This window comes from Stenella coeruleoalba (assembly GCF_951394435.1).
Source record: "Stenella coeruleoalba genome assembly, chromosome: 15".
Lineage (NCBI taxonomy): Eukaryota > Metazoa > Chordata > Mammalia > Artiodactyla > Delphinidae > Stenella > Stenella coeruleoalba.
This window is the reverse complement of record NC_137161.1, coordinates 14880785-14951743: the sequence shown is the minus strand read 5'-3', so window position 1 is coordinate 14951743 and position 70959 is coordinate 14880785. Positions and strand designations below refer to the sequence as shown.

The window sequence follows — 70959 nt, the reverse complement described above, 5'->3', positions numbered from 1 at the left end:
AGTATCTTTAATACACAGGACAGACGCAGTCTCTGCTCTCATGAGTGCAGTTTACTAGAAATCGTGTGAGATATTTAAGAAGTCATTAATGAGAAATGCAATGTCCCTTAGTGAGAAGAAAGCACTGGGGTGTGATGGGAGAGTTAGAAGGGGACTTGGCTAAGTGTGGAGGTGGTGGGAGCTGGGATGGGAGGAATCCTCTGGAGGACTTGGAGCAGAGAAATATCGGGATCTGATTTACTTTTTAAGAGACCACTCACTGTCCCACAGGAGAAAGTGTAACCCGCCAAGGATAGAGGAGGTCAGTCGGAGATGGAGATCGGAGATTATTCACCTAATGGAAAGTGGTATAAGAGGACTGGATGATGTAACCAGGGAGCGTGCAGAATAACAATAATAGAGAGAATACAGCTCTGCTCTTGCCTCCCCATGTGACCCTGGAGGTGGGTCGACCCTGGAGGTGGGTCCATTTACAAGGGAGGCTGGTGCCTGGTCCTATGTAATAATGCAGATGAATAACAACCACTGTAAAAATCTGGTTTACAAGGATGCTCCTTCCTTACACAATTCTACGAAGCATTCCACACTGGTTCTTGGAGTACATACTGGCTGTGCGTGCACTCTGCCCCTGCCTGTCCTGTGCTGTGCTCCCTGGACTCGGGATGCCAATTCAGGCTCCGTTTTCTCCTCTATAAAGTGGGCATGATGAAATCTACCCTGCCCACCTCTCATGACTATACGGAGGATGAGATTAGATAAACCCTGGGAAGGGATGTTGAAGGGAGAAAGAGGGAGGTTCTTTCTTTCCTTCATTTCTCTTTTTTTTCTTCCTTTCAACTACTTTACATCACGGATTATATGTTTCTTTTAACTCTGTGTTTGGCATGTGCTCTTTATTTACTCATTATCAGATTTCATTGGAATCATTTGTCAGTTTCCTAGAATTTCATGTTTGATTCTTACTTTGTTTACTCTTAAAGCGCTAAATATTTATTACTGATCTCCATCCTAAGAGCACATAGATAGCCTTATACTGACAGATTTCTCAGGTATATATTTAATGGCTATTTTTAGGAGGGAATTTGTTGCCACACACAACATCGAGCTTTCTTTCTTAGGAAGGAAGAAAGAGGAAAGGCCGTTGGGTTGATACCTGGGAGAGTCTGTTACAGTTTCTCTCCCTGTGGAGACCAGGCAGAGAAACCATAACGCCTGACTTTCCCAGGCAAAGACAAAATACTTTCAGGCACCCTGAACTGCTGGGAGTGCAGGCACAGAGTCTTTGGTCCAGAACCTGAGCTGTCAGAGCATGAAGGTAGATGACATCCTTGGAGCCACTGGGATGAAGCAGGGCCAGGTAGACAGAGCTCAGAGCATCTACGGGGCATTTTGAAAACAGCTGTTGATCACGAGTTGGCGCCGTCTTGATGCTTTGAAAAAAAATTGTCTCCTAATCCATGTGGACTTTATGAGGGTATAAGTAATTTTTTTTATTTATTTGTATTTTTATTTATGGCTGTGTTGGGTCTTCATTGCTGCGTGCCAGGTTTCTCTAGTTGCAGCCAGTGGGGGCTACTCTTCGTTGCAGTGTGTGGGCTTCTCATTGCGGTGGCTTCTCTTGTTGCAGAGCACAGGCTCTAGGCACACGGGCTCTGTAGTTGTGGCTCGCAGGCTCTAGAGCGCAGGCTCAGTAGTTGTGGCGCATAGGCTTAGTTGCTCCACAGCATGTGGGATCTTCCCAGACCACGGCTCGAACCCGTGTTCCCTGCATTGGCAGGCGGATTCTTAACCACTGCGCCACCAGAGAGGGTAGAAGTATTATTTCATGTTATGGATGAAGAAACTAAAGCTTAGAAGGATAAAATAACTTTGCCAAGGTCACTGAGCTAGGAAATGATAGAGCTGGGATTAACTTCTTTTCAAAGGTCACATAACCAATAATGGCAGGAGTTGGGATTCGAACTCAAGACTCTCTGACTTTAAAGACTGACCTCTAGGGCTTCCCTGGTGGCGCAGCGGTTGGGAGTCTGCCTGCCGATGCAGGGGACACGGGTTCGTGCCCCGGTCCGGGAGGATCCCACATGCCGCGGAGCGGCTGGGCCCGTGAGCCATGGCCGCTGAGCCTGCGCATCCGGAGCCTGTGCTCCGCAGCGGGAGAGGCCGCAGCGGTGAGAGGCCCGCATACCGCAAAAAAAAAAAAAAAAAGACTGACCTCTCAAAGAGGTTTGAGAGCAATGCCATCAGGACGCTGTAGATTCCCAAGAGGGGGCTCAAGCTACATCACATATGGATGCTCTCCTTTTCATAGTTTTTTGCACGGAGAGGATGTAGAAAACTTTTTTTCTGTGAAGACTTTGCATTTATGCCGTAGGACCCAACCTGTGAGTTAGAGGAGGATGAGGGCTGGGAAGAGGTCCCTGGATTTGGAAATGAGGAACTTGACGGTGACCCTGGTAAAGGCATCAAATCTCCCTGGCTGTGAGCAACAGAAACTGAGTCTGGCTATATTGGAAGCAGAGAAGGAACTGGTTAGAATGGTGTGGGGATGTAGTGGGCATCCATTCACTCTTCCTGCTTGTACCCTTAAGTGAGATCCTGTTGGAGTCTTTTGCTTGTAACCAATAGCGCTGATTTAGTTTATCTCTTGGGACTGAAGGGAGTGCTGAAAAGAACCCAGCTTGGAAAGAATGGTAAACAAGGCAGAACCAAGGTCTTCTCAGGCCACCTCTGAATGAGCTCCATGCATTTTCAGGTTTCGTCATTCACTGCTCCAGATTAAAATTCCAAGGAGAGCATCTGATTGGCCACTCCTGGTCTGGGAGTAAGTCAGGAGTTCTGATTGATGAGCCCTTCAACCCCCCTTGTTCTGGGTGGAGAAAGAGTCATCCCCCAAATCAAAAATCAGGCTACTGTTATCAGTAAAAGGACAAATGGATGCTAGGTGACAAAGCAGCAGAATAGCCCTTACACGCAGAGAGAGAGAGAGAGAGGTTTCCATGGAGAGAAGGGAGTTTGAATGGGTCAAAATTCCAAGTGAACAAAGCCCTATTGTATGGTAAAAGACACTGTGTTTTTCCTAAGGCTTTCTCAGATCTTCAATGTTCCCTTGATTACCATCACCTTAGAGTGGGCATGTCTGCAGCTGACTCATATCACCTCCCATTACAAAACTTTCCTTCTTTCCTTTCTATCTCCTTTCCTCCTTTTCTTCATGATAAACATGATTTTACACTTAGGAAATCATGTTCAAACTTTTTGACGCATCACCTATGCTAATCTCAGATAGATATGTGTGTGTGTGTGTGTGTGTGTGTGTGTGTGTGTGTGTGTAGCATTTAAATAACCGGGACCACATGACTTGCTTTGGCAAGGTCTTCAGTCTGCTTTTCTGCCTTGTTTCCTCCAGTGAGTCACTTTGCCTAGATGTACTTCAGTTTCTTCATCTGTAAAAATGGGAAAAATAACACCTAATGCATAAGATCGTTAAATAATAACAAGTTAACTTTTATTGAACACTTACTGTGAGCCCACGCCAGAGGTCACAATTTTAAACACCTTCCGAGTCAGATGAGCAATGAGGATGGAAGTACTTGGAGTGGGCGTGGGGACAGGGGAGACAATAGGTTATGGTGGGGATTATGGAAACTGGAGAGATCGCTTCTCTTTATAACAAGAGAGCAGCTCTACTTAGCGTAGTTCATGGTTTTCAAAGTGTGGTCCCTTGAGCGGCACCATGAGCATCCCTGGAAAGCTATAAATGCAGATTCTCACGTTTCGCCCCAGTCCCACTGAATAAAAGCTCTGGGGGTGGGATTCTCGAAATCTGTGTTTTAGCAAGCCCTCTAAGTGATTTGATGCTGGCTGAGATATGAGACCCACTTCTCTAGTTGAACTTTGCCATGGGAGTTTGCATGACTGTGTTACCAAATTGTTTACTTTCTCCAACAGACGCTAGAAATTTACTTTTATGTGTAATCCCCCATCTTAAATCTTGGCAAGCATTTCAAAATTTTTAAATGTACTATGTGGGCTAACATTACAATATTTTAGCCTGATTTCCAACCTCTGGTTTATGCTCTTCCCTTTAATCCTTAAAATAAGCTTACAAAACAGTTATCAGGGTACCACTTTTAAGGAAGAAGACGTAGGTCTGAAAAGTGAGGTGTTGCTCCAGGTCCCATAGATAGGAAGTAGCCAACCCCTGACCCGGATCTGAATGTATTTGGTTTTAAGGGTTCTGTTCTTTTTATTTTTTATGCAGAAGCAAAAATATGTGAATGTACCTGGCACAGAGCCTAGCATCACACAAAGCTAACAGGCTTTTGCTTGCCTCTGGCCACTGACCTAATAAACTTTCTTCTCCAACCTTCAGCCCTACCCTATCCTTGACTCAGACTAATTCACATTCCTGTAAGATAGAGTCAGCCTGCAGGGGGCCCAAGATTGCTGGGGAGGGGCGAGGCCAAGCAGTTTCCTGGCCTGGGGAGCTGGCTAGGTGCCAGGAGAAGGCTGTGGAGAGCAGTGCCTGAGGCTGAAGGTCCAGTAGGCAGCTGGGTCCACAGGCTAAGACCATTTGCTCATCAAAGTGTCCTCTGCTGCCCTCGACTGAGTTCCAGGAGCCGCCCTGGGCTGTGCCCCTACCTGGCTCCTGCGTCATGGCTGTGGACTGTTCCCTGTGCTCAGAGTAAACAGCCCTGGCCCCTCCCAGCCAGCACCTGTCTCCAGTCCCCAGGCTGAACATGGGAATTGGGGAGGCATTCTCCCCTCTTTCCCCCGGGACCCATCTGTGGGGACAGTGGCTGGATGTGCTTCTGTCACCAGCTCCGACTCACCTGTCATCCCAATGGTCACTGCCCCCGCCCCCTTGTGCCCTCCAGCACAAGGACCCTGGGGCTTAAGGACCTCAGAGTTTGGATCAGGAAGGATGTTTGAAGGCACCTCTTGCTGGGTAAGTGTGTTTTGGCCTCTAGCAGCCTGCACGTTAAAGCTTGGTGTGTACCCAGCAGTCTCCTTACTAGCAGGAGACACCATCTTTGGAGGGGACAACGCGGCAGCTCAGAACAGGGAAGTGATTCACTCAAGGTCCCTCAGCTGGCAGGTGCTGTTGGTGGGTGGGAGTCAAACCCAGACCCCGTCACCCAAAGCCAGTGCCGAAGGCTCCTTTAATTCCTTTCTCTACACCAGCTGTGTGCCCTAGATGTGTCACGAAGAACGTACATTTATGACGGAATGGAAAAAATAAGGGCTTGGAGGGATGGCGACTTGGGATCAAACCTTGTCTCTACAGCTTCTCGTGGGACCTTGGGTGGGAGGGCACCCCCTCTGCACATCCAGTCCATCTGTCAGGCACAGCTGATGGCAACAATATCTGTCTGTTCACAGGTGTCTGGGAAGATCCATGACTCCGTGAGACATTGGACACAGAGCTGCACACAGGGAGCCCTGAGAGAGTGTTGGTGTGGAAAAGAGAGGGAGGGAGAAACACACATGAAATGGCTCTAGATGTTAATAGGCGTTTCACCTTCCTTGGCCTCAGTTTCTTGTGTCCAGTCAGTTCATTCATGAATAATTTTTCCTGCAGCTCCTACTATGTGCTGTGTATCCCTACACAACAGCTCCACCATGAATCTCTAAAGAGCAATTTTCACTCTGATCTGCTGACCCCAAATCCACCCACTTCATCCGCAGGCTCCTCCCTGTGGGTCCTGCCCTTTCCCCCTCCTTTACCGACAGCGGGCATTACCGGGAGACCCCTGAGTCTCAGAATGGGAACCCCTGAGTCTAGCCCTTGGCCTCCTGCTGCCCTGCCCACGGGCCCCAGGAGGGAGGTGGGGAAGCAGGAGCGGACAAGGGTCCAGCTGCAGCTGGTCGAGCTGCACCCGGTTCCTGGTTCCCACTGGGGCCAGAGTGACACCTGATCCTGGGGGATTGTGAAATGACAGGAGGTGGCAGCCTGCCCCAGGTGCCTGTTGAGTCCTCCACTCAAGCCAGCTGGGCCCCGCCAACACCTCACACCTCCAGGCACAAGGTTAAACCTCCCATCCGGAGGTGCCTCACTCCTGCACCATGCCTGCCTGCGGCTACCTCGGTCACCTAGTTGCCACCCTCCTCCTTGGCCTGCTGCTGCCCCTCCCCCTCCTCTGGCCCCAGGTGAGTGGGGTGGGGAGAGGCCTGTTCCAAGAAGGGGCCGAACCAGGAGCGCCAGGAGGGAGCCAGCAGAGGCTTAGCCTCTCTGGGGACAGAGAAATGAAGATTCCTGGCGTGGAAATGGGGAGACCAATGAAGACTAAAATGCGGGGATCCCTGGTGCCTAAAGGGGGTGACCCTTGGACTGTCAGGTGTGAGGTCCAATGTGCTGGAGGTGGGGAGACCACTGAAAGCTGAAATTTGGGGAGAGACTCTGTGCTGAGGCTGGAGACACAGTGGTAGGAGAGGAACTCTGCCCAAGCTCCAAAGCTCAGCTGTGCGGTGTGGGTATCCGTGCGGGGGTCCCCTAGGGACTGAGGGCTCTGAAGCCAAGGGTTAGTTCACTCCAGCCCTCCCAAGTGTTGGGGACCCCTGCCTAGAGGTGGGGCTCTCTGAAGGCCGTAGGGGGTGTCAGGGCCAGAGACTGAGATTTCTGGGGAGAAATTGAGATTTCTCAATTCCTCCCGGGAGACTGAGATTTGGGACCGTAAGACAGGAGGCGGGCATCCTCTGAGAGCGGGACTGAGTCCCCCACTGCGCGTCCGCCTCCCAGGCACAGGAGCAGAGAAATCAGGCGTGTGCCCCGCGCTAGAGGCGGACCTGAACTGCACGCAGGAGTGCCTCTCGGATGGGGAATGCGCGGACAATCTCAAGTGCTGCCGGGCCGGCTGCGCCACCGTCTGCCAGATGCCCAGTGGTAACCCCGGGGGACCCACGCGGGACGGGGGCTGGAGTGACTGCAGCTCCCGGTTCAGTAGCAGGGGTGCTCCCGACCCAGGAGTCCCTGGCCAGGTCAAGGCGGATGGAACCAGGTCCGGCCAGGGCTCTCCCTCCCACAGCCCCGAGACAAAGGCATCGCTGAAGCTCAGCGGGGGTAAAGAGAGGCATCCCCACTCCAGGCTGGATTCAATGCTCTAGAGAAGGACCCACTTCCAGGACACACTGCGCGGACATTGTTCTCGGAGGTCAGGGGACCTCCCCAGCCAGCTGGAGCTGCAAGGCCGCCCTAGTGAGAGAGCTGGATCCCAAATCCTGGGGAGCACATCCTTATCAGCATTCTTCCCCTGGGGTCTCCCCCAGCCCTGGGGGTAAGACTTGGGGTGCCTGGCCTGGCAAGACTCCCTGGATTCCTCTGTCCAGATGGAAATAGACTTTACAGATTTAAGAGAGCATCTTAAAGATGTGGAGTGAACATCTGAGAGAGAAACGTTGTTGCCCAAAGCCACGCCGCCATCCCTGGCTGTAGGAGTCCAAGCCAGCAGGTGCAGCTTTTGCCTGAGTGGCTGAAGAAATCAGGATCCCTCCCTGAGCACCCCTTCCACTTCTTCATCTTTAAAACACTCTCTTCCACTCTAAGGATTGAGTGAGAGAAAGTATGTGAAGCTTGGGTGTCATGAAAAGTACCTGCTAGAGCTCAAGACTGCCCAGCAGGCCATGGGAGCTCCCATCGGAGCAGGAAGGGGCCTTAGACAGCGTGGAATTCAAGCTTCTCATTTCTCAGAGGGAAAAACTGAGGACTAGAAGCTGGCATATGACTGGGGGTCCCAAGGTATTATGATCACTGTTCTTTATCCAAATACAGCCCCCGTGATGTTCCCACCTTGTGATTTCTCTGAAGATGCCCCCAGGGGCCTGAAAGGTTTGAAACTAGAGACTCAGTCACTTAAGCAGGGAGGTGGGAGGTGGAGGGACGACAGGCCCATCGGGGGCTCCTGGGTCTAGGGCCTCTAACCTGGACCAGAGGGAGGAGGACATTGGGAGAGAAAGACAGACACATGAGAGAGGAGGGGGCAGAAAAGAGGAGTCTCTGCTGTTAGGGGGAGTCTCTGCTGTTCCCTGGTCTCAGATGGACAGACTGAGGCAGGAAGAGGGGCAGGACCAAAGGGCCTCCTGAGCTAGAATCCTAGTTGTGCCGTCTGCTTGCTGTGGGTCCTGAGCAAGTCGCTTCACCTCTCCAAGCCTCTGCTTTCTCACTGGCAAAATGGGATGAGCATCCCAGATGTGGTAGGGTCGACATGAGGCTAAATGAAATCACACATGTGAAATGTCTCAGGAGAGAGCAGACCCTCCACACACAGTGGCTTGTTTTGTGGGTACCCCGCTCCTGAAGCCCTTCTGTCCGGGGGCAGCTCGGTATTGAGAGCTCCTGCCCTTCTCACGGGAAAGGGTGACTTTGTGCGAGGAAGACAGCCCCTCCCGCCCTCTGCAGCTCATCACCCAGCTGTGCGCCCCCTTGACACTTGGCTGGGCTTGCTCCTGGGGCTTCTGGGCATTGAGCCAGCTCCCTTCTCCTTGACCCTGGAAGTGGAGCGCAGGGGGTGTGTGTGTGTGTGTGTGTGTGTGTGTGTGTGTGTGTGTGTGTCTGTGTGTGTGTTAGTGGAAGAATGCGTGTCTGTGTGTGGATGAGTGATTGGGGTGGGGGGGCTTGGTGCTGCATGGCTGTCACTGGGAGTGAATCTATGGGAGTGAGTGAAGGGACTGTGGGTGTGTAAGCCCTCACACGTGCACTGCACTTTTCCACTCACAAAGCAGCAGAGTGCGTGGTGCACAGATGCTGAAGCCGGATTCCTGGGTTCAAATCCTGTCTCTACCTTGTGTGACTTTAGGCAAATTACTTACTCTCTTAATGCCTTGGTTTCCTCAACTGTTACATAAGGAAATATTAACAATTCCTCTCCTTTTCTTTTAGGATTACTGTGAGAATTAGATGAGTTAATGTACATCAAATGCTATATGCCTGGCACATAGAAAAGGCTAAGTAAGTATTAACTGTTGTAATTATTACAACAAAGGACTTGACTGTGCAAGGAGAAGGAATATATGTCTGTTGCCTCCACTGCTTCCACAGCAACCCCACGACATGCGCAGCGTGGATCTCATGTGGCATCTGAAGACATGGGGCTCTGGGACATTTCTGGCCCCAGGTCACAAAGTTAGGAAAAGGCAGAGCTGGGACTCAAACTGGGGTCCAATAATCTCAAAACTGTTGGTGGAGAGAGCAGAGGGGAGAGATTTGCAGGCAATCTTCTTTAAGGCAATCTTCTTACTCCCCTGCAATCCACTCAAGTAGGCAGCCCTTCTGTTTGTGAAACCAGGTGAAGGGTGGTGGGAGGTCATCCTCTGAAGCGTTCATCTCCCTGCTTCCCCTCTGCCCGTGCCCCTTTCTCCTTTTTCTACCCAGAAAAGCAGGGTTCTTGCTCCAAGCTGGACATCGCCTGCCCCCAGCTCAGCCTCTGCCTGAACCATTGCCAGGTAAACAGCACGTGTCTGGCCAGTTGAGATGCTGCCACAATGTTTGTGGGAAGGTGTCCTGTGTCACACCCGTCTTCTGAGGTTGCTGGGGGTGGGGGGAAGCACACTGATACCCAGATGTGATGACACCTGCAGGGGGTCGAAAAGGAGAACCTGAGCTAACACACTGCTGTTTATGTATCTGCCCATTGATTTACTTTCATCTGCTCAACGACTATTCACTGAGTATCACTTGCCATGCACTGCTTTAGGTGTTAAGATGCTCTGTGAGTGAACAAATCAGACAGAAAGTTCTCTCTAGGCAGTTTATGCACTACTGGACAATAAACAAAATAAATAAGCAAGTATATTCTGTGGATGTTAGAGGGAGATCAGGGTCCTGGAGAAAAAAGAAAACAGAAAGGGCATAAGGAGTACTAGGGTGGAGAAAGGGGGCAGGGAATGGTGTTGCAGTTTCTACCTGGGACCACGAGTGAGGGCACAACCAAGAAGGCAGCTTATGAACAGAGAGTTGTGCAAATGCCAGAGGGAGACATGAGGCCATCAGGGGAGAGTGTTAACAGCCAGAGGGGGCAGCAGGTGCAAAGTGGGAGCATCTCTGGTAAGTTTCAGGAAAAGCCAGAAGGCTGGCTTTCTTTTGCTAGAATAATTGTGGACGTGTCCACTGAATTCTGCCTGTCTTCTGAGGTTGCTATGAAATGGCCTAAATATTTTTCTCCCTTCGAGGTTACCTCTTTGTACCGGAATGCCTAAAACCTCCTTGATTATCCTTGAGTTTCAGTAACTGAACAAGGATATTTTGGTATCATTCTGCATCATTATTTCTTTTTTTTTTACCAGAACATGGAATGTTTATTCAATCTACAGATTTTTTAAAGGAAGTTTTCTTCTATTACGTCTTGAAATAAATTTTCTGTTCCAGTTGTTGAGTTTCCTATTTGAGACATCAATTATGTTAGATTATCTTCCCTTGTCATCCAGTAGTTGTTAAAAGCGTGTCTACAGGAGAGATTTAATTTCCAGCTTTGCCTTTTGCTATCTGTGTGATCTCAGACAAGTTATTTAACTTCTGTGGATATAGTTTCTATTTGGAGATAACTATGGAAGCTACCTGTGTTTGGAATCCCCAAGACCACACTCAGGTTTAATTCATAAAAAGACTCACAGGACACTAAGGTGTAATACTTAGGTTTACAGGAAATTGACACAGAGTTAAATCAACAAAGGGGAAAAATGCACGGGGTGAAGCTGGAAGGACACAGACACAAGCTTCCACATGTCTCTTCCCTGTCCAGTCGCAAAGAATCTGCTTGCTTCCCTCAGTCCAATGCGTCCGAGCAGTTGCCAACCAGGGAAGCTCGCTCCTGCCTGGGAGTCAGGTTTTGACTGTGGTCAGTCACATGGGCGTATACTGCCTGCATGGCTGACCTCAGTTAGGGAAGCCCCAGACCCCAGAGGGAAAGCAGGCATTTCCATGGTTTAAAATGATTAAAGAAGACAATTTAGGTGATACTGACTTTATTTCACACTTCATGAAGTGGGAAGTCTCCATCCCCGAGGGTCCAGAGAACTGCAGAGCATTTACAAGGACCCAGAGTTAGGTTTTGGTTTGCTGACATGGCACCCCAGATATCTTGGGTCTAGATATTTATTTCAACACAGGCCTGAGATCAGATCCAGACGTTCCTACTGGGAGTTGGGTGTCATGTTGATGATCACAAGAGGAGCCCTGAGTCTTTGAGTATTTACCCCCCAGGGGCACAGAGCTGAGCATTCTCTATTCATCAGTCTCAAATGCGTTCACAGCATCCCAAAGAAATGGGGTTGATTTTATAAACAATCCCGTTTTACAGATGAGGGCGCCAAGGCCCAGGAACACTAAGTAATTTGCCAAACCCAGGTCCTCCTACTGTTGTTGGGGAGGAAACCTTTCCTTGCTTCCCTTCTAGGTTCCTTGGCTTGTTTGGTAAGACAAACTAGACATAAGACAGATGAACAGGAGAAAACCAAATTTCATAGGTAGAGCATCCCCAAAGACCTGGGACCCAGAGACAGGCAGTTGAGGCTTATATGCCATCCTGAGTGAAGGAGAAGGAAGTGAGGATTGGGGCTCCAAGGGGAGGAAGATAAATTCCAGGAAGATGAGAAAAGCAGATATCTGCTTAACACATGTTTGCCATGCTGGGCAGGTAGATAAGTGTTACTGATATTAAAAGTTATCTGGGATTAGCTCTCTTCCTGATACAGGCCCTCTATCTAAATCCTTTAGGCAGTTAAGGGAATAGTAATCGTCTCTTCCTGAGTCTTTTGGGCCTTGCATGTCTTCAGCTCAAAATAACCAAAACGCCATGTGGTATATTTTGAGGGGGAGCACGTAATCCGTTCCTCCTCATGGTGAAACATGCAGTTATAATGCCCTAGGGTCCGACAACCCAGGTAAGTTTTTCTCCAGCATAAGATAGGAATCGAGGTTTTCCTCTCCCAAGGGTGTTTGCCACTGGCTTGAGGGTCCTGGCAATTCACTCACATCCAGACCCTAGGGTCTCGGTAGTAACTGGGCGGGGGCAACATGGTCGTTCCGAGCCTACAGACTTGTGCACACGGTGTGGTGCGCTGCCAGCACGTGGAAATCTAATCTATCACTTCATCCTCAGCGGATGGGGAGAGACTTACGTTTGTTTCTGCAAAAGAAGTCCAGTGACTTGTACTTGTCACAGGCCACCAGTGTGTGATCATTGCAAAGAATTAAGGTGAAGGCAGAGAATTAGGAAGAGGCGCAGGTTAGTGGGAGAGAACGCGGGGCTTCCTGAGATTCAGCTCTTCCCGTCCTTGGCTTCCCCGCTCTACTCCCCAAGGTGCGTGGGAAAGGCAGCTTTTCCCTGCGCCTGCTACCCTTCTCCTCCACCCCGGTGAGTCTCCTCCAGGCTTGCTCTCAAATTGTGGACCATCTTATAGGAGGGGAAACTGGGGCTGGCGACACACCTGTAACGGTGAGCCTGCTAGGAATGCAGCTTCTCAGGCGTCACCCAGACCTGGGGGATCAGAATGTGTATTTACTTCCACAAGACCCACAGGCAGGGTCAAGTCTGAGAAGCGCTGTTACTGGGCATTTGGCCCCAGCAGGCAGAGGCAGGACCAGGGGAGGTGGGGAGATTGCACAATAAACAGGACCCAGCCCAGCTCCACCCCTTCCTCACTCCCCTCCTCAATGCCTGTCCCACCCCTCAACTGGGATATGAAAAGCTCTGTCAGCCCCCAGCTTTCCTCAGAAGCCCTCCTGCAAGGCCACGAACATGAGCCGGCTCTGCCTCTCCATCGCCCTCCTCGTCCTCCTGGGCACCCTGGTGGCCGGCACGCCAGGGGGTGAAACCAGCAACCAGGTCCAAGGTAAGTCCCGACCCACCTCGCCTCTACAGGCTGGAGGGAGGGGGAGTGAGGGGAGTCCGTGGAAGGGGCTGGGGAGCAGGGGTGGGCTTGGTGCCGCCAGTCTTCTCTGGATTTCTCCTGGGAAGTTGGGCAGCTTAAACTCCAGGGACATTTCATGACTGTAAAAAAGAAATCATTACACTTTCAGCTTTAAAACAAATTATCCTGCCTAACTCTACAAGGCCGGGGACCCCATCTCTGAGACTCTCTATTCCTGGTCTCTGCTGTGTCCCTGAACCTCACTGTAGTGTAATAAAAAGGTCAATATTTGATCTTTCTCCTGGTTCCAAGCCCAGGCCTCCTGAAACCCTTGGAATTTACTTTCTTTTGTATGGTAATGAAAGTGACCTCAGATAGCTTCAGGATGGGGCTGGACTCCAGAAAAATCCCATTTGGTGATTAGAGAGTTAGAACCCTCAACCCCCAGCAACTCTGGGGAAAGGGGAGGGTACTGAGGGCGAGTTCAGCCACCAGTGGCCAATGATTCAATCAAATTGCTTACCTATTGAAACCTCAATAAAAAAAAACCCTAAGCTTTGGGAATCGGAGAGCTTCCAGGGTGGTGAACATTCGAGGTGATGTGAGGGGGGACTGTCCTGAGAGGGCATGGAGGCTCTGCACCCCTCAACCCCCCTTTGCCCTATGTATCTCCTCCATTCAACCGTCCCTGAGTTTTATCCTTTCTATCAATAATAACCCAGAACTGTCAGTAAAGTACTTTCCTGAGTTCTGTGAGTCGTTCTAGTACGTTATTGAAAGTGGGGTCCCAGAGCCCCCAGATTTATAGCCAATTGGTCAGAAGTATGTGTGACCCAGGGACACATAGCTGTCATTTGAAGTGGTGGCTATCTGATGGCATTGAGCCTTCAACCGCTGGGGTCGGCGTTAACTCCGCGGATTTAGTGAGTTGACCTGGGGGCCACCCAGTTGGCGTTGGAGAATTAGTGGGTGTTGGTAGAGACACTACATATTTGGTGTCTGGGAAGAAATCCAGACTCATACATCCCTGGGCTTTGGTGGCTGGGATGAAGCTCAGGTACAGGGGAGTAAAAGTGGGGGGCAGTGCTCCCAGAAATTCTTACCTGTTATCTATATTTTAAGAGTTTCCTGCAGATGTCAGGTGCTTCATCAAATGGGTTGTAACAGGATCATATACTGCCCTGACCTTACTACTCACCTGCTCTGGGACCTGAGGTCAGTCACTTTTCTGCAATTTCCCCACCTGTACAAGAGATAACTACCAAACAAGTTCTTACAAGGGATTATCCATCATGAATATAGAGTCTTTTCACATTTCATGCCCAATAATGTCCTTTTTCCACCAAGATGTCTTAGTCTGAAAAGATTTGTCTACCTACCTCCTTTCTTCAAGAAAAAATATTTAGGGGTCAATAATGACATTATTTCTCCATTATTATTGCAAGAAATGCAACACTTCTGTGACTTTGCTCTTGGGGTCAAGGCTGTGCTTCTCCCAGGCTGTTAGAATATTAGTAAAAACTCAAGGCCCTTCCCCTTCCCCCCATGTCTGACTATTATTTTATTATCCTCTCAGGATACAGAACATTAGAGCTAGATTCATAATTATCCAGGCATGCTGCTATCGAATGCACATTTGTGTGCCCGTCGCACAGTGAGGCCAAACAAACCGAAACGTGTGAGTTTGAAGCAGAGAAAGGTTTATTGCAGGGCCATGCAAGGAGACTAGGCTGGCTCATGCCTTAAAAACCCCAAACTCCCCCATGGTTTTCAGGGAGGGAGAAGTTTTTATAGGCAAAATTTGGGATGAGAGCTGCAGGGTGTGTGACTTCCTTCTGATTGGTTGGTGGTGAGGTAACAGGGCAGTGTTCCAGGAATCTTGTGCTCAGCCAGAAGTTACCATCCTCCACCTGGGTGGGGGACTTAGTTCCTGCAGAAGAACTCAAAGATATTGATAAGTATATTCCTTCTGTAGGAACCTGGACACTATTGTTTCTTGACTGCTTCTCCTTGGTTTCTGCATTCCCTCACATCCCTGATTAGCAACTGTTTGAATCTGCTGGTTGGTATTCTGGAAGGTCCAGGAGGCTGACGCCTTTTTCCTGCAAATAAGAAATGGAGGTGGAGGGCAACACAGAAAGGCTTTTGTGCCCAGAACCCCACAGGGTCCTGCTCAGTTTCAGTGCCCCCTCATCAAATAGACATTTAACTAACAAGAATTTAATTATATTCATTCTACTCAGTGTCGGTGCACTTGGCATGAGCATGAAATGGGAGATTCATTCATTTGACAAGTATTTATCAAGCCCCTACAAGCCACTGTTCTTGGTATGGGGACGCAGCTGTGAATAAAACATAGCACAAGAACCAGTGCCCTCTAGAAGGAAGACAGACAATTGAGTAGGTGGAAATAGTATACCAGGTCATGGCAAGTGTCTTGAAGGTAGAGAGTGATGGGGATACAGGAGGCTGTGCTCTTTCTGTAGAGGGTCAGTGAAACCCTCTGTGATAAGGAGGCGTTGAGCAGAGGCTGCAGAAAAACATGCCTGGTGTGTTTGAGCCACAGTCCGGACCAGGGTGGCTGGAGATAAGTGGGTGAAGGGGAGGGGAGTGGAAGGGGATGAGGCAGAGAGGCCATGGGGGCAGGTCCTGGCCAGCTTTGTAGGACTTTATAAGAATCAGAATTTGAGAGAGATGGGGAGTCACTGAGGGATTGGTCACGGGAGCAATGGGTTAGGACTCAAGTTGTAACAGGATCCGTGGGGCTGCAGTGCGGAGAGTGGCCTCTAGGGGGCGAAGGGCAGAGACAGAGGCCCATGGGCAGGCTGCTGCTGTGGTCCAGGTGAGCCACGATGGAGTGTGTACCTATGTTGTTCCCTGGGTTGATCCCAGTTCTCTTGAATAACATGAATGAGTTGCTCTGTAGAGGATAATTCTGTTCCTTGATTAAACTATTAATTATCTTTCCTTTGCTGTTTCCTGATACAAAAATGCAGTAGTATGTGTTCATTATCTAAAACTTAGACAATAAAGAAAGACATAAAAAAGTAAATCAAGATTTCCAAATCCTGCAACCCAAAGGTTACGGATACATCCTTCTACTCTGAGGTCCTCATGTACAGGAACGAATTGACTTGCTCATCCAGAGGTGAGGAGGGAACAGTGCAGCCCCGTGCCCTCTGGAAGCACAGCCTTCCCTTTCCTCACCTCCTCAGCCTCCAGAGAGGATGTGCTCCACCTCCGTGGCAGGGCTGGGACTAGGGCAAGGTGAGAGGCACTCACCTCCAGCGCAGAATTTAAAGGGAGGCTAAAAAACTTATAATGCAGATAAATCATAATTGATTGCAATAGTGTAAAAAATCAAAAACTAATGCAAAAATCCACCGTGCACTCCATGTGAATGTTTTAAATAAAGACAGGATGTGACCCTGCACTTGCCTGACCTGCCTGTTTGCTTCACTCTAATCCTGGCCCTGCTCGGCTGAGACCAAGAGCTTTACATTGAGACCTGAATACGCCTCATTCCTGATTGCAAGTTCAAGTGAAAATATTATCTTCTATCAGATGTAATTTTCTGCTTCAAAGAGGAAACTCTTCTTTTAAATAGAGACTTGCCATTCCTTATGTTTAAGAAAGCAACTTTCTAATCGATGCCAAGGTTTTTCTCATAAATGAGAGCTTTCCCTCTGCTCTCTGGACATTTATGTGATTAGCCTGTGTTTCGCAGGATTTTCTTTTTGGTTAATTGAGGGATAGAGAAGTCTGTGGCTGAATAGACACATTGAATGATGCAGAGAACTTGAGTTCCTATCTTAAATGTTTCATCCAGATATTTTACATGTTGACAACTTATGTCTAAAATATATAATTATTTTTCCAATTTCTGACCAATACACGTTTTAAAACATTACATAGAATAAATGTGTTCTTGATATACTACAGTTCTAAAAGGAAGCCATTTACTTAATCTGAGGTTCCAGAAAAGAAGCATCATATGTCCCAATGTTGCAAAACCTGACTGTGTGGATGTCCAGGGTGGTCCCTGGGGACTCGTCTGTTGTGCATTGGTGTGGGTGGGTTGAAGGGCTTTAATGGGCAATTGTGTCCAGAGGTGATTTTTAGCTTGGACACTGCCCTGGAACATTAAATTAAAATTGAATGAGTGCATCTAACAATTACTCTAATAACTAATATTTATTGAGTATTGATCGATTGCCAGTTACTTGACGGACATCATCTGTAATCCTCTCAACAAGTCCCTAAGGTTGAGATTATTATGCTCATTTCTATGATTAGGATGCTGTGGCTCAGAGTGGTTACTTGTCTTCCCTAAGGTCACACAGCCAAAGAGTGGGTCCTCTAAGACCTTAAAGAATATAGTCCAGGGATTTGCACTAGATGTTCCTTGAGACTTGGGGGTACTGGGGTAGGAAGGGGTGAGAGAATGGCTGGGGTAGGTAGCGAGAGGGCTGAGGATGGGGCTCCAACCCAACACCCAGGTTTCTTTCAATAAGTTTTTCTTTGAAAAAAGGGATCTGTTGCTAAAAGAGGGATTGACACTCATATCTTCACGGTGGGAGTTTTAAGCTTTGCAAAAGTAATATGTCACTGGATGGAGGGCTTCTTTTACTCCACAATAGGCTGCAACCATTTTTTGATGTCAATACATATTCTTCTACAATATAAATGTACTCATTATAAAAATTGTGGTATATTTTATTTTAAATATTTCTTCTTTCGTAATTGCAAAAGGAATATATGCTCATAAGAACTTGAGAGGAGGGCTTCCCTGGTGGCGCAGTGGTTGAGAGTCCGCCTGCCGATGCAGGGGACGCGGGTTCGTGCCCCGGTCTGGGAGGATCCCCCATGCCGCGGAGCGGCTGGGCCCGTGAGCCATGGCCACTGAGCCTGTGCGTCCGGAGCCTCTGCTCCACAAAGGGAGAGACCACAACAGTAAGAGGCCCGCGTACAGCGCAAAAAAAAAAAAAAAAAGAACTTGAGAGGATATAAAGATGTGTAAGGAAAGTTTTAAGACTCCTCTTCTTGCTATGTGTTTGTTTTTCCAAACCACCAAGCAATTCTCGAATTCTCAGGGAACACTGACTGGCTTTCCTACCATCATACCAGTTCTAAGGCTAGGAACCTGGAAATAGTGTCAGATTCCACAGGTTAAGGACTGTGTCCCACAGGTCTCCTTCCATCTTCAGATGCCAATTACAAGTCCAGCTTGTCACTCATGCTTCTGACCAACAACTACATATCAGAGGTTCCCACAAACGCCGTGGAGTTAAATTAATTTGCTTGAGCAACACAGACTCAGGGAAACGTTTTACTTACAAGATTAACAGTTTATCATAAAAGGATGTAGCTCAGGACAACCATATGGAAAGGCTGCATAAGGCAAGGTAAGGGGAAAGGGCACGGAGCTTCCATGCTGTCTCTCATCAGTACACACTCCCCAAATCTGCTCCTGTTCGCCAACCAGGAAACTCTCCAAATTCAATGCTTTTGCGTTTTATGGGAGGCTTCATTACATAGTCATGACTGATTAAATCATTAACCATTGGTGACTGATAAACTTCCACCCACTCTCTTCTCCCTGGAGGTAGGCGCTTTGGGATGTCGGTTAAAGTTCAACCATCTGATCAGGCACTTGTTTCCCCTGGCAACCAGTCGGCATCCTTGGGTCACCTAGGGGCTTTCCAAAAGTCACCCTCTTCACATAACTGAATACACTTTTATTACTCTCCTCACTTAGGAAATTCCAGAATTTTAGAAGCTCTGTGCCAGGATGGAACAAAGACCAAATATATTTCTTATTATAAATCACCATATCACACCCCTCAAAATTCTAGTATTCCCGCCCCCATGAGATAGCCAAAGTAAATACACTGTATGTTTTTCTATGCCTTTCTCCATTACAGCATGATTCTTTTTTTTTTTTTTTTTTTTTTGTGATACGCGGGCCTCTCACTGTTGTGGCTTCTCCCGTTGCGGAGCACAGGCTCCGGACGCGCAGGCTCAGTGGCCATGGCTCACGGGCCCAGCCGCTCCGCGGCATGTGGGATCTTCCCGGACCGGGGCACGAACCCGTGTCCCCTGCATCGGCAGGCGGACTCTCAACCACTGCGCCACCAGGGAAGCCCTACAGCATGATTCTTTCACACTTTTTTTAATAGTGGAAAATTTCAACCATACTCAAAAGTACAGAAGATTATATAGCAAACCCGATGTACACATTGTTCACTTTCAGCAATTACCAACATATGGAGAATATTGTTTAGGTATGTCCTTTTTTTCCCCCAGAGTTTTTTAAAGCTAATCTAAGGCATCATGCCAGTCATTCCATAAATACTTCATGAAGGGTGTATGGTTTTCTACGTCATCACCATGTCATCCTCACACCTAACAACAGTAATAATAATGCCTCAGAAGGCAGACCATTAAATGGAGGCTTCACATTTCAAGCTCTGCTAATGCCCCACCCCCAGCCCCATCATTCTATTTCAAGACACTGTTGGTTTCAGTTGCCGACCCTGTAGACCGAGCTGTGATCACCATTCTCATAACTGACCCAGAGCCCGTCCCAGTCCCTGCAGCCCTGCGCCCTGCCTTCTGCCTGGAGCCTCCCTACACGGGTCCCTGCAGGGCCCTGTTCATCAGATACTTCTACAACGCCAAGTCTGGGCTCTGCGAGACCTTTGCTTACGGTGGGTGCAGAAGGAAGCAGAACAACTTCCTGGATAAGGAGGACTGCATCAGCACCTGTGGTGGCCGCAACAGGGCCGGGGGTAAGACAGGGGCAGGGCAGGATGGGAGGGGAAGGGCTGGGGAAAGAGGTGGAGCTCAGGGGGCCACACGCCATTCACAGCTGCACAGTGTCTTTTCCCCCTCACTGCTGCCCAAGAGAAGTGGCTGCAGTGTCCTGTGAAACCACAGACTGAGCACATCCTCCACGGGCCAGCTTGGCAGACGGTCACAACTGGAATCGCCCTCTAGATAATCGAAGCCACTCCTCTCCTCTCCTTTTTCAGATGGGAACACTGAGGCAGCCACCCTCCACAGTGGGTCTGCAGTGCTCCTGAGTGCCCCACCTAGGCTTGGCAAGCTGGTTTTGTTCTCGTTGGTCATCCTAGTGTCAGGAGTACTGTGCTTTCTCATTTCTGTGATGGTCAAGGCTCTGTCAGGGTGTAGACTATCAAGGTCAGGGGCTTCAGTGATGGCAATCAACAAGTTCCTTTCTTCTTGCAGAGAGCCGGGCAGCTGGGCTCCCCTGAGATGGTGAAGTCCTAGGAGGCCCCACACAGCGCTGGGCTCTGCCTTCTGAAAGAGCTGAGCCTCTTCCTCTGCTTCCTTCTCAGACCTACCCTCCTCAGCAGAGCCCTGCCTCTTTCCTCACCTTCATCCCACTCTCCACCATCACTGCACTCCTTGGAGGGCGCAGCGACAGAAGTTCTGGCATCCAGTTCCGAGCGTCAGTGGTGGCAGAGGACTTTTCAATGAAGAAACCCCTTTTCCCCACAGTGATGTTGAATATTTATCTGTCTGTGGCTTAAATCTTATATTTAATAAATTCTTTTCCTAATTAAACTAACTGGAGTGGATTCTGTTGTTTGCAAGTAAGGACCTTCACCACTAGGGTCCATGGAAATGGTGGTCCTTCTCATTATTCTGCAGAGCAGCCAGCACCTCCCCTTTTCCTGTCCTCAGACTGGGCCCTACCAGGTATAGGAAGCAAACCCATTACAGCACCATCTACCTCTTAATAGTCACCCCAAGCTACACAAAAACCTGGGTGACAGACACCTCAACATGAAAGCTTTCGTTCTTCACTTCTTGGACCAGGTCAAATTTGGGGACAGGTTGTTCTCCTGGAGTCTCAGAAGGAGAAAGGAAGGAGCATGAGACTCAACTGTCTACTTGCTCAAGGAACTTCCTTCCCTGAGGTCCTGTGGTAGGGTGGGGATTGCTACTTCAGTTAAAGAAAAGCATCTACCCATTTAGTGAGTGCTTGCCATGTGCCAGGCTCTGTGCTTAGCGTATTTCTGGCATTATTTCATTTAATCTTCTGAGAATCCTTTGAAGATAAAATGGAGGTATGGAGATGTGAGTTGGTTTCCTGGAGTTACTGTAACAAAACACCATGAACTGAGTGGTTTATTTATTTACTTTTATTCTCTTCCACTTCTGGAGGCTAGAAGTCTGAGATCAGGGTGTCAGCAGGAACATGCTCCCTCTGAAGGGTCTGGAGAATGATCTATTCCAGGCCATTCCCCCAGCTCCTGGAAGGCCTGGCTTGTGGCAGCATAAGTCCAGGCTTCACATGGCATTCTCCAGGTCTGTGACCTACTTTGCCCTTTTTATCAGGACACCAGTCATATTGGATGGGGGCCCACCCTAATGAACTCCCTAATGAACTCTTAACTTATCACCACACTAAAGATCGTATTTCCAAATAAGCTCACATCCTGAGTTCCTGGGGCTAGGACTACAACATTTCTTTTTTGGGTGGGGGACACAGCTGAACCCATCACAGTGAATAAATGGCAGGACCCCAACCATGACAGCCTAGCAGACTGCCCCAAAGCTTTTGTCCTTTGCAGGGAGGAAGATAGTTAAGAGCCCAACTCCCCAGCCAGTCTGTAAGATCCAGAGCCTGGATCTGCCTTAATTTGCAGTTCCTAAGAAGCAGAGGGAAAGTAGTTTGTTGGGGAAGATGGGGGCGGGTAAGAAAGGGCAGGAAAGGCAGGCAACTAAAATGGAGTGAGCAAGCCCATTGGCACTGTCAGTGATGAGCTCCCGTGGGGGATGGGCCAGATGGGGTCAACGCCTTCCTTGTGGTTGCCTCCGCCAAGAGATACAAGAGCACCAACATACCAACTCCCTGTCACTCATTGGCTGGGGACTTCTGGCTTCCTCTGTGCACAGCTGGAAGTCAGCCAGCAACACTGAGAGTGGCAGTGGTCAGTGGTCGGGTGGGCGCACATCTGCCACACCCTGTGGCTTTGAACAAGTTACTTAACCTCTCTGCGCCTGTCTTCTTCCTACGCGGGGTTGTTGTGAGGATAAATGAATTAGGACATGCTGAGCCCTTAGACCAGAGAGCCTAGCATGTAATTAGTGCAATTTAAACACTTGCTAGGATAATTACTGACTGAATTATGCTGTCCTCCACTGGAGGAGTGACTCCAACCTCACCTAGAAGAATTAATGCTGGAAGGCATGTGGGACAGAAACTGATCCAAAGTGCTTATTTCATAGGTGAGGAATTTAGGGCCTAAGAAAGGGAAGTATCTTGCCCAGTGTCACCCAGCTAACAGCTATGAGACATTACAAGAGACTAAACCGCGGCAACATCACTCATTCCTTCGTTCATTCGTCACTCTAACATGTACTGATATTTACTGTCTGTTTTGTGATAGGAACCAGGGAAACAGTAATGACCAAATCTCTGTGAGTAGCTTCCGAATCTATGTGATTACTCACACCCACATCAGTAAATATTCTGAGTGTTCAAATCCCATCTCTATATTATAATTATATGCACCCTGTTGCACTAGTATGTACACTTGAAGTTTTCAACAATATAGATTTTTTTTTTTTTTTTTTTTTTGGCCACACCACATGGTACGTGGAATCTTAGTTCCCTAACCCGGGATCGAACCCATGCCCCCGGAAGTGGAAGTGCGGAGCCCTAACCACTGGATCATCAGGGAAGTCCCAATAATATAAATTTTAATAAAGGGTAGGCTAGAGAGAAATAAGCAGAAATTTGTAGATGTTTTCTCCTGTCCCCCAGTGCACCCCACTTAGAGTATCTCTGGACCAGGACAGTCTTGACCTGCAAAGAGCTCCCTGCCCAGCCTAGAAGGCAGACATAGAGTTTCAGAAACATACATGCTGTGGAAGCCAAGGTGGAGGCCCTGGCTGTCACCTGTGAGGTCAAGATCAGCCTCCCAGAAGAGGCAAGGTTTGAGCTGAGTTTGGAAGGGTGAATTGGATTCTATCAGGTAGAGAGAAGAGGAGAAACATGAACTTTGGGGAAAGACAAAGAGGCAGAGATGAGAACAAAGATTCTACTTTCATCCATTTCCCAGACTGGAGTCTGTACTGGTTTCCAAGCTGCTGTTGAGCATCATGAGGAGACCCCAAAGTGTTCGTCAAAGTCCACTCAACACTGAACATAGATGGACCTGGGAGTCCCCTCGCTAAAGAGCAGAGGAAGAGGAGATACCCAGGAGACATGAGGGAAGCACCTCATTTGCATGAGAGCCCTTGTCCTAAAGCTCGAGTTTCCTGGTCCCGTCTGAGAGTCCCAGCTCCTGAGGGGAGTGAGGCAGCTGCCTTTATCGTCCCTAAGAAACAGACCCATCAGAGGTGAGTGACATAGTGAGTGGATGTTGGAATGAAGGAGGGATTGGTGGTGGAAGCAAAATTGGGGAAGGCTGGCTTCCCTGGTGGCGCAGTGGTTGAGAGTCCGCCTGCCGATGCAGGGGACACGGGTTCGTGCCCCGGTCCGGGAAGATCCCACGTGCCGTGAGCCATGGCAGCTGAGCCTGCGCGTCCAGAGCCTGTGCTCCGCAATGGGAGAGACCACAGCAGTGAGAGGCCCGCGTACCTCAAAAAAAAAAAAAAAACAAATTGGGGAAGGCCTCTGAATAATTAAATGCTAGAACATTTAGCTGGTAAATACTGAGCCAGCCTCAGGTTTTATACCTCCTCCTACGGAGCGCTCACCTCCTGGGGCAGCACATGCCAGCTGGCAGCGTTCATCAGTAGAAACTCTTTTGTCCCATTGAACGAGTGACTCCCCTTCCCATCTGGCCCTGACATCCACGCTGGTCCTGACTCTGCTCCCAAGAAACCTACTGACCTATTCTGCTGTCTTTGTCCCGAGACAAAGTCCTACAGATATTGGGAGATGGCTGTCAGGGAAGTACCCCCCACCACCACCTCTCCCACAAAGTGTCTTTTAGCTTCTTTTGCAACATTTGCCAAGTCCCCTCTAGCAGCTTTCAGATTCTCAGGCCTCAAAGTTGTGGAAATCCTTTTGGCTCAGCTCCCTACAATTGATGCAGAGGCTGATAGGATGGTACCCACCCTCAGGAGGTGCCCCTTTACTGGGTTGGAGGAGAGAAGTTGGTGTAAGAATAAGAGGATGGTCAGTAGGGTTAAGTCACCCTCCTCTCTTGCTTCCCCCAGTAAGTCAAGAGCAGTGATAATCAGATAATATGAAAATATGAACAAGTGAATGAAGGTGGCTGAGAGGAGGGGGTAGGATGTAGGTGGGACAGGAATCCAAGGCTTATGGAGGTATTTCCCAGGATGCACCCCACTTCAAGTTCATTATTAGACCTTCTCAGCTGCAAGGCATTGTGGGAATGACTTGTTCAGAATCCACTGGGTCCCCAGTCAAAAGGAGGTCCCAGCTGTCCCAGGTAGAGCCACTTTGACAATGTTTTGACAATGTTTGACAATGCCCCTGCCTCTAGGAAGATGTGGGCTGGATGGGCCTTTGAAGAGCAGAGCCTAACTGCCTCACTACAGACGAGGAAATGGAGGCATAGAGACCCTAAACAGCAGAGGTAGTTAAAATAAGAAGGCAGAACTGATTCTGTTACTTACTACCTGATGGTCTTGGGACAATTTCTCAACATCTCTGAGTTTTACTTTCTTTAAATAAATATATATATATATATATATATATTTTTTTTTTAAGAAGATGTTGGGGGTAGGAGTTTATTAATTAATTAATTTATTTTTGCTGTGTTGGGTCTTCGTTTCTGTGCGAGGGCTTTCTCTAGTTGCGGTGAGCGGGGGCCACTCTTCATCACGGTGCGCAGGCCTCTCACTATCATGGCCTCTCTTTTTGCAGAGCACAGGCTCCAGACGCGCAGGCTCAGTAGTTGTGGCTCACGGGCCTAGTTGCTCCGCGGCATGTGGGATCCTCCCAGACCAGGGCTCGAACCCGTGTCCCCTGCATTAGCAGGCAGATTCTCAACCACTGCGCCACCAGGGAAGCCCAACTTTCTTTAAATATAAGATAAGGATAATGCTTATACTTGTTAATGCTTCCAACCACAGACCACTGGATACACTTCCGTTCCTAGCTGAACCAGTTGGGTTTATTACTCACTGCAGCAAGGGAGAACTCCCCCACCTTGGGAGCTCTGATAAGGGTAATAGAAATACTATTAAAAGATAAGTTGTTTAATTATAATTAATAAATATTAATTAATTGCAGTGTCATGGAAAAGTACTTGGTTCTAAATAGAAGTGATTGGCTTCAGTAACTCTGAAGGTTGCTGTGTGACCTTGGGCAAATCCCTTCAGCTCTCTGAACCACAGTTTCCTTCTTTGCAAGATAGGGTGATGGTATCTGCCTTAAGAAATTCACTCCTTTGGGTATTTTTAAGAGCTACGTTGATTATGATGCTGAAATGCTTTGAATACCACAGACCAAAGTGAATTGTATAGAAATATAGAGAGTTTTAGTTTTCTTGGCTCCTGACTGCTTTTTAAATATGCTGTCAGCTGCATTAAAGAAAGGAACAAAAAACATTTTTTTTGGTAGTGTCAATCCCTTGAAGTCCGCCCTCAGGAATCTCCCCCATTGTCCAAGGAACGTCAAAGACCTCTTCCAAATTCGTCCCATTCTTTCTCCCACTGAATCTAAATCCCTCTTGCTTCAGAGACAGGCCTCACCCAGATCCAGGCTCATGCCCACCCCACCCAGCCCTTTAAATGACCCTCTGGTCTCTCAGAAACGTAGGGGGAACGTGGGGGCTTCTGCTGGTTGTCCTTGGGATTAAAGCCCCGAGGAACCAGACATTAGGAACCACTCTTTAAGGAAGGCACCGTCTGCCCCCAGTGGCCTCTTCCTGAACCCCAACAAACCCTCCCCGCTCTTTTGGTACCTGGTTTTTTGTTTGTTTTTTTGTTTTGTTTTGTTTTTTTTGCGGAACGCGGGCCTCTCACTGTTGTGGACTCTCCCGGTGCGGAGCACAGGCTCCGGACGCGCAGGCTCAGCGGCCATGGCTCACGGGCCCAGCCGCTCCGCGGCATGTAGGATCTTCCCGGACCGGGGCACGAGCCCGTTTCCCCTGCATCGGCAGGTGGACTCTCAACCACTGAGCCACCAGGGAAGCCCTGGTACCTGGTTTTTTTTAATTAATTTATTTAGTGGTTTATTTAGGCCATGCAGGGCGGCATGTGGGATCTTAGTTCCCTGACCAGGGATCGAATCCACATCCCCTGCACTGGAAGCCCGGGATGTTAACCTCTGGACCAGCCCGGAAGTCCCAGTAGCTGGTTTTTAAAAGACTCAGTGTGTGTATGCATGTGTGTGTGTGTGTGTGTGTACACAAAGTGGGTTAATAAATCATCAGTTAATATGAATAATTACTAGAAAATATTTACTGAGCTACTAGAGTACACAGGACAGACACAGTCTCTGCTCTCTTATAGTCTATTTTCTAGCAGGAAATTATGTGAGATATTGAACAAGTGATTACTAAGGAATGTGATGCACAGGGCATGAAGGGAGGGTTAGCAGGGGGCTGGACAAGTGTGGAGGTGGTGGGAGTTACATGGAGGGATGCCCTGAGGAAGTGAACTTTCAGCTGAGGCCTGAGGGATGAGCAAGAGTCCTGAGAGGAAGGTGGGGAAAGTTCTCAACACATGGAAAAGCAAGAGAGGAACGAGGAGGAGAAGGTGTGTGAGAATGTGTGGGAGGACGGGACGACATGGCACTGGGTGTAGACTTGAAGGACCAGGCCTCAGGAGCCCTGTGAGACGAGCTAAGAGTTTGGGGCTTTACCCGAGGCCACAGGAAGGACCTGGACATCTTAGGAAACCCTGGTAGAGGATGGAGAGGAGGGGCGGGGCCGAGGCAGTGGGGTCGTGACAAGTGTCCAGAGGGCACACGGGAGTGGCCTGGACTCAGCAGAGAGCAGAGGCTGCAGAGGAGGCAGTGAGGAGGAACGACCAACAGGCTTTGCTACGAGATTGCTGCTGGGGGCGAGGAAAGGGAAGAAGCACGGACAGCAGGCAGTTTCCTGGGAGAAGGGAGGCGAAGCAAGTCCTTGCGGGAAGGGCAAAGAGTTGAGTTTGGTCATCACTGAGTCCATGGTGCCTGCAGAACATTTATGAGAAGATGTTGAGTAGACATTGACTTATCCAGGCACAGGTTAAGGAAACGCTGATTAGGGATAGAATATGTGGTGATCGAAAGCTCACACCAGACTCCATGGCTTCAAACTCTGGCTCTGCCAACTTCCTAGCCATGTGGCCAAGTCATCTCACTTCTGTCATCGTCTGAGTTCTCTGTACAATAGGAGTCGTAGTAACGGCACCTACCTCTTTGATCAGTAGTAAGGACCAAGGGGGTGACTCCATGTAAAGACTTTAGAATAGTGCCTGCACCCAGGAAGGACTGAATAACCATGTCCTATGTGAGTGCCTGCCGCGTGTGTGTGCCAGGCACTGTCCTAGGCTTTGGGTCACAGCGGTGAACACACAGCTCCCCGCTCTGTGGAAACTGACATTGTAGATGGTGGATACACACTCAGTGATGATGAACAAGATACGTTTCACATAGAAATCACTGCTGGGCAGAAAATCATGCAGAGTCCAGGGCGAAGCAAAGCAGGGCTACTTAAGGCAGGTGGTTGTGAATGGAAGGAGGGAAGGAGCCATGTGAGTGGCCAGGGGATGCAGAAAGAGGAGTGAGTGCAAAGGCACCAGGGTAGGAACAAGCTCGATGAGGTGGAGAAAAGAAAGGCCTGTGTAGTAGGAGAAAGTATGAGGGAAGTAGGCAGGGATATGCTCACAGGCCATTGTAGAGCATCTAGATTGTGATTCCATGTGCAGTGGGAATCCTCTAGAGGACTTGGAGCAGGGGAACATCATGATCTGATTTAATTTTTAAAAGGCCACTGGCCAACAGGAGAGAATGCAACACACTAAGAATGGAGAGAGGTCCATGCTGGAGATGGATATCTGAGATTATGCACCTAATGGAAAATGGTATAAGAAGAGTGGATGATGTAACCAGGGAGCATGCAGAATAACAAAAATAGGGAGAATACAGCTCTGTTCTTGCCTCCCCATGTGACCCTGGAGGTGGGTCGACCCTGGAGGTGGGTCGACCCTGGAGGTGGGTCCATTTACAAGGGAGGCTGGTGCCTGGTCCTGTGTAATAATGCAGATGAATAACAACCACTGTAAAAATCTGGTTTACAAGGATGCTCCTTCCTTACACAATTCTACGAAGCATTCCACACTAGTTCTTGGAGTACATACTGGCTGTGCGTGCACTCTGCCCCTGCCTGTCCTGTGCTGTGCTCCCTGGACTCGGGATGCCAATTCAGCCTCCGTTTTCTCCTCTATAAAGTGGGCATGATGAAATCTACCCTGCCCACCTCTCATGACTATATGGAGGATGAGATCAGATAAACCCTGGGAAGGGATGTTGAAGGGAGAAAGAGGCAGGTTCTTTCTTTCCTTCATTTCTCTTTTTTTTCTTCCTTTCAACTACTTTACATCACGGATTATATGTTTCTTTTAACTCTGTGTTTGGCACGTGCTCTTTATTTACTCATTATCAGATTTCATTGGAATCATTTGTCAGAGCCTGTGCCCCGCAACGGGAGAGGCCACAGCTGTGAGAGGTCCTCGTACCACAAAAAAAATTATCTTAGATCATGTTTGACCTTATGAGGCTAGAAGTACTATTTCATGTTATAAATGAAGAAACTGAAGCTTGGAAGGGTTAAATGACTTTGCCAAGGTCACAGAGCTGGGAAATGATATATCTGGGATTAACCTCTTCTCCAAGGTCACATAACCAATACTGGCAGGAGTGGGATTTGAACCCAAGACTCTCTGACTTCAAAGAGTGTCCTCTAAAAGAGGTTTGAAAGTTGTGTCCTCTAAGGCCCTGGTGATTCAAGAGGTGGGACTCAAAGTACTCAAATAGGAAAGCTCTGCTCTTCATAGTTTTTATAGTTAGATGATGCAGAAAAAAAATTTTTGTATAAAGAATTTGATTTGCATTTATGCCATGAGGACCTTACCTGTGAGTTAGAGGAGGATGAGGGCTGAGAAAAGGCCATTGGATTTGGAAATGGGGAATTTGATGGTGACCCTGGTAAAGGCATCAGATCTCTCTGGTTGTGAGCAACAGAAACTGAGTCTGGCTGTTGGAGGCAGAGAAGGAATTTGTGACAACAGTGTGGGCATGTAGTGGTCACCCATTCTCCCTTCTTTTGTTTGTTTGTTTCTGGTTTATTTTTATTTCTTCCTTAGAGATAACGGAGACTTCCATCCCATGGGGAGGGAACACATGAAGATGAAGGGGAATGAGAAGACAGGGAGTATGGGAAGGAATGGAACCCCTGGTGGAAGAGTCCACCTCGGAAAAGAAGGGATTCTCCTCTTCACAGGGGTCCCTCAGAAATATACTCACTGACAAGGATGGAATTTGGAAGAAATTTCCATGGAAGGGACTGAAGGAGATCAGGTCATTGGCTAAGGTAGAAGCCAAGTGTGGTTCCGGAGATTTCCATAGAATGGAAATGATTCTGAAAAACCACGGGGGAAAGATGGGCTAAAGTTGAGAATGAAAAAACAAAGAGATATGCAAGAGCTTTGAGGCTTATCTTATTTAATGAGAGGAGCACATATGCCAATTTTGAACCAGACTTAACATTAGATCAATATGCTATATAAATGCTTTAGTTACATAAACGTAATACTAGTTGTTGAAGGCATCTTCTTTCATTGGTAGCAGCAAGGGAAGCTATAAATCTTCATTAAAGTGATGTGTTGGGCTTCCCTGGTGGTGCAGTGGTTGAGAGTCCGCCTGCCGATGCAGGGGACACGGGCTTGTGCCCCCGTCCGGGAGGATCCCACGTGCCGCGGAGCGGCTGGGCCCGTGAGCCATGGCCGCTGAGCCTGCGCGTCCGGAGCCTGTGCTCCACAACGGGAGAGGCCACAACAGTGAGAGGCCCACGTACCACAAAAAAAATAAATAAATAAATAAAAAGTGATGTGTTAATTAAGTTCTCCTTAAAATTCTTGCTTGGATGAGGGATGCAGAAAGAAGAGTGTCTGTCTCAGCAAGTGATCATAAAGGGTCCTTCTGGGACTTCCCTGGTGGTCCAATGGCTAAGAATCCACCTTCCAACGCAGGGGACATGGGTTCAATCCCTGGTTGGGGAACTAAGATCCCACATGCCGTGGGGCAACTAAGCCCATGTGCCGCAACTACTGAGCACGTGGGCCACAACTAGAGAGCCCATGCGCCACAACTACAGAGCCCATGCGCTCTGGGGCCCACACGCCACAACAACTGTGCCCACATGCCACAACTAGGGAGAAGCCTGTGTGCCTCAACGAGGAGCCCGCATGCCACAACTAAGGCCTGACACAGCCAAAAATAAAATAAAATAAAATAAAGGGTCCTTCCATTTGTCTAGTGCTTTTCAGTTTAGAAAATATATTCACTCATATAACCTCACATGCTAAAAGGATAGGAAGGGATAACAAATCTTGAATATAAATCACACTGGAAAAATATTTCCAAAGAAGGAGAAGAATCTCTTCATACTGAGACTGGAAATGAACCGCCATTTCCAGAAAAGGTGTGTAGGAAAGCATTCTCCCTTCCTAACTGTACCCTTCAGTTACATCCCACTGGAATCTTTTGTTGGCAACCTATAGCGCTGATTTAGTTTAGCTCACGAAACTGAAGGTAATGCTAAAAGAACCATGCTTGGAAAGGATGGTAAACAAGACAGAACCAAGGTCTTCTCAGGCCACTTTTGAATGAGTGCCATACATTTTCAGAACTTTTGTCATTCATTGGTCAAGATTAAAATTCCAGGGAGAGCATCTGATTGGCCAATCCTGGTCTGGGGGTAGGGCAGGAACTCTGACTGGCAGTCCCCTCCAACCCCACCTGTCATGGGTGGAGGAAGAGTCATTTCCCAAATCAAAATCAGGCTACTGTTATCAGAAAAAGGACAAAAGAATGCTAGCTGACAAAACAACAAAACAGCCAATACACTCAGAGAGAGAGGTTTCCTTGGAGTGAAGGAAGTTTGAATGGGTCCAACAGTCCAAGAGGACAAAGCCCCATTGTATGGTTAAAGATAGCCTGTTCGTTCCTGGGAATTTCTAAAATCTTCCGTGTTCACTTGCTAACAGTCATCTAAGAGCGGCCAGTCATGTCTGCAGCTGAATCATATCACTTCCTGTTTCAACCTTTTCTTCTTTCCTTTCTTCCTTGATAAATATGATTTTACACTCGTGAAGTCACGTTCAAATTTCTGATGCATCATCTATGCTAACCTCAGATAGAGTTCTGTGTGTATGTGTGTGTATGTGTGTGTATGTGTGTAACATTGAAATAACTGCAGCCACACAACTAAAAGGCTTTGCAAGCGTCTTCCTTCTGATTTACTGCTGTTTCCGTCAGCAAGTCACTTTCCCTTAGCTGCACTTCAGTTTCCTCATCTGTAAAATGAGAATAATACCTAATTATTAAGTTTGTTATAAGATCGTTAAATAAAAACAAGTTACCTTTTACTGAACACCTACTGTGAGCCCACCCGAGAGGTCACAATTTTAAATTCCTTCCCGGCCAGGCAAGTGATGTGGATGAAGGTATTTGGAGTGGGAGTGGGGACAGGGGAGACAATGGTGGGGACGGTGGGGATTATGGAAACTGGAGAGATCGCTCCTCTCATAACAAGAGAGCAACTCTACTTAGCTTATTCATGGTTTTCAAAGTGTGGTCCCTCGAGCACCACCATCAGCGGCCCCAGAAACCTGTTAGCTGCCGATTCTCACGTTCCTCCCCTCTCCTACTGAATCAAAACTCTGGAGCTAGAGCTCTCAAAACTGTGCTTGAACGAGTCGTCTAAGTGATTCGATATTTGCTCAGGTTTGAGGCCCACTGTTCTCGTAGACGGTTGCCACGGAATGTTGCAAGACTGTGTTCCCAGATCGTTTCCTTTCTCTGAAAGATGCTAGAATTTTACTTGCATGTGAAATCCCCCACTCTTAAATTTAGCAACTAATTCAAACTTTTAAAATGTACTGTGTGGGCTAACAATACAACAATACAATATTCTAGCCAGGTTTGCAACCTCTGGTTTATGCTTTTCCCCTTAAACCTTAAACTAACCCTACAAAACACTTTTCATGATACTCCTCTCGCCCCTTTTCCTGGCCTCGCCGCGCAGCTTGTAGGATCATAGTTCCCTGACCAGGGATTGAACCTGGGCCCTCAGCAGTGAAAGCATGGAGTCCTAACAACTGGACCACCAGGGAATTGCCTCATGATACCCCTTTTAAGGAAGAAGAAGATGTAGGTCCAAAAAGGGAGGTGCTGTTATAAGTCACATAGCCAGGAAGTAGCCAACCCCTGATGTGGATCTGAATGCATTTGGTTTTAAAGCCTCTGCCCTTTTTACATTTTATGTAGAAGCAATTGTATGAATATACCTAGCACACAGGTTAGCATCACAAAAGCTAACATCATTGGCCTATGAAACTTTATCCTCCATCCGTGCTCCCCGCCCCATCCTCTTGGCCTCAGACTAATCCCCATTTCTGTCAGAGAGAGTCAATCCCCAGGAGAGCCCAAGAGGGCTGGGGAGGGGTAAGGCCGAGTAGCTTCCTGGCCTGGGGAGCTGGCTAGGTGCCAGAAGAAAGCTGTCGGCAGCAGTGCCTGAGGCTGAAGGCCCAGTAGGCAGCTGGGTCCACAGGCCAAGACCATTTGCTCTTCTGCTGCCCTAGACTGAGTTCCAGGAGCCGCCCTGGGCTGTGCCCCTACCTGGCTCCTGCGTCATGGCTGTGGACTGTTCCCTGTGCTCAGAGTAAACAGCCCTGGCCCCTCCCAGCCAGCACCTGTCTCCAGTCCCCAGGCTGAACATGGGAATTGGGGAGGCATTCTCCCCTCTTTCCCCCGGGACCCATCTGTGGGGACAGTGGCTGGATGTGCTTCTGTCACCAGCTCCGACTCACCTGTCATCCCAATGGTCACTGCCCCCGCCCCCTTGTGCCCTCCAGCACAAGGACCCTGGGGCTTAAGGACCTCAGAGTTTGGGTCAGGAAGGATGTTTGAAGGCACCTCTTGCTGGGTAAGTGTGTTTTGGCCTCTAGCAGCCTGCACGTTAAAGCTTGGTGTGTACCCAGCAGTTTCCTTACTAGCAGGAGACACCATCTTTGGAGGGGACAACGCGGCAGCTCAGAACAGGGAAGTGATTCACTCAAGGTCCCTCAGCTGGCAGGTGCTGGAGGTGGGTGGGAGTCAAACCCAGACCCCGTCACCCAAAGCCAGTGCCGAAGGCTCCTTTAATTCCTTTCTCTACACCAGCTGTGTCACGAAGAACGTACATTTATGACGGAATGGAAAAAATAAGGGCTTGGAGGGATGGCGACTTGGGATCAAACCTTGTCTCTACAGCTTCTCACGGGACCTTGGGTGGGAGGGCACCCCCTCTGCACATCCAGTCCATCTGTCAGGCACAGCTGATGGCAACAATATCTGTCTGTTCACAGGTGTCTGGGAAGATCCATGACTCCGTGAGACATTGGACACAGAGCTGCACACAGGGAGCCCTGAGAGAGTGTTGGTGTGGAAAAGAGAGGGAGGGAGAAACACACATGAAATGGCTCTAGATGTTAATAGGTGTTTCACCTTCCTTGGCCTCAGTTTCTTGTGTCCAGTCAGTTCACTCATGAATAATTTTTCCTGCAGCTCCTACTATGTGCTGTGTATCCCTACACAACAGCTCCACCATGAATCTCTAAAGAGCAATTTTCACTCTGATCTGCTGACCCCAAATCCACCCACTTCATCCGCAGGCTCCTCCCTGTGGGTCCTGCCCTTTCCCCCTCCTTTACCGACAGCGGGCATTACCGGGAGACCCCTGAGTCTCAGAATGGGAACCCCTGTGTCTAGCCCTTGGCCTCCTGCTGCCCTGCCCACGGGCCCCAAGAGGGAGGTGGGGAAGCAGGAGCGGACAAGCGTCCAGCTGCAGCTGGTCGAGCTGCACCGGCCTGGAAGCAGCTTAGGTTCCTAGTTCCCACTGGGGCCAGAGTGACACCTGATCCTGGGGGATTGTGAAACGGCAAGAGGTTGCAGCCGGCCCGCCTGCCTTGTCCGCTGAGCCCTCTACCCGCACGGCTTCGGCCCCGCCCCTACCCCACGCCCCCCAAGAAAGCGGTTAAATCCCCCCTTCCGGGCAGTGCCTCACTCCCGCCCCGGCGAGCACCATGCCTACCTGCCGCCTCGGTCTGCTCGTCGCCGCCCTCCTCCTTGGCCTGCTGCTGGGCCTCCCCCCGGTCACAGGTGAGTGGGGCGGGGAGAGGCGCCCAAAGGGGCCGAACCAGGAGAGCCGGGAAGGAGCCCGGCAGAAGCTTAGCCTCTCTGGGGACAGAGAAGTGAGGATTCCCGGGGTGGAAGTGGGGAGTCCCATGAAGGCCAAAATGCGGGGATCCCTGGTGCCTAAAAGTGGTGACCCTTGGAGCTTTAGATGTGGGGTCCAATGTGCTGGAGGTGGGGAGACACTGAAGGCTGACATATGCGCGGGGGGAGACGGGGAGACTCTTTGCTGACAGTGGAGACTCATTGGTCAGAGGCGGGGACCCTCTGCCTGAACATGGGAAGCTCCTAGACGCTTAGTTGTGCGGGGGTCCCCTAAGAATTGAGGGCTCAGAAGCCAAGAGTTTGGTCACTCCTGTCGTCCCAGGTATCAGGGACCCCGGCCCTGGAGGTGGGGCTCTCTCAAGGCTGTAGTGGGGTGTGGGGAGCAGGGACTGAGACTCAGAATTCCCGGGAGATTGAGATTTGGGGCCGTCAGACAGGAGGCGGGCATCCTCTGAGAGCGGGACTGAGTCCCCCACTGCGCGTCCGCCTCCCAGGCACAGGAGCAGAGAAATCAGGCGTGTGCCCCGCGCTAGAGGCGGACCTGAACTGCACGCAGGAGTGCCTCTCGGATGGGGAATGCGCGGACAATCTCAAGTGCTGCCGGGCCGGCTGCGCCACCGTCTGCCAGATGCCCAATGGTAACCCCGGGGGACCCACGCGGGGCGGGGCGGGGCAGCGGGGGTTGGGAGGGGGAGGGAGTGCCCAGTTCTGTTACGGGATCTGGGGCGCGACCGACCCAGGGGTCCCCGACCAGGTCGAGGCGGATGGAGCCAGATCAGCCCGTGCTCTCCTTCCCATGGCTCCGGTGAAACCTAGGCGTCGCTGAAGTGCAGCCAGGGGGAAGGGAGGTCCCCCACTCCTGGCCGGATTCATTGCTCTGGGGCATGACGGACTTCCGGGACGCACCGCGGGGACGTTGTTCCGGAACATTGTTCTCTGAGATCAGGGGACCTGATTCGGATTTTCCTCCTGTCTGGGTTCAGCCGCGGGGCAGCCTAGGGCTGCCCAATGGGCTGGACCCCAAGGTCTGGGGCGCTCCTCCCCATTAGCGCCCCTACCCTGGGGCCTCCCCAACCCAGGAGGAAGGACTTGGGACGCCTGCTGGCAGGACTCCCCAATCCCTCTGTCCAGATGGAGACTTTCCAGGTTTAGGAGAGCACCCAGCCCGTCTTAAAGATGTGGATGTGAGCTACAAAAGAGAGCAAGGTTCTTGTCCAAGGTCACATTGCCATCTCTGGCTGGGCAGGAGTCATAAAGCAGGGGGTTCCTTTCTGCCTGAGTGGTTTGAAGAATGTCAGGACCCCTCCCAGAGCACCACTCCCACTTCTTCATCTTTAAAACTCTCTTCCACTCTAAGGGTTGAGTGAGAGAGAGAAAGTGTGTGAAGCTGGCCTGTCATAAAAAGTACTTGCTGGAGCTGAAGACTGTCCAGTAGGCCATGGGGGCTCCTATCAGAGCAGGAAGCTGTGGAATCCAAGCTTCTCATTTTTCAGAGGGAAAGACTGAGGACTAGACCAGGGATATGACTTGGATCCCAAGGTGCTGGGATCACTTGTCTTTATCCAGAAAAAAAACCTGTGTGATGCCCCCACCTTGTGATTTCTCTGAAGATGCCCACAGGGGCTGGGAAGGTTTGTAATTGGAGATTCAGTCACTCATGAGCAGGGAGGTTGGAGGTAGAGGGAGGACAGGCCCATCAGGGGGCTTCTGGGTCTGGGGACCTCTAACCTGGACCAGAGGGAGGAGGACCGGAAGGAGAGGAGGACACTGGGAGAGAAAGGAGGATGGCAGACAGGCAGATGAGAGAGGAGGACGGAAAAAAGAGGAATCTCTGCTGTTAGGGGGAGTCTCTGCTGTTCCCTGGTCTTAGATGGACAGACTGAGGCAGGAAGAGGGGCAGGAGCAGAGGGCCTCCTGAGCTAGAATCCTAGTTGTGCCGTCTGCTGGTTGTGGGTCCTGAGCAAGTCGCTTCACCTCTCTGAGCCTCTGCTTTCTCGCCGGCTAAATGGGATGAGCATCCCAGATGTGGTAGGGTCGACATGAGGCTAAATGAAATCACACATGTGAAATGTCTCAGGAGAGAGCAGACCCTCCACACACACTGGCTTGTTTTGTGGGTACCCCGCTCCTGAAGCCCTTCTGTCCGGGGGCAGCTCGGTATTGAGAGCTCCTGCCCTTCTCAAGGGAAAGGGTGACTTTGTGCGAGGAAGACAGCCCCTCCCGCCCTCTGCAGCTCCTCACCCAGCTGTGCGCCCCCTTGACACTTGGCTGGGCTTGCTCCTGGGGCTTCTGGGCATTGAGCCAGCTCCCTTCTCCTTGACCCTGGAAGTGGAGCACACAGTGTGTGTGTGTGTGTGTGTGTGTGTGTGTGTGTGTGTGTGTGTGTGTGTGTGTGTGTCGACATTGGAAGGTTAGGCTCAGGTCTTGGTTTTACTTATGATCAGCAGTGTGCTGTTGGGTGATGCCTTCACATCTCTGGGTCTAATTTTCCTCCTTTGTAGTAGAAGCAGGGTAGAAATATCCCCTACAGAAGAGAGAGTTGATGTGGAGGTTTAAAGGACAAATTGAATTTACACTAAGGGCTTTGTAATCAGCACATATCTGTGGTGTTATCTGTTTGTGTGTGTGTTAGTGGAAGAATGCTTGTCTGGGTGTGGATGAGTGAGGTTGTATGGGGGCCTTGGTGCTAGATGGTGGTAACTGGAGTGAATAGATGGGAGTGAGTGAGGAGATTGTGGGCGTGTAACCCCTCACACGTGCACTGCACTTTACAGCTGACAAAGCAGCAGAGTGCATGGTGCACAGACCTGAAGCCAGATTCCTGGGTTCAGATCCTGTCCCTACCCTGTATGACCTTAGGCAAATACTTAACTTCTTGGTACCTCAGTTTCCTCATCTGCAACGTAAGGAAATAGTAACAGTTCCTCGCACCCTGTTTTAGGATTATCGTGAGGATTAGCTGAGTTAATATACGTCAAATGCTTAGGATAATGCCTGGCACGTAGAAGCAGCTAAGTGCCAACTGCTGTCCTTACTCATTATTATTCTTATTACAAGGACTTTGTGCAGGGAGAAGGAATACATGTCTGTTGCCTCCACTGCTTCCACAGCGGCCCCACGACATGGGCAGCACGGATCTCATGTGACACCTGAAGACACGGGGCTCTGGGAGATTTCTGGCCCCAGGTCACAGAGTTAGGAAAAGGCAGATCTGGGACTCAAACTAGGGCCCTATGATCCCAAAACACTCAGGGAGAGAGCAGAAGGAAGGGAGGTTGCAGGTGCTCTCCCAAGGTCCCCTGAGATCCACTCCAGCCCCTAAGATCCACTTAGGCAGGCAGCTCTCTTGTTTGTGAATCCAGGTGGGTGGTTGTGCTGTGGAGACGTGTTCAGCTCCCTGCTTCCCCTCTGCCCACCCCCCCACCCCTTTTTCCACCCAGAAAAGAAGGGTTCCTGCCCTCAGGTGGACATCGCCTTCCCCCAGCTCGGCCTCTGCATGGACCAGTGCCAGGTGGACAGCCAGTGTCCTGGTCTGTTGAAATGCTGCCACAATGGTTGCGGGAAGGTGTCCTGTGTCACACCTGTCTTCTGAGGTAGGTGGCCTGGGGGGAGGGGTGCACTGATGCCCAGATTTGATGACACCTGCAGGAGGCTGAAAAGGAGAACCTGAGCTAACACACTGCTGTTCCCTTCTCTGTCCTTTGATTTACTTTCACTCAACAGATTCACTGAGCGTCTATCACGTGCCAAGCGCTGCTCTAGGTGCTGGGGATGCTCCGTGTGTGAACAAATCGGACACAAATTTCTTTCTGATGGTTTTATATGCTAGTGAATGATAAACAAAATAAATATGCAAGTATACTCTGTGAAATGTTAGCGGGAAATAAGTGGCCTGGAGAAAAAGAAAAAAGAGTGGGGATAAGGAGTGGGGATGGGGGGGCGGCAGGGAGCAGTACTGCAATTTTTTCATGGGACCTCCTGGAAGGCAGCATATGAACAGACTTGATGGAAATGATGGAGGGGGCCGCGAGCATATCAGGGAGAATGTTACAGGCCGAGGGGGCAGCAGGTGTAACGCAGTAGCCTCCCTGGTGAGTTTCAGAAAAAGCCAGAAGGCTGGAGTCTGCTGATCAAGGAGAGGGTCCGAGAGGTAGGTGGTAAGCGGAGGGACCTGACAGACCATGTAAGGACTTTGGTCTTGACCCATGGTCTTGACCCAGAGATGTCGGGTCCTTGGGAATGGACACGCTCTGACTTAGATTTGCAAAGATTGCTGAGGGTGTTGTGTGGAGGCCCTAGGGGACAGTGGCAGAAGCAGGGAGACCAGCGAGGAGGCTCCTGCAAGAGGCCAGGTGTGAGATGATGACGTAAGTGTCTGCATTTGGGACCTACGTGAAGGTAGATGGGACAATATTTGCTGATGAATTGGGCTGTGAGAAGATTTACTCCTTTTCCCCTTAACACCCACGTAAATAAGTCAGTGGCTGGAGGAGCAGCTGTGTCCTGGGAGGGCGGGCAGTGGCTGGATGGGTTGGGGAAGTAGGAAGCTCTTTGCATAGGCCAGTGCGAGGCAGAAGAATTGATCTTTACTCTCGCCAAAAAGCTTGGCTTTTCAGGACAGAGCTGGTAGAGATCAGTTAATTTCAGTTCAGTTTCTCAAATGCCCCTTTCAAGTGTGTTGAGCACTTACTCTGTGGCAGGCAGGGCTACAGTCAGCCACCTCGAGGGGCTCTGACGCTGGAAGGAAAAGATTGTGCAGCCTCTCTTTCCCCACATATAATTAAAAATAAAACAATATGAAGTCATAAAGCAAGTGTAAGAAAATAAAGAGAAGCAAAACCAAAGAACATGCATCGTCAGGCCATTGCAGGATCCAGCACTGTGCCGCCAGCTCTGTGCCAGGTTCTGGGACGGAAGGTGACCACTGCCCTTCCTCACCGAGCTTGCAGCCCAGTGGCTGAGGCAGACAGATGGACAGACGCCCCCAGTGCCTGTCGTCGGTGTTGCAATGGAGGGAGGGGCTGGGTGTGATGGGGACATAGAAGAGGAAAGCCTCACCCAGGTTGGGGTGGGGAAAGGAGGGAGCAGGCTTCCCAGAAGGGACCCTGAGCCAATCCGGAAGGATGAACGAAAGGTCGGTAGTCTGGTGAAGTACAGCAGCGGGGAGGCTGTTTCAGACAGAGGGAACCGGACAAGCAAGAACCTGGAAGGGCCCTTTGGTTGAAATCTCATTGTTGATCGTGCAATAATTTTGATAAGCTCTCAGCCAAGGGACTGGCAGGTCAGTGATGGAACCTATTGCCCAGATGTGAAGACTCTGACCTAGAGAGAGGGGAGGATGTGCTCAAGGCCCCAAGGTTGTTAATTCAGTGCCTGAGAGAGAACCACGGTCTCCCCAGGGACCAGAGCTCTCCGCCTCTTGCCTCCATCAGTGTCAGCTGCATGGGCTGGCTTTGCAGTCCGGAAGACCTGGGTTCAGATTTCAGCTCTGACACTTAACTAGCCTTTTTCGCCTCCCTGAACTGCAAATATTTTGCTTATAAAATGGGATAAATAAAATAATAAGATCTTTTTGATCAGCTAACCCAGCTTAGCCAAAGGAATAGGGGCATGGTGGAACTTCCTAGTGGTGGAAGGATTCTTAGGGACATAAATGATAGTGGCCCCTCAGGAAGGTCACGTCACAATGGTCAGTGGGGACCACGGTATACCCAGGTGTGTCCGGGGATGGTCAGAAGCAGAAGAGATGAGTCTAGGACTTTCTGAAAAGTGCAGGCAGAGCCCCAGGGTCTCAAGACGGTGAGGCTTTCCTGGGGGCGGGGATAGGGAGCTAAGGGGGGATGTGATGGGGTAGGGGGAGCTTTGGCCCAGAATTTAAGCTGCAGGCATTCTTGTCCAGTATCATGGATACTGTTGTTGACGGTATTATTGTGATTTTCTTCCTCCACCTCCAGCCACCAGCCTGAGGAGTGGGGGAGCGGAAGTGTCTGCCTGGCCCTGTCTGGCTCCAGCCCAGCTGCCCTCCTCCCTTCCTGGCCTCTGTGCTCCCCTCCTAAGCGGCCACAGCTGCTTCTTTTCCAACCAATAAAGTGACCACTTCCAGCACCGATGGGGCTGTGGCCTCTGTTCTTATTATTCTGGCTCATTCGTCCCACGACTCTGGGTGGAGGTGCGGGCATGGGGGTGCAGGGTGCAACGAGATCATCCAGGCGCAAAGTCTGAGATCAGCTCTGACACGATGAGCATAAACTCAGGGCTCCTCTGTGTGCGCTGGCGCTCCCCTGGGTGAATCCGCCCACCAGCCCTGTGTAGTTGTTGGTTATTCTCCCAGGGTTTTGGAGGAGAGAACTGGGGCTCAGAGAGATGCTGGAATCCTTCCAAAGTCACTGGGATTCGTTGCTGGGGGTTCTGACAACAGCAGCAGCATGTACTGTGTGCCAGACACAGGGCTGGGAGATTCACTTGTGAGATCTTCTGGATCCCCAAAACAACCCTCAAATTAGTTGATGACGTCCTGTGTTACAGACTGGGACTCCACCAAGTTACTTGCTTGGGGCCACACAGAAAGAAGGTGGCAAAGCCAGGGTCCTTCGTTGTAGCTGCTTTTAAAAAATCAAACCATTATTTTACATAAATAATATTCACATGGATCAATATTCAAAAGGTAAAAATACACAGTGAAACATCTCTCACCCTTGACCCTCTTCCTGCACCTGCAGCCACTCAGTTGTTTTCTACAGAGGAAACGAATGCCATCAGTTTCTTGTGTCTTCTTCCCAAGAGAGAGCTCCAGCTCACTCCCTCTATCCTTTCTTCTCTCTGTAGCCCCTCTCTTTATTCCCCCCTTCTCTCCCTTCTTTCTATGCCTACTTTTTCTCTCCCTCTCCTTCTCACCTCCCCTCTTCCTCTCTATTCCTCTTCTATCATCTATCTCTCCAGGGACATGTAGATATAAAATTCTCATCTAGGGCTTCCCTGGTGGTGCAGGGGTTGAGAGTCCGCCTGCTGATGCAGGGGACACAGGTTCATGCCCCGGTCTGGGAAGATCCCACATGCTGCAGAGCGGCTGGGCCCGAGAGCCATGGCCGCTGAGCCTGCGCGTCGGAGCCTGAGCTCTGCAGCGGTGGGGGGGCCACAGCAGTGAGAGGCTCGCATACTGCGGGGGGGAAAAAAATTCTCATCTATCCCACCTTTTTACAGAATTGTAGTACACTATACACATTGTGTTGTACTTGGCTTTTTTCACTTCGTGTATCTTGAAGATCACTCACAGCATAAAAGGTTTCTTCATTCATTTCTCTGGCCGTATAGTATTCCATTGTTGGGATGTACGAAGTTTATTTAACCACTCTTACACTGGTGACTATTTAGGTTGCTTTCAACCTTTTACAGGCTTAGATTTGAACCTGAGTCATCTGATGACACCAGAGTCCCATGCTGACTCTACTGCAGTGATTTTTCACGTTAATCCCTGAGGTGGGGTGGGGAGGGGATGCCTAGCCTTTTGGGGTGAGGAGGGGGTAAAGCAGCGAAGTCATGTTAGAGACTCAGCCCCCAGGACATGATTTATGTCCTTCCCTGCTCCTCCACCCACCGTGGAACGTGAGAGGTCAAGGCAGCTTGAGTGCGTTTGTGTGGAGACAGAAAGCTGGGGGCTTGGTGTTTGGCCAGCCTTATCTTTCTCATCCTCCTGTGGGTCTCTGCCCCAGGCCATGAGCCAGCAAAGAACCTGGCTGTCCATCCATCCCCCTGGGGGTACGTGGGAACGCGTCTCCTGTAGGAGAATGGGGGTGCTTACTGCATAAGGCTGCCTTTGAAGGTAGGTGGGTGGCAGTATCGCTTTTCTCCTAGCTTTCCCTTTTCCAATCTCTATCCCTGTCCAGGCTCCAGTCTCCCCAACCCTTCTAAGCAAAAACAAAGTGATAGGCTGGGTAGAGTCGTTAGGGACTAAATGTGTGGGTACCAGCCCTTCCACTTTCTCCTTGCTTTCCCCGGCTTTGCCTTCTGAAAGAGAGCCCTGGGCAGGGCCTTGTTTAACTCAGGGATGGCAGAGGTATGCCTTTGTATGCGCGCCATTATTTCTTCCATCGGCACCATGCCACAAATCGCTCTGCTCCTTTCCAGGAGCCTGTGTGTGGACGGCATCCTGATGGGCTATGTGTTCTGTAGCCAGACCACAGCCATGCTAGTTTGAGCTAGAAGGACGGCTCCCAGGGCCAGAAACTTGGTAAACTGCTGCCTTTCCGGAGCTCAGGGCAGGGTCTCTTCCTGCGCTTACTTTCTCCCACCTCTGGCAACACGCTGCTTCGCTGTTGCCTCTAAACCCCATCTCCAGTCCGGACGGCTGTGTACGGTAAAACCCTGTAGAAACAAACATCTGTTCTCCAGCAAGGTGCAGGTTGGTGATTGGAGACATAATAGGAAGTTAGTTACACATGAGGGAGCCGGAGCTTGAAAAATGAAGTTCTAAAGCCAGACCAGTAGAGGACAGCCCTGCCTGAGGAACAGCGTAAGCAGAGGTATTCCTCATTCAGGAAACCTTTTTTTGAGCACTTACTATGTGTTCTGTTCTAGGTGGTGGGGATTTGACATCAAGGAGGTGAGGGGTGTGTGTGTGTGTGCACGCGCACGTGTGGGGTGAGGGAAACAGTCACTAAATGAATGAACCAACACAGGTTTAACATGTCAGGTGGTAGAAAGATTATGGCGAACTATAAAGTTGGGTAAGAGGACTAGTGGGTCCAGGGGATGGGGTAAGAGGTAGGGGGTTGTTGCTTTGCAGAGGGTATTCAGGGTGTCATTCAAGTCATGAGCTGAGTGAAGAAGGACATGAGCCACACGGAACCCATGGGAAGAGCTGTCCAGACCAAGGAAGCTTCTAGGGCTAAGGACCTGAGTTCAGATGCTTGAGGACCATGGCTGGCGTGCTGAAGGCTCAGGAGGATGAAGGGAGATGCAGTCAGAGAAGTAGTGCGGGCTCAGATCATGGAGGGCCCTGTGGTCACTACAGGACTTTGCCTTTTATTCTGAGGAATTTAGGAGCCATAGGAGGGGTTTGAGCAGAGCAATGATGTCATCTGACCTATGTCTGGAAAAGATCCTTCTGGCTATTATATTAAGAATAGACTCTGGGGGCAATGTGAAGCAGGGAGAGCAGTTAGGCTGCCCAACAGGACATAGGAGAAATGACTTTTTTTTGCCTCTTCATCTACTAATCTGTATGAGACCCCCAAACTGCCAGCCCTAATGCCCCGGGAGCTAGGGCTGCACCAGCTATGAGGGCTCCTGTGACTGCTCTGTGGTTCCATTTGTCCTGTCCATTGATGCAGCTTCCAAAAACTAACTTGTGAAATAATCATATTGCAAACACAACAAACACTCTCCTTCTTGCCCCATGATCACGTTTACCCAGTTGATCATTCTACTACAAGTTGATGGCAAAACTGTGAGGGTGAGGAAAACAGAGTGATAGCTGACAACTTGTTAGCTCTCCATTCAGTGCTGCAATCTGTTGGTGAGGGTCTGGTTTGTTTAGCCCTTAAAGATGGTACTTGGTGGGAGCTGCAGCGCCCCCCTGAGCCACAGAACAGCATAGCATTAGTAGGCCCTGCCTGCAGAGCATAGAGGTCCTAGACCCAGAAGTCTCTGCATACCCCCCACGGCTGGGATATCAACCCCAAAGAAGCCCAGGGCCCAGCCAAACCAGGTTTATTGGGGTGAGTTCATTACATAAAACGATGGGACCCTCTAGAGCTACCAAAACCCCATTATTTGCAGCCCTCAATCTTGGACAGCCCTCTGGGGATTTTTCACCAGATGAACGATCCAAAGCCTGTGGTTTATATTATGGGCTAGGGTTAGGCTTAGGACTACGGTTAGACTCTTGGCACTACCAGGGGAATAGGCAATGGAAGGCAGCCGACCTTTGCGATCAATCTGAAAACAACAGCCCCTCACTGATGGAAGGTTGGTACCTCACTCCACAGGCAGAGCTCCAAGTGGCCTGGATGGTGCCCACAGGACCCCCTTTAACCACCCTCCAGGTAGCAATATACACAGACTCTGGGGCAGAGTGCCTAGGCGGGCTGAGTGATTTGGAGCGTAGAATTTTCTAGATTGGCTCACTCATGATCTCTGTTGTAGGGCCAGAGGCTCTGGTTTGAAATAGCATTAACCTCTCAACATATTAATGTACAAATTAGGCACGTTCATGCTTATCACAAGGACAGTTCTCCATTGGTCTCATCTGGTTCAGCTGTGGTACACTTGTAAGGTTTCCCTGTTATCTCTTCTCCATTTGCCTATGGGACACCATATCCCACTCTCCTAGTAGCTCTGATGTGGTTGCAGTGATTTCTTGACTTTTTCCTTTTTTATGCTTGATTTATTCTTTCAACTTTTTTTTTTTTTTTTTTAGCTGTATGCGGGCCTCTCACTGTTGTGGCCTCTCCCGCTGCGGAGCACAGGCTCCGGACACACAGGCTCAGCGGCCATGGCTCACGGGCCCAGCCGCTCCGCGGCATGTGGGATCTTCCCAGACCGGGGCACGAACCCGTGTCCCCTGCATCGGCAGGTGGACTCTCAACCACTGCGCCACCAGGGAAGCCCCAACTTTTAATTTTGACATGACTTCAGACTTAAAGAAAAGTTGCAAGAATAGTGCCAAGATTTCCTGCATCCTCTTTACCCATATTCATCAAATGCTTACATTTTACATTTACTTTCATCTTTCTCTCTCTCTCTCTCTCTCTCCACACACACCCCCCACATATTATGTTTTTCTAAAGCATGTGAAAGTGTGTTGCAGACATCCTAAGTACTTCAGTGAAGTTCCTGAAACAAAGGCATTCTCTTAAATAACCACAGCACAATAATCAAATTCAGTAAATTAACATTGACACTGTGCTATTCTCTAATCTACAGACAGGACCAGCTACCTAATTTATGAGGCACAGGGCTAAATGAAAATATGGCTGCCACGTGGCTGCCATGGCCTTCCCTGAAATGCCATAGGGAGTGCACATGTAATGAAACGGAGCAGGACCCTGTAGGGGCTCTTGGGCATGGAAGCCTCTCTGTGTCCCCCGTTCCTTGTTTGTAGGGGACAGACTCCAGCCTCCATGACCTTCCCTGAGACCCAGAGGGCAGGTTCAAACAGTTGCTAATCAGGGAAGGGAGGGGATGCAGAGACAAGGGAGGAGCAGCCCAGAAACAGTAGCGCAGGACTTCGCTGGTGGCGCAGTGGTTAAGAATCTACCTGCCAATGCAGGGGACACAGGTTCGAGCCCTGGTTCGGGAAGATCCCACATGCCTCGAAGCAACTAAACCTGTGCGCCACAATTACTGAGCCTGCGCTCTAGAGCCCGCGAGGCACAACCACTGAGCCCGAGTGCCACAACTACTGAAGCCCACTCGCCTAGAACCCGTGCTCTGCAACGAAGAGTAGCCCCCACTCACCACAACTAGAGAAAGCCCGCGCACAGCAATGAAGACCCAGCGCAGCCAAGAATAAATAGATAGATAGATAGATAAATAAATAAATAAAATTTAAAACAGAAAACAAAAAAACCTGAAAAATATTGGTTGGCCAAAAAGTTCATTCGGGTTTTCTGTAATCAGACATAATAACCCGAACGAACTTTTTCGCCAACCCAATAAATCCTGGGTCCATCCTTTCCTCCATGGTGTTTCTACAAAACACCATGATTGGTGTTATTGGTGTTATTTTTCTACAAAAATAATCAACAGGTACTTGTGGAGTATTTACTTTGTACACATCACTTTTCTTGGCTCGAGGTAGAAATGTGTAAGGCAAGATCCCAACTTTCAAGGGCCCACAAAATATGACCATGAAAAGGTAGAAGCAGGCAGGCCCAGAATATCTCTGTGTAGTCCATATGGAGATGTCAGGGGGTTTACAGGATGGAGAGGTAAGCTAAGACTGGGCTGCTCAGTAGAGCTGAACTTTAATGACTGCAAACTGATTAAGAATATGGGTCCTAGAGTTACACTTTGATTCAAACACCAGCTTCACTCCTTGCCGGTTTGCTATTTGGGGCCAGTAATTTATCTTCCTGACTTTCAACTTCCTCATTTGTAAGATACAGATATTAATAGAATCTTCCTCTTTAGGCTGTTGGAAATATTAAATGAGATCATGTACGTAAAGCACGTAACTTGGTTCCTGGCGTATCATAAGTGTTCCATAAGTGGCAATTATGAGAATTTTAATAGAAGGTGTTATGTATTGAAAGCTTTTCAAATGCATGTCCTCTTTGACCTAGAGGCTCCCCTTCTTATCATCTATCCTCACTAAACAGTCAGAAATGCTCACGCTGATGTACTTGCAACATTATTTATTATATTGAGAAAGCATAAATAATCTCAACATTTAATCAGAGAAGACTTGTTTAAATAAATTATGATCCAGCGATACCCAGAAAGCTCTACCCCTTTTAGAATTATGTTGCAGAATATTTAACGATATAGGAAAATCTTCACCCAATATTGTTAACTGGTAAAAGCAGGTTATAAATCTGTATTAATGTGTGCTCCTAAGTTATTCACTTCCATTATTCCCAGAAAGTTTTTTAAAGCCTTGAGGAGCTTGCTCATTTGGAAGATATTCCTCCAGCATATATGGATTAAGAAATTTAATGAGCTCTCAACACTATGTCAACAGTGGTATTTCCTGTGCTTCTGTAGCTTATCTGGCACCGAATGGCCTTCCGGTAGTTTCTTCTTTCTGGTAGTTTCTGTTTATCTTTTCGCCTAAGCAACTTTTATAACACAACATTTCTCAGAATCCAGATTTGGTGATGTAAGACCTCTTGGGTATTTGTACTCATAGGGACCAGGCACTATGAGCTTTCAGCTTTCACCTGTGAACAAATATCAGGGAAGAAGGAGGGAGAGGAAGGAGACCCAAGAACCGAGCCTTTAAGCAGTCACTGCTGTGTGACTCTGGCCAAGCTCCTCCCTGGGGCAGTCAGATTGCTAAGGTGGCCCAGTGATCCCTACTTCCTAGGATTCATGTCCTTGTGTAGTCCCTTCCTTGAGTGTGGACTGGACCTAGTGACTTGTCTCTAATGAGCAGTGATGTAACGAAAAGTGATGGGGCGTCACTTCCAAGATTAAGACTGTGACTTCTATCTTGCCAGCACTCGTCCTGGTTCTTCCCACTGCTTGCTCTGATGAAGCCCATTGTCATGTGGTGAGCTGCCCCCTGGAGAGGCCCACTTGTCAAGGAACTGAAGGTGGCCCCTGGCCAATAGCCTTCGAGGAACTAAATCCTGCCAACAACCACGTGAGTGAGCTTGGAAGTGGATCCTTCCCCAGTTGAACCTCAGATGACAATGCAGCTTCAGCCGGTTGACAACACCTAGATTGCATCCTTGTAAAAGACCCTGATTTTGGTTACTTTTCTACCTATATCCTCTTGTGTTTCTATGAGTTTCTTTAAGATGACTGTTTTGAAATCTTTGGCAGGCAGATTGTAGATCTCCATTTCCTTGGAGCCGGTTACTGGAGCTTCATTAGTTCTTTCGGTCGTGCCATGTTTCTCTGATTCTCTGTGATTCATGTGGCCCTGTGTTGGTGTCTGTGCGTTTGAAGGAGCAAACTCCTCTTCCAGTCTTGAAAGACTTGTTTTGGCATGTAAGAACTTTCTACAACTTCCCCAGCCTACTAGGACTACCACCAGAATCACAGTTGTGCTGGATTGGAACCGGTTTTGAGGCTGTTGCTGGGTCTGCCATGGGGTCTGTGATTGACATGCTTGTTATCAGGGGCTCAGGTGGGCATGGATTCCATCTGGTCCCTGGGTGGGTGGGACTGCCTCTACTACCTTGTTCAGTAGGGAGGTGCTGGGACAAGGGTCTGCTTCAGGGTCCAAGGTCAGGTCCTCAGTCAGTGAGCCTATTACCAGGTGCGAGATAGGTATGGCTCCCACCAGGTCCCTGGGAGGACCGCTGCCTGGTCACAGGATGAGTCCCTGGGTGGGCGAGACTGGCCCTGGACAGTGGCCGAGAGGGACTGGAACGAAGCCCCAGGGCTATTTCAGTTTCAACAGCCAAGATTGAGGTTTGTAGCCCTGGTTCCACAGGCACGGATGAGTGTGTCTCCTGCCAGGTCCCTAGCTGGGCTGCGCTGCTCCCTGACGGTGGCTGGAAGGGCTGGAGTGAAGTCTAGGGCCCTTTCTGTATCTCCCAAGGTACAGATGTGTCTCCCGCCAGGTCCCTGTGCCGGCAAGACTGCTCAAAATCTGTGGCTGGAAGGGGCAGGAACTCAGTCTAAGGCCTTTCAGGATCTCCGGGGGCACAGATGGGAGTGCCTTCTGCTGGGTCCCTGTGCCAGCAGGACTGTCTGGGGCCTGTGGGTGGGATGAGCTAGACTCCGTTTCAGGGCACTTTCAGAATCTACAGTCTGAGCTAGTTTGGTGGGCTTACGTCCAGGGGCTCCTAGGCAGCGGCTGAGAGGGGCTGGAGGCTGTTCACAAGCCATTTCAGCACTCACTGACTTCTCCATGCCTGTTAACCCGATGCCTGGGGGAGCAAGACATATGGTCATGCATATGCGTCCCCGGGCACATGGTGCTGGGGAGAGGACCAAGCTAAATGGGGCTGTAGCCAAGTCCTCAGGGGCGTGGAGCTGTTTCTGGGTCTATAGTTGGGACCATGATAGGTGAGTCAACCACCTGGGTGCGGGCCTGCCTTCTCAAATGGTTCTCCTGAGTCTTGGACTGCACTGGATTTCACAGTCTCCTAGCTGGATCTCAAAGCTGCCACAAAGGCATTTTTGCCCATGGATGGATGCCAAATGATCAGGCAGAGGGACATCTTATTCAGCCACCTTTCTGATGGCACTCAGGATGTTATTTTTCAAAGGTGTTTAAAAACCATGCTTACGTTTAACCTTGTGTTATTTTACAATGATGAAAAATTGGAAGCACACATTCAACAACAGATGGTTGGCTAAGTAAATTACAGTGCTTTGTAAATAGTTCAGAATATTATATAGCCATTAACAATGACACTGAAGAATATTCACTGATCTGGGAAAATGTTTAAATGTTTATAATAAAATGCTACATAAAAATCCTGATAGAAAATACTATAAAATTTACACACACACACACACACACACACACACACACACACACATAGAGAGAGAGGGAGGGAGAAAGTAAATGAAGGCATATGCAGAGGAATGTTATTTTGAGATGATAATTGAATCTTATCCCTATGGATAAAATTTAATTGAATTTTTACCCGCAAAGGTCTACTTCCTTGTTCAATGTGGGCCCTTCCAATACCATGCCCCAAGTTTTCAAATTCACCCTCCCTCCTCCAAAACCTTTATCCTCCAATTCACTAAGCAGTAATTCATACTAAGTGTGAATGACTCTTAACTCTTAATTCCCCCAGTATATTTGTATGTATGTACGTATTTTAAAAATAAAGTCTTAAAAAAATAAATAAATAAATAAAATAAAGTCTTGAGATTTTAAACATGTTGGTGATATTTGTAGAATTTCAGGCACAGAGATGGGTGATTTAAAGAACAAGGCAGGGAGAATAAATTTGAAGTGGAGGAATGCATCTCTTGTTCACAAAAATAACTTCTATTGCCCTAGAGCAACTCTGACTCCAGGGAGGGCTGTGTTCTTACTAGAAAATCAGGTGTTCTTGCAGGCTTTCTCACATGCTTCTTTCCTCAAAAAGTTGTTGCCATTGCCATTACAACCTCCATAATAAAAAACCTCACATTCATAAGTTCTCCAGTTGTAGAATCAGCACAGGATCGAGCCTCGACAAAGGCCATTCTCCATACGAAGTTTGCATATATTTGCGGAGACAGCTTTGCCTAAAGAGACAAAGCGGTTTGAGAGGCCCCATCACCTTCCGCTTGTTAGTCCCATATGCTAGGGGGCTGGGATGGCCCTGACCACAAATGCGAGGCTGTCCATAATATTAGCTGAGCTGTGTATTTCTTCCCATCCAGCCCACCTGGCCCACCCAGCCAGGGCCTTCTCCATCTGCACAGAAGTTGAGATTTTCACTCCTGGGAGTAACCTGATGTGGTGAAAACCCGAGACTTGAGACTCCAATTCAAGTGGATACAAATCCTAGCCCTGCCACATACTACTGTGTGATGTTGTATCAACTTAACTTCTCCAAATTCCCATCTTTTCATATATAAAATCAGGGAGCTGAACTCCACCATCTCTGAGCACAATTCCAGATCTGATTGTCTAGGATTTGATTAGTAAGGTCTCTCAGGCTTCCATCCCCTGTCTCACTGTCATTCTGGAGTAGATATCCGATAGTGAGAGGAGAACTGACTTCAATCAGAGAGCAGGGTTGAAACCTGACTCCATCATTTTCTAGCTGTGTGAGCCTGGACAAATCATCTATGTCTTTGGCACTCAGTTTCCTTCACTGTAAATGGGCGTATAATATGCACATTTTAGGCTTACTGAAGGGTGAGAGGTAACCAATGAAAAGCCTGATAAATAGAAAAGCATCAATAAACAGGAGCTGCTCTCAATCACTCTTTCCCTTCCTTCACCAAGAAGACTGAGAACAGGGATCTCATCATACTCTTTTCCGCAGTCTACATACCTAACACAGGCCTGGCTCTGAGTTCTCAGTAAATATTTGTTAATGGGGAGAAAAAATGCCACGAGATCCTCTGAGGCAGGATTACAAGTTTCTTGAACTCTCCTTTTATGTTCCTGTTATGTGAATAGCTTTACCCTTGCAACTACTCTTCAAAGTAGATATTAGGACTTCCAACTTTACATGAAGAAACTAAGGTCAGAGAAGTGAAATGCCTTTCCTAATGTCATGCTAGAAGGTGTTGGGTCAAGACTTTCTTTGGGCTGCTGGGCCCCTGGCCCTATTCCCAGGCTATTTTTGGAGCTCCCATGTTCCATACCAACCTTGTCTTAATTCTGATCGAAGTTCTTGGCAGAAGGTGAAGAGCAGGAGAAGTGAGGGAGAGACCCAGAGCTGCATGGTGCCACCCAGCAAGTGGCCCAGCCTGGGGTTGGCATTTTAGGGAGAAATGGGACCAAGGAGGAGGAGCCTGATCCCACATCCAGCTCTTTCATCCCTAACTTCTGCTGTTCACGAGGCTGATCCACCCTTGGAACAGAGTGTCCATCCAAAGCACAGCTCTGTCTTTCTCCTTTGGCCTTATCTGATCTGAATTTATCAAAGGCCACTTTACTACACTTCATGGTGTGAGCCCGTTAAACAATAATAAAACAGCAGCTACCATTTGTTGAGTGCCTCTACCTTTCCAAGCACCATTTAAAATACTCTTCATTCATTACCTCACTTGAATCCACACAGGATCCCTGCAAGGCTTAGAACCCCCATTTTGTAAGTGAGGAGAGTTTAAGCTACCTTGACCATTATCACATGGATAATGAATTTCAGAACCAGGACTGGGACCCTTGTCTGTTCAGCTCCAATAAACTTGTATCACTCATTCATTCAACAAACACTTACCAAGTTCCCACAGCATGCCAGGCATAGTCTTAGATGCTGCCTCCCCGGCATCTGGGGGCTCCCAAAGAATTGTGGGAACAACACGCACATTACTGTGTAGAAGGAGGACCCAACTTGTTTTGGTTTAGAGAATCATTCTGTCTAGAGAATCACCCCAATCACCAGGGTCCAGCACATTCCCCACCGACCTGCTTTCTCGGATCCTCCAGAGATCCGATCTTTTGGAAGACAAAGCCAGTCTGCTTTGGTGGGATTTAGTGAGCCTCAGATTCAAAGTCTGAGGTTGTACTTTTAAGTCCAGGTGTTCCTGATGTGGGCAAGTCATTTAACCTCTCTGAGCCTCAATTTTCTCATCTATAAATTTAGATTAATTATGCTGGGTTAGCATATTTCCCAGAGCTGGTGCAAGTGTTCAATGAATAAACAAATGCTTCATACATTGGAAATGTGCAACAGGCATATGCCACTTGCAGGGGTGTGTGTGTGTGGGGTGTGTGTGTGTGTGTGGCATGATGCCTTTTTGGAAACAGGAGTGTTAACTGGACCAGCACCACATTTGGTCTCTACACAAATGTGTTACCCATCTTTGCACATTAGTGGTAGCTCTTCCTTCTTTTTAAATTCCCTGCAGCCACGATCCTCATTCCTTGGCCACTGCTTCTCCCAACTATAGTTCACACAATGGTTGGTCAATCCTCTCATCGCCTGCAGATTTTCACTTTACTTCCTTGAAGGCTCCTCCGAAGCCTGCATTTCCAGATCCCTGTGGGTACATCTCCTTTTGCACTTTGGTGGGTCTGCCAGCATTATTCCTGGTATTCTTTCCTCAGCTCTCTTAGGAGGTCAAATCAGTTCATCAGAAACCAGAATAAGAGCAGAAGGAGGCTCCCAGGAAGCACAGCCTGACATTTGCCTTTCAGGCAGAAGAAAGGCAGGATTGCCCATGGGTGCCCTTGGCTGAGAGCTTTGCTACAGTGCTCCCTCTTCTAGAGTGAGAACTGGCCTTTTAATACGTAATTCAGAAAAGCAGTTTTTGGGAATCCCCTGGTGGTCCAGTGGTTAGGACTCTGTGTGTTCACTGCCACGGGCCCGGGTTTGATCCCTGGTCAGGAACACAAGCAGCACGGCCCGGCCAAAAAAAAAAACCCCAAAAAACAGAAAAGCAGTTTTCATCTGGGTGGGAGCAATTTTGGTCCCCTAGGGACAGTGTCTAGAGACATTTTTGAGTGACACAACTTAGGAGTGGGGGACACCTACTGGTAGAGGCCAGGGATGTTGTTAAACATTCTGCAATGCACAGGACATCCTCACCAGAAACAATTATCTGCCCTCAAATGTCAATAGTGCCAAGGTTAGGAAACCCTGCATAAGAGTTATGAATATAGGCCGGGAGCGCGGGCCTGGTGGTGCCGCCGCTGGCTCTGCCCTACGCCGCCGCGCCGCGCCGCGCCGCCCGCTGCCTACGGCCGGCAGTGCGCGCAGGGCCTGGAGGCTGCGGGCGCCGGGGTCTACCAGTGCAGCGTGCGCGCCAGGAGCCTGTACACCGGGGCCGAGCGGCCGGCGCACATGGGCGTCCCCCACCACCCGCACTGGACGAGGCCCTCTCGGACCACCCGAGCGGACCCACATCGCCCCTGAGCGCCCTCAACCTCGCCGCCGGCCAGGAGGGCGCGCCCACCGCCGCCGGCCATCACCACCAGCATCACGGCCACCACCACCCGCAGGCGCCGCCGCCCCCGCCAGCTCCCCAGCCCCAGCCGGCGCCGCGGCCCAGGCGGCGTCCTGGTATCTGAACCACAGCGGGGACCTGAACCAGCTCTCCGGCCACACGTTCGCAGCCCAGCAGCAGACTTTCCCTAACGTCAGGGAGATGTTCAACTCCCACCGGCTGGGGATTGAGAACTCGACGCTCGGCAAACCCCAGGTGAGCAGCAACGCGAGCTGTCCGCTGCCCTGCAGATCTACCTACGCCTTCTCTCTACCGCCACGCAGCTCCATATTCCTATGACTGCACGAAATAGTCAGCTGCCCCGGCCCTCCTCTGCCCTGGCCCTCTCCGGCTTCGCTTAGCAGACGCGCCCCTCTCAAACAGGCTGCAGAGACGCAAAAAGAACCCAAACTTGCCCACCGCTTTTTCCGCAGACCCGGGAGCAGAGAGAGCGCGCGCGCCAGCCTCAGCCCTCCGCGAAGCTGCAGGTGACTTTAATTCGCCGCCTCGTTTCTGAGATCCCAAGAGGCCCCAGTACACGGACGCGGCCCAACGAAATGAATAATGATTTTAAAATCCCGCTCCCCTTCCAGGATGGCTGTGCTCACTGCTCCACTCGGGGTTTCAAAAATTATAACTTATGGACCAAATCCCGTAGCGACCCAGTAATGACTCTCTGTAGAGACCCCCATAGACCTCTGGGGGTCTCTATAGATTATGTATGTGCTGTGTGTAATTTTAAATTTCTCTAACCGTGCTGTACAAATGTGTGGATTTGTAATCAGGCTATTTTTTTGTTGTTTTTCAGAGCCATTAATACAATATTTAAAGTTGAGTTCACTGGATCATTTCTCATCTTGCCCGACCATTTCTAACTGCCAAAGTGAAAATTCAAGAAACCCATGTGGGGTTTCCCCCCTGTACAATTATGAGATATAATTCTTTTCCCAGTTGTAGGTCTTTTACAAAACAAGAAAATAATTTATTTTTTGTTGTTGGTGGTGGATAAAGAAGTCAAGTATCTGATACTTTTTATTTACAAAGTGTAATGGTGTTGTATAGTAGATTCCTCCCCCAGCATTCCTGAAAGAAAAAAAAAAACCCACTAAAAATTTAACTTGACCTGTGTTTGTCTTATGTGGTCTTAATTGTTGTACTTGCCTTAAAATAAACCCATGTTGCTTTTCTGCCCCCCACAAGAAAAGAGTTATGAATATAAACACTTTTTAATTATAAAAATATTTCCAACATTGGCAGCATGATACGAACTCCACAAAGTGAGAGCGGTGCTTAATGAGGTGTGCCTGCACTTACTTGGCTGAACAAGCCTTGTGCGAGGCACTGGCCTTTCCCAAGCAGGCACTCTGTACCAGGTTGCCCTGGGAGATCTCTGGCTGTGACTCAGTAACTTGGCCCTTCCTCGGGTGATTTGGGCATCATGCTTACCGTAATTCCAGAAGATGGAGGGCTAGTGTAAGATTTATTAAAAACACATTAGAGAAGCTAGCAGGAAGCTCTTGCTAGTTATCTAGTACTTATACTTATCAAAGGAGTCTTACTAATCTTCAATTTAAAAAAAATTTAAAAATTAATTGATTACTTCTGATGACATAGTAAATGCTTATATTAACTTCCTATCATTTCATTGATTTATTGATTTATTTTGAATAAATATTGGGTAGTATCTGTCTCTAATATAAAAAAGGAGTCTTACGAACTCTATGCCAACTGTGTGTATGTGTGTGTGTATGTGCGTGTGTAAATAATTAATTAAATTACTTTTGACTGAGACCTGATGATTTTGGGCAGTGTAGGGACAGGGGAAGTAAATAAGGGTGGAATTTTGAAAAAGTAAAGTCTCCCCATTCAGATTATAACCTCCACATTATGTTTATCTTTTCTAGAAGGTGGAAGGAAACTAACATCACTTGAGTACCAGCTACATGTCAGGGAATTTTCTGCCTTGACTCATTACATTCTTACGAGAAGTCCTTGGGAAGACTCGCTTGTACGTATAACAAATACGTTTACCAAAAACACACATATACCAGGAGAGTTTATTTCTATTTTCACCGTATTTATGTTCAAAATAAATGACCAGAGGGGGAAAACAAGCTTGATCACTTTTAAGAGCAGAGTCAATTTATGTCTTCAGAAAGACAAGTGGAATTTTTAGCAGAGGATAATTTTTAGTATTTTTTTTGCCAAACAGCTTGAATATAAATAGGGTCTTCAGAGAAGGGGAGAAAATATCTCTAGAACTCAGGAATATCAGAATTGATAAATATGCAGGTAAATATAAAAGTGCGGGGGGGCTTCCCTAGTGGCACAGTGGTTGAGAATCCTCCTGCCAATGCAGGGGACACGGGTTTGAGCCCTGGTCCGGGAAGATCCCACATGCCGCGGAGCAATTAAGCCTGTGCGCCACAACTACAGAGCCTGTGCTCTAGAGCCTGTGAGCCACAACTACTGAGCCCACGTGCCGCAACTACTGAAGCCTGCGCGCCTAGAGCCCGTGCTCCACAACGAGAGAAGCCACCGCAATGAGAAGCCTGCGCGCAGTAACAAAGACCCAACACAGCCAAAAGTAAATTTTAAAAAAAAAGTGTCTATGTGCTCTTCTCTTAATTTCTTTAAAAAGGATAAGATTGTTTAAGGCGATAGTTATTAACACTGTATTGTTAGGTTTAAAACATACATAAATGTAAGATATATTGCAAAAGCACAAAAGATGGGAGCAGGAAATGGAGCTATACTGGTACAAAATTGCTATATTTTACCGGAATTAGGTCAATAGATACACATCCAATTCTATCTCCCACCCCAAGCCAAGGATCTCTAAGACCTCTCTGCCACCCCAGACACAACTCTATGAGTTCCTTTCTTCCTCTACCAGACTCCATTTCCAGAAAGAATAAAGCCCAGAAGTGAACAGGCATTGAGTTCATGGAAAATTGATGGTCTCTCTGGGGTATGAAAAGTGATGGAGGGGAGTGTCCTCTCTGAGGGGCAGAGATCCTTGGCAGGGTCGTGGTAGAATGATACAGTGTAATGGTTTAACAAAGGCTTGGGTCAGAGAAACGCAAGTTAAATTCCAGTCTGGCCAATTATGAACTAAATCAACTTGGGCGTGTCTCATAACTTCCCTGGGTCATGGTTTCCTCATCTGTGAAAAAGGCAAAACAATAAAATCTGAGCCATAGAGTTTTTGTGAAGATCACACAAGATGATTTATGTAATGTGCACAGCATACTGCCTGGTATGTAAGAGACGTTTCATAAACAGAAAAGATTAGTATTAGAACAAACAGTGCAAAATGCAGGCCTTGCTTCATGATGTCAACTACTCGGATGCAAACCTTACAGGGTTACAGCTCCCAGCGAAAGCGTCAGCCTGGAGCTGCGGCAATTTCTCATGTCTCATGGAGAATTTCAGCTCATGTTTCCCACAGCATGTTGTAAGTATCAGGGTTGGACCTGGACTTTCCCAGACAAGTTTTCCCCAGTTTTCTTCCTCCAGCCTCTCTAGGGACTCAAATATTCCCACAAGGTCTTTTGTCATTGATGGCCCCCTCCTGCACAGTTCCCCTCCGGGGGCTATGTCCTCACTCCCTGGGGCAGGGTGTGGCCCAGGGTGAGTTCTGCAACACAGAACAGCATGAGGAGGCAGGGTCATGGCCCAAGGGCGAGCACGGGACACTCAGATCTGAGCTTTTGCCAGGGAAAAGTGTCTGCCAGCCTCCCGGTTGACAGCGCCCCAGGCAAGGAGTCAAGCTGAGCCCTTCACGCTGTGTGGCCTTGGTCAGCTCACTCTACATCTCTGAGACCATCAGCTTCCTCACGGGAAAGATGAAGAGGACATCCATACCTCGGGTTTTGTGAGGATTACATGAGGTCACGTGGAATGCAAGAACTTGGTCATTGCAAAGATTCTGCAAAAGGTAGAAGTTGCCAGCAACTCACTCTTTCTGGGTTCCAGATTTTTCCTCTTTAAAAAAAGGGGGATTATCTTTATTATTTTATCAATGTTACAAGAAAGGTGAGCAAAATGGACTCTTCTGTAACTCTGCCACCAAAAGGAAGCTACTCTTCATATCTTGGTAGAATTTGTTTCAGAGTGGGGAGAAATTAGGAGCTTAGGGTCTTCTAACAGTCCTTCTGAAGTCACCAGAGTTTCCAAGTTAGAACCGTGGTATTTCAGCTTAGAAACCCTGTACAAAGGAGTTCAAAAAAGAGTAGCTAGCAGAGGCCAGTAGAGGTGTTGAAGTGCATGAGGACCACTTTCACCCTTGCTCAGGCCCTGATGAGCCGACCATACTAACTTCCTCTGCACCTTATAATAATTAACTGCCCAGGTCACACACTGGCCAGCAATCAATGCATCAGCATTGTGACCTAATCCAGGGCCTGTGCAGCATTCACTGTGAGATCTGTTAGATCCACGTGTCGCAGTGTTTGCTCTCCCCAATCCTGCAGCCTGTCCTCTGCAGAATGGTTCCCCTCAACTCACCATTCCTGCTCTGGAGACCCTGGTGTTGGCTGGGAAGACCAGGTGAGGTAGGAGATGGCAGTGCCAATGAGGGCCTGAAAAAAATACTCATCTTATGCCCAGCAAGTGCAGTGTTGAGCTTCCTGTGGCGGCCGGGCATGGAGGACAGAATAGCTCAAGCAGATCTGCTCACAGTCTTCCAGGAAACTTGGGCTCTGGTGGGAGTAGTCAAGGGCTTCCAACTTTGTCAGTGAGAACTAACATTTTTAGCCAAGTGGTGCTTCATCTCATGGGGTCCTCACAGCAAACATAATACCCAGTTTACAGACAAGGGAACCGAGAATCATAGAGTTAAAGTAATATGCTCAGCGCTAGCCAACTGGTCAGTGGTGGAGCTGGATTACAAACCCAAGGCTTGGGATGCCTTAGTCCCAAAGGATTGTTTCCTGGGGTGGCTTAGTTCACTTCTGCTGAGTAGATTCTCACACTTCCTGTTTCCACTGAATGTTTTCACTGATGCTTTTCCTCCTGCTTTCAACTCGGGCCTCATGACTCCTCATTCCCTTTCACGCTTAGAAATCTGCCTTCTCCAAGGCCCCAGGCACCCTCTCCCTCTGTCCTCTAACTCAAGCTCTTATCTCTGCCTGGAATGTTTTTCTCCCACTTTTCAACAAACTCCCACTCATGCTTCAAGTTTCATATTAAATAAAAATCTCCATGGAAGCTTCACCCCAGACAGAATGGTTCTCCTTTTCTTTTCACAGAACCTTATCTTGGCCCTACTTTAAACTTTATCACATTATACTGTAACTGTTTAACTTAGTATTTTCTCAACCTAGAGTATGAGTCCCATAAAAGTAGGAACTGTGTCTGACTCCTTTGCCACGGTACCCTAAAACCCAAAACCATGCCTTGCATATAGTGAGGACATCATTCTGACTTTTCAAATGGGCTGAGAAGCAGGCTGGCAAGGGGTAGCCTAATCCTAACACTTCATGAATTTTTCTCGCAAAGAAAATCTTCACTGGCTAGTCCAGAAGCCCTCAGATACCAGCTGTCTACTTCAATTTTGTCTGCTGGACTCAGGTGTTTTACAAATTATTTTTCTTAAAGGCGAATTTATATTTGATTTGGAAAATAGAATAGGAGGGAAAACAAACAAAAAAGAAGCGTGGGAATATCCCATTCAGAGGGAGGACTAGGATAGACTAAGGGCTATAGGGCTATAGGGGTCCTGGCTGCTCTGGGACTCAGTCCGGCTCTGCCCTTGCTGACCTGGAGATGCTGAGTATTTCCGAGTCCTCAAGGCTCCAACCTCTTCATCTGTAAATGGAGCTGAATAATACCTACCCCAGGTGTGTCATGAGACAAAATGAGATGGCACAGGCAAAGCACGTACCACAGTGCCTGGCAGAGAGTCTAAGGAAAATGTTACTATTATTACTTGTGTCTTCCCAAACCTTCATTTATCCAAAATTCTTGTTTTATAAAGGAATCAACATGTACATTCCACCTTAAACTCTATGTTTTTAAACTTTTCCTCTAGGTTCCACATAAATTAGCTCCCAAAGAAGACAAGTATCGTGTCTCCGATCTCTGAAATATCTTCTCAGATGGAACAAGGCATATTTGTGGAAAGTACTCCATCCCTGAAAGATTGTGGGATTAAATCAAATGATAAAAGCTCAGCTAATTTAACAATGATCTCGATTTCTCTACTAAACCTCCAGCAGCTATGGAAGATGTTGCTTCCCTCTGCAAGTCCCATGTAAATTTACCAACTTGGAAATTTGTGGTCACCTACTCCCATGATTCCACTTTGCCCCAATCACACCCCCCTCCAAATGAAGTTTTCCCAAGATAAATGTATCACCATTCCATGTCCCACACCTTTCTTCTAATCTGACACCCTTCTAATCTGGCTGACCCCTGGTAACCCCTGGCCCAGAGCTGGAAACATTGTTCAGAAAACTCTACAGCTTCCTTTATCACCATGAGTTGACCAGATGTGGTTCAAGTTGATCTAATGAGCCAGGCCTCTCACATTAAGGTTGGCCCATTCAAACTACAGCTGTCACTGTCTTAATCATCTAATCTTGATCTGTCTGTTACCACAGGCACTGGTCACAGGAGTCTATTTAAGTGTAAATTTATATTAATTACAATTCAATAAAATAAAATATTCTATCAACTCCTCAGTCTCACTAATCACATTGCAAGTGTTTGATAATCTCATGTGACTTGTGGCTAATATATTAAACAATGCAGACATAGAACATTTCCATCACTGCAGAAAAAGTTCTATTGGAAGGCATTGCTTTGAGCCTTATAAAGCTGATGTGTAAATAATAATTGCTAATTAAAAATCATGACACCAGATGAATGGATGAAGAAGATGTGGCACATATATACAATGGAATATTACTCAGCCATAAAAAGAAACGAAAGTGAGTTATTTGCAGCGAGGTGGATGAACCTAGAGACTGTCATACAGAGTGAAGTAAGTCAGAAAGAGAAAAACAAATACCGTATGCTAACACATATATATGGAACCTAAACAAAAAAATGGTTCTGAAGAACCTAGGGGCAGGACAGGAATAAAGACGCAGACATAGAGAATGGACTTGAGGACACGGGGAGGGGAAAGTGTGAGCTGGGACAAAGTGAGAGAGTGGCATGGACATATCTACACTACCAAACGTAGAATAGCTAGCTAGTGGGAAGCAGCCGCATAGCACAGGGAGATCAGCTCGGTGCTTTGTGTCCACCTAGAGGGGTGGGGTAAGGAGGGTAGGAGGGAGATGCAAGAGGGAGGAGATACGGGGATGTATGTATACGTATAGCTGACTCACTTTGTTATACAGCAGAAACTAACATTATTGGAGCAATTATACTCCAATAAAGATGTTAAAAAAAATCATGATGTCAGAATTTTACAAGGGTTGAATATTATAGAAGTTTTTTTTACATTTAGTGTTTTGGTATTTAGTTCCAATTATTCATAAAGGAATAAAATTCGAAGATGTGTATTAATTGTTGAAGCATGTATTTGAACTTTTTACTCGGGGCATAAGAGTGTGATATGAAAAGAGCCTGAGGCAGGAATAGGGAGTGAAGGGACTTGGGCAATGGAGCTCTCCTATTTCATAGGCACCCACAGTATGGATTTCCAACTGAAGGAACTGGAGATGATACAGGAATGGACCCATGTTTTTGGAGGATTAAGTGGGTGTTGGACTGGAGGACCCATAGGCATCACACCAGGTGAAGATCATTACTAAAAGATGTGCTGATGAAATAATGATGTGGTCAAAGATGTTCATCAATATTACTTATGAATATAAAATATTTGAATCAGATTTAATACTCAAAAGGAGGAGACTACTTATGTAACTTATAGTAGACCAATGGTGCAAAATGAATGTATTTATGATAGGCTATGGAGTGGGACTTCTTCTGTTGTCTCATAGATTTTAGCTGAGATTTCACAGCTAAAGACAATCATCGATGTTCCAAACTCATTCTATGAAGCCAGCCTCACCCTGATACCAAAATTTGACAAAGATAAAGAAAATTATAGGTTATTTTAAAAAAGAAAGAAAACCACAGGCCAATATTACTGAAGAACATAGATGCAAAAAATCCTCAACAAAATATTAGCAAACAGAATTCAACAATACATTAAAACAATCGTGTATCATAATCAGATGAGATTTATCCCAGGGATGCAAAGGTGGTTCAATATCCACATCAGGTACTTCCCTGGTGGCGCAGTGGTTAAGAATCCGCCTGCCAGTGCAGGGGACACGGGTTCAATCCCTGGTCCAGGAAGATCCCACATGCCGCAGAGCAACTAAGCCCATGGGCCACAACTACTGAGCCTGCGTTCTAGAGCCCGCGAGCCACAACTATTGAGACCGCGTGCCACAACTACTGAAACCCGTGCGCCTGGAGCCTGTGCTCCACAACTAGAGAAGTCACCACAGTGAGAAACCCACGCACCACAACAAAGAGTAGCTCCCGCTCGCCACAACTAGAGAAAGCCCGTGTGCCACAACAAAGACCCAACATAGCCAAAAAAAAAAAGAGTAAAGGGAATGTGGGGTGGGGAAGGGACAGAGTGGGAAGTTAGGGTTAGTCGATGCAAATTATTATATAGAGAATAGATATACAACAAGGTCCTACTGTATAGCACAGGGAACTATATTCAATATCCTGTGATAAACCATAATGGGAAAGAATACAAATAAGAATGTACATACATATGTATACGTATAACTGAATCATTTTGCTGTACAGCAGAAATTAACGCAACATTGTAAATCAGCTATACTTCAATTAAAAAAAAAAAGAGTAAAGGGAATGTGGTGAAGCCAAAGGAGGGGTCAGAGGCTTAGCTCTGGTTGGAATCTGGGACTCTTCTAATGGGAATTTTACTATGTCCTTTTGTATCCTGTCAGCACATCCTGATTGGAACAAAATTCCCCCTTTAATTCAACCAGAACTAAGTGAATATCTGCCTGTGAACAAAGAATTACTTCAGTCAAAGATCCTACACGGGAGGTTGACTACTGTACAGGCTGCTATATATAAAGGTATGGAATGACTCTGAAGATTTTGAAGAAGGTGTATTGATTCAAGATAGAAATAGGTATAGTAGGCTATCAGTAGGGCTGAGTTGCTTAAGAAACCTTTAATGCAGTAATCAGTAAGGGAACCTGTCCTAGAAGGTGGATGCCCAAGAAAGGAGTCGATTGCTGAAACTTTTCATTAGACAAATCCGGAGAATCTTTTGGTGCAGTGGTGGAGAGAGCTGTTTAACCTGAAGTCAGAAAGTAGTATTAGGCTCATAAATAAAATGAATAAATAAAATCTCTTGCGTCTGCAAGGGAGCAGAAAGTAGTCAGAGTGAGACTGGAAGGAAATTCTGTTAGGAGTTTATGAATTAGATCCCTTCCCAATTAGCCTTGTGACTCAGCCTGGGACGTTTCCAAATGAGAATTGATGGAAAAAGGTCAGAAGCCTTGGGCCACAGGCCTAAGGGAGAAATACATAAGGTGTATACAGTAATGAGTACAGTGGTGAGATAAAGTAAGATCCTTAGAGCATGACTAGGAGAGTTAGATATTCACAATAAATCAAGGAGCTTTTTCTGAAGCTTAAATGCTAAAAACTCCCTGGGTCCACAGGTGCCTGCTTGGAATTCCCTCATTCACCGTAGTCATGTAATATATGGTGGCCACAAAGGATGAATTACTTGGGTAAACAGTAAATTAAGGATATAAGGATGAACGCCTGTGTTTGGATATCCCAGAAGTTACAAGGACACCAACACAACTCAAGCAGCCTTCATAGGAAGATATATGAAGAGAGACATGGAATTTTAATCATTGATTCTTCCAAAATTTTGCAAACAGTTGGCACTAGATGTCCCGATTGCATCGAGTGCATCACTCATGTCAAGTGCATCGCTCATGGAAGTCCCTCCCCCCATCCATTTTACCGTTTGGCTTCGTCATTCATAGCTCTTATAACCTAGCAGCTGAGAGCTGGGACTGCAATCAGCTTCTTCCTAAAGAAACCATAAGTGTGGATTTCAAATACTGTGACAACACAACAAGAAGAGTATATTTCATGGGCTGATAGTGTAATTTGCTTTCTCATAAAATTTACTTGTGCCTTTGGGCCACGTCATAACTGGTCTAATGTAGACTCCTTCCTTATTTAAATAGACTTCTAATGGGTTTACTAGGTACTCCAAGCTTTTCTCAAGCATCCTTCTTTTAAAAGTTTTATCCAGGCAAAGCAGGGAGTTAATGACCCTCGCTGATTTTCCCCCCCGTAACATTTTCACCCAGTGTCTTAGACCTCACACACTGAAATGGCACATTTCATCTTCTCTCCCTGAAGACCTGCAGTTCCGAACATTCACTCCCATGCTTGCACGTGAGCGTACAGGAACTTCGGGAACCCAATATTTAAATAATGGTGCCATCAGGTAGCCCTTCTTCCGAACACATAGGGAAAAGACAAGGCATTCAGCACTCTGGAATATATTTATTCCTTCATCATAGCCTAGGGCCTCTCCCACCAGCCCTGCCACTATTCAGCCTTGTCCTAATAAGGACAATGGAGCTGGTGATCAGGGCAAGCAAAGATGTTGACCTTGCTGGAACCATGGAACCAGATACCTTTTACTCCAGCCTTTGGCTCTGATCTGTCTCCATGCTGTGGAGAATGTACTCCAGCCAACACAAGATACTTAGCCTCTCTACCCACTGACTATTAAATCAGATTCCAAGTCTTTTATACAGTTTAATTATGAAAGCCTTAAAAAAAAGAAAAGGAATTATGCCGCATTTGGCTTCCTCTAACAATATATGACCTAGCATAGCAGAGAAACTAATTGTATATTGATTACGTTCTCAACACAGGACTGGATCATAATGACACTCTAGAACTCAAGTATGCAAAAGCATTTAAAGGTTATCAGAAATTTTAAAACATGAGTTTAACATTTTTCAAAAATAATGTTCCACCTAGATCCATATCAAGGTTGCTTATATTTGTTGCCGTATAGAATATATACTATTAATCACATGGAGATGTGGAGTCATAATACATATAACAGAATTGATATAGTCTATGCATTACAAGCTAAAATGTTTTAATCCTTTCTCACTCATAATGTCCAAGTACAAAATAATAATTTATCCCCTCAGCAAAAAGAAAATATCCTGGCACCAATAAGATAACAGAATTAAGATTTGCCCGGGACTTCCCTGGTGGTCCAGTGGTTAAGACTCCACGCTTCCAGTGCAGCGGGCACGGGTTCGATCCCTGATCAGGGAACTAAGATTCCACGTGCTGCGTGGCAAGGCCAAAGAATTAAAAAAAAAAAAATTTGCCCAATATGAACCAAAATCCCTGAACATTAAAAGCCTAGATTCTCTGACTCTTACCCAAATACTCACAGCACCCCATTCTCCCATTCATGAGTTGTTCCTGCCCACACTTATAGGAAAGAAAAGACACCATGACTGAAAGTCCAATATGCAGAGGGAAAGTTCTGCAAAGAACAATTGGGGTGCTGTTACCAGATGGAGGATAGTGGACAAAAGCAAAAATATTCACTACATTCTACCCCTTGACTCTTTAACTCATATGCACTGTTTTCCATTCATAAACTTTTTAAGTCTTATGATTAAAATAGCCAAAAGCATTTAACACAACCCAAAAAGAGACCATCGGAAGTCCCGTTCACTACCTCAACTACCTTCAGAGCTAGGGTTTTACAGGTAAAGTCCCTTCTCTTTTAGCACTACCTGAATCCTGCCCGGAAGTTCTGCAACCAGTGTATCAAATGACAAGTTTCAACATCAACCAACATATCTTAAATAAAACAGTAAGTAAAATGGAAAAGAGGGAATTTCATGTAATTCTATAATACAAGCAAGGAAAAATAGGTAGCATATTTGTGCTGTATCTTATAAGGCCATATGTTTAAAAACATTCCTCCTTTTTTAACATTTAAACATTTAAACAATGTTTAAAAACATTCCTCCTTCAAATATTGTACATTCCATATTGCCCCACCTTTGGCCAGAACCTCTGTTTAACTGGGCTCTTTACACATTGGGTAACGCAAAGTAACACTCTAGACAGAAGAAATATGAGCTCATGGTGGGACTTCCTGGGCAGTTTTTAATTTTTCCATCTTTCAGGCTTTCATGCTTTCTAACTTCCATGAACCTTTACCACCTCAGATGATGTACAATACATGCTCTAGGGCTTCAGAGTCCCTTCGGTGAAGCGTTAACCATATCCCCCCTGATAGGCTCATTCACTTTAGATAAAAATAAACCCTCCTTTTCCTGCTTTACCAGGTGAAAGAGAATTCCAATTGAGCCCATAAATGTGGGTTAAGGAAGCTGTGACACCACAGAAAAAAGAGGCTTAGCCGGAAATGAAATATAACTGCAATGAAATTGCCTGGTCCGATACAAAGTCCTTCCCTCTAATGGAATGCTACTGGGTACATGAGTGTCTCAAGCTTTCTCAAGAACTTTCAATTGTTAGTTTTCTACTAGACAGAACAGAAAACGCAATGGAAAAAAATAAAGGAAATTTAATGACCCTCATTGTTTTCTGCCTCACACCTCTTTCATCTAAAATTTTGTGCTGTATGCTTTCCACTGAAATGGAACATCTCACTTATTTCCCCCAGAGACATGCAGTGCAGGACTTTCACTGCACGTGATAACAGAGATACTTCATGCAAAACACCAAGGTTTCCAGCATCCTGGGGGATATTTATTCAATTCATTATAGCCTAGATCCTCTCCCATTCAGTTTTCCTTCTCCTTATTGGGAGCTGGGCTAGTTAGTAAGTTAAACAAAAATGTTGACACTGTTGGAACCATGGAGCAAGGCACCTCCAGACTCCTGGCCCAACAGTGAGGAATAGACATCAAGAGTTTAGCTTCTACTAGGTAGATCTTAAATATTCTCACAACACACACACACACACACACACACAAATGGTAATTATATGAGGTGATGGATATGTTACTTTGCTATCACTTCACAGTGTATACGTATATCAAAACATCATGTTGCACACCTTAAATATAATTTTTATTTATCAACTGTACTTCAATAAAGCTGGGGGGGGTAGGCCTGACTAGTCACCTCATGTTTCTACATTTCAAGCTTTTTATCTTCTGTTAAACTTTACTGCTTAAAACAGTGGTAATATGCAATTCGGTGTTTGCTTCACTTACCCTATTGGGATACATTAACCCTATTTTCTTCTGATATGGTCAACTGAATAAAATTGAGGACCCAGAAATAAATTCTTACATTTTTGATCAATTGATTTCCAACAAAGGGGCCAAGATAATTCAATGGGGAGCTCAGTTTTTTCAGCACGTGGTGCTGGGACGATAGAATATACACATGGAAAAGAGTACAATTGGACCTCTACCTCACATCATATACAATAACTAACACAAAATGGATCAAAGACCTAAATGTAAGAGCCAAAACTATAAAACTCTTAGAAGAAAACACACAGAGGCAAATCTTTGTCACCTTGGGTTAGGCAATGGTTTGTTAGAATGACACTAAAAGTACAAGTGACAAAAGAAAAAACAGATACATTGGTCTTCATCAAATTTTTAAAAATTGTGCTTTAAAGGGCACTATCAAGAAAGTGGAGGGAATTCCCTAGAGGTCCAGTGGTTACAATTCCACGCTTCCACTGCCGGGGGCACGGGTTAGATGCCTGGTTGGGGAACTAAGATCCCGCAAGCCCTGCAGTCAGCCAAAAAAAAAAAAAAGTTTTATTCATAATTGCCAAAAAATGGAAATAAACCAGATGTCCATCAGTTGATGAATGGGTAAACAAAATGTGCTATATTCATACAATGGAATATTATTTAGCAATAAAGAGGAATGAAGTACTGCCACATGCTACAACATGGATGAACCTTAAAAATATTATGTTAAGATGGGGCACAGAGATGCTTCTGGAAGAAATATCACAATGACTGCCCAAGGAGAACCCCAAGTTCAGTTCAAACTTATACTGGTTGGTGATGGTGTTACTGGAAAAACTATTTTCATGAAACATCCTTTGACTGGTAAATTTGAAAATACCTTGGGTGTTGAGGTCCACCCCCTTGTGTTCCATACCAGCAGATGATCTATTAAGTTCAATGTATGGTCAGTTTGTCAGAAGAAATTTGGTGGACTGAGAGATGGCTATTATATCTAAGCCCAGTGTGCATTATAATGTTGGATGTAACATCAAGAGTTACTTAACAAGAATGTGCTTAACTGTAACGGAGATCTCGTAGGAGCATGTAAAACACCCCCACTGTGCTGTGTGGCAACAAAGTGGATATTAAGGACAGGAAAGGTAAGACAAAATTGTCTTCCACTAAAAAAGAATCTTCAGGGACTTCCCTGGTGATGCAGTGGTTAAGAATCTGCCTGCCAATGCAGGGGACACGGGTTCAAGCCCTGGTCCAGGAAGATCCCACATGCCCCAGAGCAACTAAGCCCGTGCACCACAACTACTGAGCCTGAGCTCTAGAGCCCACCAGCCACAACTACTGAGCCCACGTGCCGCAACTACTGAAGCCCATGCGCTTAGAGCCTGTGCTCCGCAGCAAGAGAAGCCACCACAATGAGAAGCCTGCACACCGCAACAAAGAGTAGCCCCCTGCTCGCTGCAACTAGAAAAAGCCTGCGCGCAGCAGCAAAGACCCAATGCAGCCAAATAAATAAATATTTTTTTAAGAAAAGAAATTTCAGTACTATGAAATTTCTGTCCTAAGTAAATTCAACTTTGAAAAGCCCTTCCTCTGGCTGGCTAGAAAATTAATTAGAGACCCTAACTTGGAGTTTGTGGCACGCCTACTCTTGCCCTACCAGACTGTCATGCACCTGGCTTTGGCTGTGTAACATAAGCATGACTGAGAGGTTGCTCAGACAACTGTTCACCCAAATGAGGATGACGACCTGTGAGAAAATGAGTCTGGAGAACAAGGTCAGAAGTCTAGTTTTACAGGCAACTGTCCTGTGATGTCAGTGGTGCAGCATGTTTGCCACTTTATTATTATATAAGTTGAGCAGGATATGTGCTTAACCTTTGGGGTACTGAAGGAGAAGAACAGGCTTCAGAGTGAATGTGGCAGTTTTAAAAATACCTTCTTTGGGGCTTTGCTGGTGGTGCAGTGGTTGAGAGTCCGCCTGCAGATGCAGGGGACACGGGTTCGTGCCCTGGTCCGGAAAGATCCCACATGCCGCTCCGCGGCTGGGCCTGTGAGCCATGGCCGCTGAGCGTGCGCGTCCGGAGCCTGTGCTCCGCAACGGGCGAGGCCACAGCAGTGAGAGGCCCTCGTACCGCAAAAAAACCCACAAACCTTCTTTTTTTTTTTTGGACCTGCATATTTAGCTGTTTTAGAATGCAGCTGTTTATTCCTTTAGTGTCTAATAGAAGATTGCTACTATCACATCACAATATTCAGTGGTGAAATCTTGTTACTGTCATTCCTCCCTTTCGTTTAGAATCAGAATAAAGTTTTATTTCAAATATCTTTTTTAAAAAAGAAAGAGAGAGAGAGAGAAAGGGAAAGGAAAGATTAAGTGAAAGGATCCAGATACAAAAGGTCCTAAATTGTATGATTCCATTTATGTGTAATATACAGACAAGGCAAATTTATAGCGACAGAAAGTAGATTAGTGGTTGCCAGGGGCGATGGGAGAATGGTGTGTGAGTTTTCTTTCTGGGGTGGTGAAAATGTTCGGGAATTAAAGAGTGGTGATGGTTGCACGATTCGTGACTGTGCTCAAAGCTATTAAATTTGTGAGTATGTAAATTATATCTCAATTTTTTAAAAACAGTGTGGCAGTTGTACAGGAATGAAAACAGTCATAGATAAATGAGACAGAAAATCCAGAAAGTGATCCAAGTATAACTGAGAAAATGAGGAAGCAGCATGTCAAATCAAGGGAAATTTTATATATCCTTCAATAAATGATCAGACAATTTGCTGTTCATTTGATACGGTAGTCAAATTAGATCCCTACTCCACACATTCATACAAAAATAAATATCCAATATATTAAGGTTGTACATGTAAAAAAAAGATAAACTAATAGAAGAAAATATATGAAAACATTTTTCTAAATTTGGAGTGATAGAGGACTTTCCAAGACAGAAAACTCAGAAGCCCCTATGTTTGTTTGTGTGTTCATGTATTTATGAATGACAGCTTTCATCATATAACTCTATGTATATAATTATATAAACATTAAAAGTACACAATTGAAGAAACCACAACAGGATGAGAGGGCAAATAATACCCCGGGAGAAAATACTTACAGCAAATTAAGACTCATAATTTATAAAGTACTCTCATAAATCATTAAGAAAAAAGACCAAGATAAAAATAACCGAAGTATAAGAAGAGGCAAGGCAGTTCACAAACTCAAAATGTCAATAACCATGCTGAAATAATCTCATCCCCACTAGTAGTCAGGGAAATATAAGTTAATGGTCTGCCATTTTTCACCCTTTAAATTTACAGATAAATGAGCGTTGGCAAAGCTGTGATGAACCGGGTAATATCTGCTGAATTTTATAATGTGTAATACATGCTTTTGACCCCAAAGCTCACCTCTAAAAATCTGTCATAGAAATAATTGTACATAAAGATCCATGTTCGAGAATGTTCACTACAACATTATTTGCAATCATCTATCAAAAACAATCTACTATGTTCATAGCAGCACTATTTACAATAGCCAAGACATGGAACAACCTAAATGTCCATTGACAGATGAATGGATAAAGAAGATGTGGTACGTATATACAATGCAATACTAACCAGCCATAAAAAAGAATGAAATAATGCCATTGGCAGCAACATGGATGGACCTAGAGATTGTCATACCAAGCGAAGTAAGTCAGAAAGAGAAAGACAGGACTTCCCTGGTGGTCCAGTAGTTAAGACTCCATGCTCCCAATGCAGGGGGCATGAGTTCAATCCCTGGTCAGGGGAAGATCCCGCATGCTGCGAGGCACGGTCAAAAAAAAAGAGAGAGAGACAAATAACATATGGTATCACTTATATGTGGAATCTATTAATAAAACAAGACAAATGAACATATCTACAAAATAGAAACAGACTCACAGGCATAGAGAACAGACCTGTGGTTGCGGGGGGGTGGGGGGAAGGACTGGGAATTTGGGATTAGCAGATGCAAACTTACATATAGGATGGGTAAACAACAAGGTCCTACTGTATAGCAGAGGGAACTATATTCAATATCCCGTGATAAACCATAATGGAAAAGAATATGAGGGAATTCCCTGGTGGTCCAGTGGTTAAGAATCCACCTTCCAATATAGGGGGCACGGGTTCGATCCCTGGTCAGGGAACTAAGATCCC

General features: G+C 47.4%; 2 protein-coding genes and 1 pseudogene across 3 annotated transcripts; all 3 read left to right on the top strand.

Moving 5' to 3' along the window:
* The first annotated feature begins 5765 nt into the window (after window positions 1-5765).
* On the top strand, window positions 5766-9518 carry LOC307198020 (WAP four-disulfide core domain protein 2-like; annotated as a pseudogene). Its single transcript has 3 exons — window positions 5766-5907; window positions 6740-7060; window positions 9368-9518. The product of its transcript is annotated as a WAP four-disulfide core domain protein 2-like (transcript).
* Window positions 9519-34087: 24569 nt separating this feature from the next.
* LOC307197885 (WAP four-disulfide core domain protein 2) lies at window positions 34088-40392 on the top strand. The gene is made up of 4 exons (XM_079944394.1): window positions 34088-34207; window positions 34780-34923; window positions 37726-37878; window positions 40240-40392. The coding sequence occupies exons 1-3, from the start codon at window positions 34132-34134 to the stop codon at window positions 37875-37877; spliced, it is 372 nt and encodes a 123-aa protein (XP_079800520.1). The 5' UTR covers window positions 34088-34131; the 3' UTR covers window position 37878; window positions 40240-40392.
* Window positions 40393-52667: 12275 nt separating this feature from the next.
* On the top strand, window positions 52668-55257 carry LOC307198212 (uncharacterized protein). The gene is made up of 3 exons (XM_079944972.1): window positions 52668-53725; window positions 53944-53997; window positions 54318-55257. The coding sequence occupies exons 1-3, from the start codon at window positions 53177-53179 to the stop codon at window positions 54324-54326; spliced, it is 612 nt and encodes a 203-aa protein (XP_079801098.1). The 5' UTR covers window positions 52668-53176; the 3' UTR covers window positions 54327-55257.
* Window positions 55258-70959: the final 15702 nt, after the last annotated feature.

What these genes read in the sequence shown, in the direction of transcription:
- LOC307197885 (XM_079944394.1), top strand. Translation starts at nt 34,132, where the DNA reads ATGCCTACCTGCCGCCTCGGTCTGCTCGTCGCCGCCCTCCTCCTTGGC. An exon ending in GGGCCTCCCCCCGGTCACAG is followed by an intron (nt 34,208 to 34,779) that starts GTGAGTGGGGCG and finishes TCCGCCTCCCAG; the next exon opens with GCACAGGAGCAGAGAAATCA. An exon ending in CGTCTGCCAGATGCCCAATG is followed by an intron (nt 34,924 to 37,725) that starts GTAACCCCGGGG and finishes TTTTCCACCCAG; the next exon opens with AAAAGAAGGGTTCCTGCCCT.
- LOC307198212 (XM_079944972.1), top strand. Translation starts at nt 53,177, where the DNA reads ATGAATATAGGCCGGGAGCGCGGGCCTGGTGGTGCCGCCGCTGGCTCT. An exon ending in CGACGCTCGGCAAACCCCAG is followed by an intron (nt 53,726 to 53,943) that starts GTGAGCAGCAAC and finishes CTTTTTCCGCAG; the next exon opens with ACCCGGGAGCAGAGAGAGCG.